At 34.9% G+C, this 72,089-nt stretch overlaps 1 long non-coding RNA gene across 1 annotated transcript; it reads left to right on the top strand.

The window, feature by feature from the left end:
* Nucleotides 1–24,216: 24,216 nt before the first annotated feature.
* Nucleotides 24,217–66,433, top strand: LOC103096354 (uncharacterized). The gene is made up of 2 exons (XR_008917739.1): nt 24,217–24,276; nt 65,434–66,433. It is a non-coding gene; the product is annotated as an uncharacterized LOC103096354 (long non-coding RNA).
* The last annotated feature ends 5,656 nt before the right edge of the window (nt 66,434–72,089 follow it).

Below are 72,089 nucleotides of genomic sequence, written 5' to 3'. Positions count from 1 at the left end.
GGTGCTCATCACCTCACCTAGTTTTTTTTAGTTGTATGGCCAATTCATTAATCTCCTCTCTCTCTCTCTCTCTCTCTCTCTCTCTCTCTCTCTCTCTCTCTCTCTCTCTCTCTCTCTCTCTCTCTCTCTCTCTCTCTCTCTCTCTTTTTGTTAATATGGGCACTCAAGGATATACATTTTCCCCTGAGTATTGCTTTGGTTGTATCCCACAAATTTTAATATGTTGTTTCCTTGACATTATCTTCAATGGAATCAGCAATTGTTTCTATGATTTGTTCTTTAACCAACCAGTTTTGCAGAATAATTAATTTTAACTTGACTCTCCATGTACCCTTACTAATTATAATTTTTGTCGTATTATGGTCTAAAAAGTTGCATTTATTATTTCTGCTTTTCTGCATGTGTTTGCAATGTGTTTATGCCCTAGTACATGGTCAATCTTTGTAAATGTACAATGTGCTACTAAAAAGAATATATATTCTTTTTTACTCCTATTTGCTCTTCTCCATATATCTATCTAATTTTTTCTAAGATTTCATTCACATCTCTTACTTTCTTATTTATTTATTTGTTTGACTTATCTAGGTCTGATAGAAGAAAGTTGAGGTCTTCCACTAGTATAGTTTTATTATTTATTTTCTCCTTAAACTCCAATAGTTTCTCCTTTAAAAATATTGATGCTATATCATTTGGTGCATAAATATTGAGTACTGATGTTTCTTCATAGTCTATTCTGCCTTTTATTAGGATATAATTACCTTCCTTATCTCTTTCAATCAGATCTATTTTTTATTTTGGCTTTATCAGATATCATGATTGCAATTCCTGCCTTCATTATCTCAGTTGATGCACAATAAATTCTGCTCCAGTCTTTTACCTTTACCCTATGTGTGTCTACCCACCTCATGTGTGTTTCTTGTAGAAAACATATGTAAGGATTTTGGTTTCTAATCCACCGCTATTTGTTTCTGTTTTATGGTTGAATTAACCTCATTCTGAGTTATGATTACCACCCGTGCATTCCCCATCATTTTGATTTCCTCTTTCAATCCTGTCATTTCTTCTTTCACTATTTCCTTCCACACCAGTGTTTTGCTTTTAATCAGTCTCCCTTTTCCCTACCCTTATTTTATTTTTAGTCTCACCCCCTCCATTCTTATTCTCCTCCTATTTCTCTTTAAGTCAATCACCCCATCTCCAAATTTTCCATCCCTTTTAATACCACCCCTCTTACCCTGCCCCCTCCTTATTTCCTTTCAACTTCTCTGTATGGTAAAATAGAATTCTATACCCCAATACATCTGGCTGTTCTTTCCTCTCAGAACCAATTCCACTGAGAGTAAGGTTTAAATATTACCTGTAACTCCTCTCTCCTTCCCCTTCTTATAATAATATTCTTTCCCCTCCCTTGTATCACTTTATGTGGTATAATTTATCCTATTTTACTTTTTCCTTCAAGTTTTTATTAGTACTCTCTTTTTTGTCCCCTTCATATTTTTGTGTCATCTTAAACAGCTTAATACTATAACCTCTGTCTATGAATATTTCTTCTATCTACTATAATAATGAAAACAATTTTTAAGAGTTACAGATATATAGATATATAGATAATCAACTTGGTCTTATTGAAGCCTTTAATTCCCCCTGCCCTTGCTTATTTACCTTTTTATGATTTTGATTTTCTTGATTTGTATTTGAACATCAAATATTCTGTTTAGTTCTTGTCTTTTCTTTAGGAATGCTTGGAAATCTTCTATTTTATTAAATGGCCATTCTTTCACCTGAAAGTATGTAGTCAGTTTTGATGAGTAGATGATTCTTGGTTGTAGATTCAATTTTTTTGCCTTCCTGAATATCATATTCCAAGCCATTTGGTTCTTTAGTGTTGTAAAATGGAGATTTGAACCCTGGACTTCAATCCCCAGAAGTCCTTGTTACTTCCCAGAATTCACTATAATCTCATCTGAGTCTCCACCTGGGTGAGATCACAATTTACTATTTAACGGGCTCTCTGCCTCCCAGGAGCCTCCTCTTCCTCTTCTATGTTCACACTTGGCTCTCTTCCTCTACTTGGCAATTGCAACATGTAATAAGTAAAATGTGAATGAGCTAATCAGCCCTAGGCACGTATTTATTATTTTGTATCCTTGATTTCTAATAATCTTAATAAACTTCATAAATATATATATATATATAATAAAATATATATAAAAATATAATACTTTTATTACTAGAAGCTAAAATTAACTTTACAGTTAATGGCAACCACTAGATTGGATGAGAATTTCTCATTTTTTTTTAAAGATAACCTAGATAATTTTTCTTTTAAGCCACGTTCCTCCTGCCAAGGCTTTTCAGCAAAGCTCATTCTTGAGCTCCTCCTGACCTTCTTGAATAATATCGCTCACCTGGTCCCAAGCCCTGCCCACCCAACCTAGATCCTGCTGCCTGCTTCTGTGCTCCTGCAATACAGACATGCTTGACCAAGATCACTCATCTGGTCCCGACCCACCCCAGCCCCAGCATCTACAGCCTCTGAGCCAGATCACCCCAGCCCAGCCCCAGGCACAAACACCACCTGGTAAAAATGGGGGTGATCTTTTCTTAGGCTACAATTAGCATCCACATGGCAGGGGGCAGGGGACCACAGGGGAGAAAAAGAGGAGAAGGAAGAGACTTTTCCAAACAGGAAATTACAAGCATTTATTTAAAAGGGTATCTTTTGAGTGTACTGATTCTTTTACTTAACTCACTTGAGATTCAGGGGAGAAATTCAGCTCCCTCCAACTCTTTGGCCCAATTTGAGATTCCTAGAACCCACTCTCACTATGGGAGAGCAGCTCAGTGGCTCAGTGGATTGAGAACCAGGCCTAGAGATAGGAGGTCCTGGGTTAGAATCTGGCCTCAGACACTTCCTGGCTGTGTGACCTTGGGCAGGTCACTTGAACCTCATTGCCTATCCCTTACCAATCTTCTGCCTTCTGACAATAGGCCTCTAAATGGATGATTAAAAAAAACAAGGAACTTTAAAGAAACTGGAGGTTATATTTTTAAGGCTTTTCAGACTCTAATGTTTTATAAAAATCTCTGTATTCTATTTCATTTTGCTGATTGTTTTGTTTAAGATTTAATTTTGTTGGTTTTAAGTTCATATATTAATGCATTCAATACTATTCTGTTACACTGAATCATTTTAATGTACTGGGTTTTAACTACTGTTATATTCTGTTGCTTTCCCCTATAACCATGCTGAACAAATATTACTGAATAAGCCTATATAAAAAGTCTTCTTTTCTATTTTTGAATTTGTAAATTGTTACCTAAAAGATGGATGGACTTCATCAGAACTGGTTACAATTGTATAAAAACCTATGAAAAATTTAATAAGTTTTAGCTAAATATCTCAAATTGATTTTAAGGGGTCTTTTATACATGATTTTTATATTTTTTCCAACAACTCTGGTCATTTTACCTGCCCCTAACAAGAGGTAAGGTCCATTTTAGTAGCTGAAGTGAAATGCAATTATAATCCCCACCTCCCACATTTATAAAAATGTGAATTGGTGGGACATCACAGTCTCATACCAAAGGAGCTAGGAAGTTAATCCCAGGGCATGGTACCCCTCTGAATGACTCCTCAAAGAGGAGCATCTCTCATTTATAACTCTTCAACTCATTTTACCCAACATCAATAGTACAGTGGTTCGAATTTTTCCTAGAATCCTCTGCCACATTTTTAATGATATCTAGATTTCATGATGATGCTCTAGACCCAAATAAGTTTTACTTTGTTTAAAAATATGTTTACCAACTTTGAAAGATTTGCTATGTTTGTAAAAATTGTGACAAATATCCATCAGTTCATAGGCTTTTAAAAATGCCATACAGCAACTTGTGTGAAAACTGATAGTGGTTTTTGTTTGCTATAGTAATTAATTGGGCTATTTAGAATTTTGGGGATATTGATACCTATACATTTGTACTACTGTTCTTTATTTTAAAAAATACTATTACTTTGTGAAATTCATTTTCTTGTACTCACAGTGGATCATGGCCAGATATGAAGAGGAAATGGATCTAATTTTTGATGAGAAAGCCTTATTTTCTATATTTCCTTAGCTGACACAGTGTGTCAATGATTATAAACTATATTTTTGAATTTTAAAACTTTTATTATTATATTAAGTTCCATTATTACTATATTACCTGCTACTTGAAAACATGAAGAGATTTGATCCCAGTCATGCTGCTAATAAACACTGGAGTTAGGATTTGAAGTCAGGTAAATCCAGTACTTTTCACTGACTCAATACTTATATTTTCATCTCTTCCACCTCTATTCTAGCAGTAATAACCTTAAGACTTAGAAAAATAAGGTTCACATTTTGGTTTTGCCACTTTCTAGTCATGTATCTCAGGCCAGATGCATAAACATTTAGTCTTACCTATCTTGTTTATTCTCTCAGAGATTCTCTCATTGAAACCACTTTGATTCTGGATGTCCTCTTTAGGTCTCTAACATTTATAGTTGCTAGAACTACCACCATGGAGGGACTGTGCATTTAGCAAATTGCTAATTTAAAATTTTACACTCCCCTTAGTAAAATCTCTCACACAATTGTCTTGCACATTAATGGCTGGTCTATTTTCAAAATACTTAGCAATGTATTCTACATTTAATAGCTAGTAAAACAAAAGCTAGTAGAAAAACCAGCTTGTTGGAATGGAAAAAAGGAATGGATTTTGGAGTAATAAGTCCTTGAATTGAATCTCATCTCTCTAATATAATAGTTTTAGGAATCATGAGCAAGTCACTTAATCTTTCAAACTCAATTTCCTCATCTCTCAAATTAGGACAATACTATTTACATCTCTTAGAACATGCAAATATACTAAGAGAAACATATAATAAAGAGACATTATATTAAACCTGAGGAGATATTTCCACTATAGATCTAAAGAGATATTTGGAGTTATTAGCTCTAATCCTAAGAATCTATATTAGTTGTTCACCTCCCTCCTCAAACAATCTCATATTTACTTTTCCTTATGTATTATATCCAATAGAATATAAATTTCTGGAAGGGAGAAACAGTTTTCCCTTCATGAGATTGTACTTCAGTAGATTGTACTCAGTACCTAGCATAAAACCTTTCATATAGGAGTGGGTGCTTAGTAAATGTTCATTGAATTTCTTGAATCTATAATTGGAAAGACAAACTGATAAGCTCTTTAAAGGCAAGGACCAGGTATGTATTATACTTCTCTCTACTTTATGGTGGCTAGCACAGTGGGAACAAATAGTGGACTGGGACCAAATTTCACTAAATACTTGTTGATTAATATCTGGCATCCTCTAACTCATAATAAGATACTGTGGTCCTCCTTTACTCTGAGACTTTCTAGGATTTTTAGTTTGTGTTACATTGCTGTCAATCAACTACTATTCAGTCATAAGAGTCAAAAATTGTTTCAATGTAAAGAATTTGCATTTCATGCTGATGTACCAAATATGGGCTTTATTTCAGATACAGATACTGTAGATGGAATAGTTGTGCTAATTACATCAAGGCAAAGAATTTATTAGAGCTGGCTATTATGTAAATAATAAGTATACAGAGGTAAAATTAAAAGAAACTTTATCAGAAAAACAGGGCTTTTTTAAGCTTCAAAGTAATATTTTGGTATCAAATCTCAAGGTCACAAGATTCCATGTTAATAGGGAAGACAATATTGAAAAATTAAAAGATGTAAGAAGCAATGACCCAAACTTGCAATCACTTCTTTCAAGAAACATATTGCCTTCAGCATCAAAAGGATGATCAAAACATTAGAAAATGCATTAACTATCATGCTAGAATCCTATATGGCCTTCAAGTCTGCAAGTAGTTGACTACTTATAAAACTATTTTCCTAAAATTCTATAAGTGCACAGTCAAGACAAAATATGAAAAAATCTGTTTTAAAACCATCCTGTAGAAAGTTTATAAGAACCAGTATTTCATCAAATCATGGAATAGAAATAAGGCAATCCTTTTTTCATTAATTTGTCATTTTCTCTAAAACTAATCTGATTAAAATGCATATATATATATATATATATATATATATATATATATATATATATATTTTAATGGCAAGGCTCCTGTCATTGGGACTAATTTCCTCTCTAACTTTCTAATATGTATAGTTTTCACCTGTGCTCACAGCACATGAATTAGAACACAAAAAGGACCTGGTTTTCTCTTTTGGGAAGTGCTATCTTTCAGAAGTTCTCATTTAATCCTAATATTAAATGTTATTCTCTTTCCTTGTCTTATTTTTGTGCTCAATATAATCAGTATAGTGTCATCCACAAAGAGAAGAAACTAAAAAACCTTTTCATCATTGGAGTATATCCCTTTGATTTTGAACATCTTCTATGCTGTGGCAAATACCTCTGGTTTTCCAAGTCTCCTGTTTTTTTGTCTTTATGTTGGCAACTGCAGTACTACTGGAAAAAATTATTTCTGTTTTATCTTTTGTGAAAGAGAATTCTTTACTCTATTGTCTATTGTCTCCCTGAGTTAACACTAACTTAAATACCTCTATTTAGTACTTAACTATACTGAAGACAGGATTAACTCCCCCTTTGTCTACTTTTAAATTGAATCAACAAAAGATTAAATGCCCAACTTAGTACTAGGTGAGAAGCTAGCAAGGTACTTAGAGAATTCACACCCTTAGAAATTCAACCAAATCAGGAAACTGTGAATCTTTTTGATTCAATCAGCCAGGAATCTGTGAATGTTTTTGATAATAATCTTCAGAAGATGAGAAGTTGATCCTACCGACACTGCCCCATGGGCAATGCTAGACAATTTAGAAACTGATTGACCCCTGTGAAGAGGAGCAGGGACAAGAAGTCACCATTAAAAGCAAGTCCCAAACTCCTTCAGGGCAGATTATCTTTGAGAAGATAGTCTGAAGTGATTGTCTTCTGGAGATAGTCTTAGAGAGTCTCTGAGGGAGCTTTGCTGGGGACTATGGCCTAGATTGTGGGCTCAGAACTTTGCTTCTACTTGGACTCTGACTCTTGGACTACTTTGTTGGGTGAGTAAAAGGCTGACCCCTTTCCTAGCTTCTGGAGAGAGTAGCTTCCATCTTGGAGGAGGCTTTGTGGTTACTCACTACCAGCCTCCCTGATTGAGAGTTAATTAATCTTTGCCTGGATTAAGCAGACCCAGAGAAAAAACATTTAAGTTAATAGGATAGATAACTTCTCTATCCCCCTCACCTTTCTCTTCTTTAATGTTTCCTCTCTATTTGTAAATAAAGTTCTGATTCAAGATAAAATAAATGCGATTGACCACATAATTTCATATAATCATCATCCAACCATTACTTTTAACCTTTACACTTTCGAGATTCTTGTATGATATTAACATATGAATGAAAGGCCCTTCATTAGAGAGGAGTTATGAACATGGGATCTTTCTCTACCAAATCAAATGGATTTTTTAAATTAACAGATTATAAGCTTAAACTTATCTTATATTCCCTGTTCCTTTTAGACAATTATATAACTATAAATATGTGGTCAATGCTATAATATCATTTAGGAAATGCTTTTAATACTTCAAAAATGTTAATGTTATAACTGGTCTCTCCACATTTTCATCAATGATGCCCTACATGCACATTTAAGTAGAGATAGGAAAATGGGTAAATGAATTATCAGTTGCTGATACTTTTTTGATCAACTTTTTAGGTAGTTATAACATGCAAGATTTTTCTAAGTTTTGAATACATGTTCCATTTTAAATAAGTTGACAATTGATTACTCTGGGTCCTCCAAATTGTTTCACCACCAGCATAGACCTTCTCTGTTTATACTGACCTATCTAGGTACTTTTCTCATTTTTCTTTTTTTAATTTCTACTTTCTCGTAGAGCAAACTATGGATTATTGTTCAGAATCCAAATGTAGTGACTCCACTTTCATTAAAGAGAAAATATATTTGTTTTAATAAAATTTTTGGTATTCTAATTTCATTTTGAAAAACTTACAGGAAGATATGGATTGAGTATCTCACCAACCCTTCTATAAGGTTTTTTCTCCTTTTTTAAACCATTGTATGTGAACTATTAGCAATCTTCAAATATCTTTCTATTTAATATTTATTTAATTAATTATTATATAATTATAAAATAATTAATAATTGATTAATATTGTAAATAAATTTAATTCTAAATTAATGTTTACTTGGATAATATACTTCTCTACTTGTATAGGAAATCAAGCATTTGCTGGCTAAAATGATTTTTATAATTTTTTAATTTTGGTTTTGAATTTAGATGGTTTTAAATTTGGTTAATTTTTTCCACAGGAAATGGTAAGATTACCAGTTTAATCTCTACATTTTAATATTTTTCTATATTATATGAATAGCTTATTTAAATGATCTTTAATTTCCATTATCTTTTCATGATTATTTTTTCTGATTCTGTTGATTTTGATATTTGTTCTAAAAGTTTGATGAATTGACTATATTTAGAAGATTGATTCAAAAACAAATTCTACCTTAGTAAACAATTATGCCTTATGGATGAACATATAGTATAATTACAGCATTTAAAAGGTCATTTTGTACTTGACATGTCTAGTGCCCCTTGACTATTCTCAAAGAAAATGTCTTTAATACAGTTATGAGGCTTCTGTATAGTCCATAAACTTTGGTCTCTTTCAAATAAATATTTTCCTTTTAATTGCATTTCTCCCCTCTGCTAAACTTAGCATTGAAATAAAAGAATATTAAGGCATATGTTAAATTTAAATTGGAAGATTTTATCAAGTGACTATTAGAAATTTTCTACCTCATCCTCCTCTGCAAAAGATGATGGCACATTAGCACCAAATAATTTCATGCTGGTTTTATTTTTTACAAATATTACAGGACCAGCAATTTTAGGTGACCTTGAAATAGTATCTGTTTTTGCTTTTTGCTGTACAATAAAACCAGTTTAGGCAACATAATTATTTCTTTCTCCAATTGGAATACTCAAGCCCCTCTTCTATTAAGATATGATTCCTATTTGTCTCCCAGTTTCATTTATAAAGAGAATCTTGAGGTTTCTACTATAAAAATTAAAATTTAATCTCAAATAATGAAAAAAAATTATATTTTAGAAGGTTTATTTGATCATTAGAGATCAAGGAATAGAAAGGGTACAAAGTAAAAATAAAAACCACCTGTCCATGGTTGGTTAACAATTTTCAAAATTCCTACCTTATCACCATCACAGCTCATTGCTGCATCATTCCCAAAGAGGAGGAGCAGGACGGTCCCCTGGATATTTATTCCCTGCCTACGTAATGACAGGAAGTCAGTGGGCTCTGGGGAAATGTAGTTCTTTTTTAGGGTAACAGATTTTCAATTATACACTATGATAGATCTCCTACAGAGAAGTATCTATGCCTTAACCACAGGGAAAGAATACTTCATATAGTATTCAATGCTGAAAAGACTGAATTTGGAATCAATAAGATGGGTTCAAATCCAACCTCTGACATATACTTTGTAAACTTTAATGTTTTGTATCAGAATTAGCTATTACTATCTCATATGAAGGGTAGTAACAGTAAAAATATTGTGTATACAGTCTATAAAGCAAAGAAATTTTAGCATTCTTCCTTTCCTTATCCACTGCTGAACCATTGGCATTGCAAAAATTAAAGAGGATTGGTTGCTATTTTGTAATTCTCTTTGTTTAATTGGTTGATTTTTTCAAAGAATCCAACCCCTATTGATCAGTCTAATGGCCATGCATCTCTTCATACTTCTCTAGATAGGTTGTTACAAAACAGACAAATTCTGCCCCAAAAGATGCCTTTCTAACATGATAGAACTTTTCAGATCTCACTCCACCAGCATAGCCATGGTCTTCTTCATGAAACAATAAGGCATGAGAATAGAACTTGTGTGAAAACACAAAACAATTAAGGGTAGGAAAATCACCTAATAGTATGATTGCTTCTGATAATAAATATTACTTTTGATTCTTATTGATTACAAATTGCTAACAGAAAAGGATATGTGCTTTAATTCTGCTAAAATAGTACCATTTTTTCTAATGCATTGTCTTTGTTTATGCTGTGAATATATGTATGTCAAACTCATTAACTCAATAAACAACCAATTATGTATTAAGTACCTTCTAAATGCTACAACCTGAGGCCAAGATGAAGATATGAAGAAAAAAAGCAAAAAGTAGCCTCTGTCCTCAAGAAGTTTACATTCTAATTGGAAAGATAACACATACATGAATGTGTGCATGTGTGTATATATCCATACATGCATACAATTAAAAATAAGATACATTCAGAGGAGATTCAAGATTAGCTTAGAAAAGAATGCACTAGTATCTATGAAGTCCAAGAAAGGCCTCCTGTAGCAGATGGCATCTAAATTGAGTTTTGAAGAAAGTCTGCAATACTGAAAATTAGACATGGAAGTAGACAGCATTCCAGAATGGTTGACAGTCAGTATAAAGACATGGAGACATGAGCTGTAGTCTACTATTAGGAAGAGCAACAGGACCAGTACAGGTTGCCCATAACATAGAGAGCATGTGGGCTGGGTAAGGTAGGGGCAATAAAGTAATGTTGAAGAAATCTAGAAAGATACAAAGGAATCAGTTTCTGAGGAGTCCAAAGTATTAAGCAGAGCATTTTATGTTTTTGCTTCTGGAGAGCCCCTGGAAATTATTGAATAAAGTGGCCAGACATGCTTTAGCTTTGGTAGCTATATGGAGGAAGGATTGGAGTAGGAAGACACCTTACATAGAATATCCATAATAGAGGCATTGTGAAAATGTCTCTGAAGATAATCATGAGTGTGTCTTGGAAAGGAATGAAGACACAAGTGACCTGGGAATCCTTTTTAAAATGCAAGGATTTGCAATCTGAAGGAAAAGTCAAAAGGTGAGGATTACCTACATTCAGCATGTGAAGTCCAGTGCTGGAGTAGACTTCCAGGATGGAGAGATTTCTGGGGCATTATAGACAAAGTCTAAGAGGAAAGTCAGAAGTAAAGAAGTAGAAAGGAGAGATGGAAGAATAAAGTGGAAGGGATGAAGTGACTATAGAGGAATCTACCAGAGAAGATGGAAAGGGATGGTATAAAAGGTACATATAAAGTATTGTGGCAGCATGGGAGAAGGATATCTCTTCATCAGAGTCTGGAATAAGGAAGGAGATAGTAAAAGATGCTGCCAGGGACCTGTGAGATGAGGAAGAAGGGATGATAGGGAGCTTGAAATAGAAGACCTAATTTTTTTTGAGAAGTACAAGACAAATACTCAGTAGACCGGGTAAAGGGAAGGAGTGATGGGGGAGGCTTGAAGAGAGAAGAGGCTTGAAATGACTTACTTGGGAAGTTGGATATAGAATCAATTTCAAAAGTATGGAGAAATTGTCTTCCTTTGATAAGGGTCCAATTGAGATTAGATATCATATAATTTTAGTAGACCTGGTCAGCATGGGTTTAAGAGTTCCTTTAAACTTCTTTTAGTTGCATGGTAGTAGAAACAACAGACATGTATGATAGTGAGAGAAATCTAGGGATAAAGTTTGGAAAGACTTGATTGGTGATGGGACAAGTGATCAAAGAATTGAGAGCTTAATCCCCACTGCCAAGTCTTACCACACGTCTGCTTTGCAACCAAAGCACAGTATTGATTTTAAGGTATAAAGTGAGGATTTAAATTTCATTGTCTTCAATGAGTTGAGCTTTGCATTTTGACCTAGATTACTTTTATGTGCAAACTCTGTACTCCTACTTGCCTTTAAGATTGTTCTTCAATATTGACTGGCATTTACATTTCTGGGTAATACCAATGAGGTGTTCTTCTTTGACAGTATCCTATGGGTTCTATCAATTTGATGTTCACCTTCTAATTTCACTACTTCTGAACATTGCCTTTTATGAATTTCTGAAATGTGGTATTCAGACTATTTCATCATTTTTTCCTTGGTAGCCAATTATTCTCTGATTATTTTGCCAAGTTCTATTTTCTAGATTGGTTGTTTTGGATTCTAGAGATTTTTAAATGTTCTACCCATTTTTCTATCTTTTAATTTTGTTCTGATATTTATTTTATAGATTCAAATCACATGCATCAATCATAGAATAAAGGAAAAGAAAATTATGGATTTGAACATGACAGCTACACAACAAATAAGGAATAAAGAATCAGAGCAAAAGGTGTCATCAAAGAGATTATTATAGAAAACAAATAGGCAAGGCATGTTGATGGACATCCATATACCGATATCTTTGTCATGGCAATTAAAAAAAAGGAAGAGTGTCTGACACATTGGTGGAATCTCTTTAGTAAATGTATAGAAGAGCTTGGACTAGAATTGCACAAGAGAGGTAAGCATGAATGCATCACCATCTGAAAAATTCAAAGGAACATACATATTAATGAACTAACAAATGTACTTGAAGATATTGGATACATTTATTTATATTTTATGCCTACTATGATCTTTTTCAATATGCGCACTGTTTTTTTCTCCTATTCTAAACCATCAAGAACCTATTTTTAACCCTCTGCATCATTGAAGAGCTCTAGTTTCCCCTCCTTATAGCTGCTTTTAATTCTTAAAAAAAATTTTAAACCACTCAGAGGAGTGTAACATTGGTTAAATTCTCATTTCTGGCATTCTAAATCTTGCTGTTCAAATATTTCATCCCTTCAGAAATTTCTTCTCAGTTTCTTTTACTCTTTTATATTTATTCTTTGTTTTAGAACCTCATTTTAATTTATTAAATTCCTTAGTTTGTCTAATTATTTTTCTTTAAAGTATTCCTTGTGATGATATCTTGTCTTTTCCCTATTCTTATTGCTATTTTTGCTTTTTATCCTATTTTTTCTACTTTATATAGCCCATTTCTTATATTCTAAGGACAATCTTTCACTCATCCATCTTGATGAAAGTACCCTACTAAATACTTATTTAAAGATTAGCCTATTAGCAAAATATCATAATTAACTTCTATTCAAGTTATGGCTATTCATGAAGTGGTGGGGAGGGGCTTATTTGCTACTTTCTCATATATCAACCAACTAATTAGTAAGAAAACGGATTAACTACTCATTTTTTAATGCATTTATCATACTACTTCTTTTGTTTCCTATATGTTCAATGAAATTAGAAGGAAATACAATTTACTATTAAGATGAGGTAAGTTCTCCTTTTATTTAAATCTTAAGCATAAGCTTTCTGTGGTCTTTATCTGTAGCAGACTGCTTCATTATGAACTGTGAGGTACTTAGATGCCTCTTGTGATGGAAATAGTAAATACTATAACTGTATGAGATATAGAATGGAGATACTTTGTTTTTTGAACAAATGTTTTTAGCTTAATATCTATTGATAGCTTATTTCAAACTTGGCTGAAACTTTGTAAAAATAAACTCCTGCTGATCCTTCTCTTATGCTCTTATCTTTCATTTTCATTTTTTTTAATTAGGAAGGCTATAGAATGGTTAAAGGTTTTGCTTAGATGAGAAGTAAGCAATTTGTATTTGTTGAAAGGTTTTAAAAATCCATCTGGTATTATTTTCCTAACCTTGATTAAAAACATTATACTTAAACACACTGGTACTAGTTGATTAATTATCTCCATATTACTTTCTCATGCCTTCTCATAGCTGGTACAGTGGCAGCTGTTCATTAATGAAGACTATGTCACAATTTTAATATATAATTGAGAAATGAAGTGTACTTTATCAAAGTCTAGAGAGAAAAAGAATAGGAGACATCAGCATCAAGCAGAAGGCACAAATGGTGGGCTTAACTTTACACACTGATTTTTTTTTTGGCCTGGATATATGTTTACATTTGGGGTAGGGGAACTCCTTCTGTGGAAATGTTTTTAAACTTTTCCCTTCTCTCTGAGAATCAATACTGTGCATTGGTTTCCAAGGGAGAAGAAGAGTAAGGAAAAGACAATGTGGGTTAAGTGACTTGCCCAGGTCACACAACTAGAAAGTGTTGGAGACCAGATTTAAATTCAAGACCTCCCATCTCTGTGTCTGGTTCTCAATCCACTGAACCACCCAACTGCCCCTTTTGTGGAAACTTTTCCATCAGATAAGAAACTGGTACTGAGATATTAAATTATTTGGTCACAATTATTAAATTCATATAGGTCCTAGGTAGACCCTCAGTCCAAGTCTTCCTAACAATAAGGAAAGCCATGAAGATATTATCTAACTTCAGTTTTCCTGACAAGAGAAGAAACTTTAATTAAGAACCTACTGTGTACTAAGCTCACTGATAAAAGTGCTAGGGATACATAGAAAGACAAAAAACAATCTTTATTCTCAAGGTGCTCATAATCAAATGGGATAGACAATGTGGAAACATCTATATAGAAACAAAACATATACAAGATCAATTGGAGAAAATCACAGAGGGAAGGCACTAGCCTTCAAGATCATTGGGAAAGGCTTCATGCAAAAGATGATAATTTGATTTGAAGCTTAGAGAAAGCCAAAAAGTAGAGACAAAAATAGAATTCCAGACATAAGGAACAATCAGTAAAATGTTCAGTACCAGAAGATGGATTGTCTTATATGAGGAACAGCAGGAAAATCAATATCACAGAATACATGGAAAAAGTTAGGTGTAAGACGAGTGGAAAAGTTGGACAGAGTCAAGTTAAAAACAGCTTTACAAGCTGAACAGCAAATTTTCTTTTTGATCCTTGAGTTAACATTGGCCACTGAAGGTGAGGAAGAAGGGGCTAATATGGTGAAGCCAGTGCTTTACGAAGATTCTTTGGCAGCAGAATGAAGGATGAGTTGAAGTTGGGATAAATTTGGGCCAGGCAGGTCAACCAGAAAGTTATTTCATTTGTCTAAGTGTAAAATGAGGTTGGTCTGCAACATGGTGGTAGTGATGTATATAGGAGATGACAGGAAGTTATAATCAACAAGACTTGGCAATGGAGAGGGAGAAAGAGTCAAGAGTAGATGACCACTAGGTTGGGAGCCTGGATGGCTGGCTTTGTGGGGTAAAGAAAATGAGTTCATTCTGGAACTTGTTGAATTGAAGATGTCAATGGCATATCCAGTTTTAGAGGTTCACTCTAGAGTTGGGCTAGAAGAGAGGTAAGAGGTTTGGGATGCAAAGCTAGATCTGAAAATCATCCGCACAGATAACATGCAGTATATACTATCATAAGAGGAATAGAAGGCAAGCTTTCTGCAGCTAGATTGAAAATTAGCTTCTAGCTACCTAAATAACAAGACAGATTTATTTACTTACTTATTCATGGGAATGGCAAATAAAACTCTCCTAAACTATATAATTTTTACATTAGGAGATCCCTAAGAAACTCCATAATAACATTTGCAAGTGTTTCCATAAGAAGAAAAGTTTATGAAACATGTTTAAATATTTATGGAATGATAAAAATGAGGCATTAATTGGCAAACAACTTAATTAAAATGCTTTCTCAAGTAATTAGCAGCAAATACTTCCCTATCTGTTTTGCATGCCATTTGTCTTCTTCTCTGTTTGTTAAAGCCTGCCTGTCAGTCAAACTTTGCTGCAGGTAATTTTTTAGCTCTGTGGGGAAAATCTTCAAAAATTACATCTGAATTTAAAATATTTTGATTATCATTTTTATCTAACAAATTCTCTTTTTCACTTCATCTTCTATATGTCCCAGTAAAGCACCATCCTGGGAATTTAGGGCCTGAAGATGAAATTCTGCATCAAGGCATTACTGAGTTTCCAAAAACACTCTCCAGAGAACCAACGGAATCAATCTCGAATCAACAAACAGTGCAGTTAATTAATGAGCACACCATCAGGGAGCTTTTTTAAACAATGTTGACTGCTGCTGCCTCAGGACCAATAGCACCAGAAGTTATTGCTGGTTTGAAAGAAGTGACTCTTAGGGTTCCCCCAAGGCACCTTTTGCTTACATTAGCTATTTCCCACAACTTTTCCTTTTATTTGTACCCTAGGGGAAGTATACTTATTTGCTAAATTACTTTTTAAGTGATGCTCCTTCTTGCCAGTAGCCTGAGGTATAGCAGTGAAGATGCCACTGAGTGAAAAAGAAAACAAACGAACTCTGGTCCTAGTGAAAAAGTCTAGGAGAAAAAAGCTCCAAGTACAGCGGCCACAGTTTTGAGAGAGCACGGAGGACCTGGAGAGAGGATGGAGAAAGTTTTTCAAGGAGGGCTGAGGTCCAGTCCTGAGGGTGGGAATGGTTTGCAAAACCCAAACCTGAACTTAATCGTGTCAGTCTGCTGCTTCATCCTGGCATGGTGTGACCTTGGCATAACCTCTGTCGGGTCTAGTCATTCAATCATGAAGAACTGATTAAGTCCTACTACGGGTTTGCCATTATTCAGCATTCAGGGAACAATAGAAAGACAAAAGGGGAAAAGCCAAGCAGGAAATGGGTTCCATGATCATTTGTATGTCTTCCATCCTAAGACCCTGGAGTAGAGGATTGTCTCTGGAGGCAGAAATAAAATCTTACTTTTGACTCTACTTGCATGACCCTAAACTCAATCTAATGTCTGTGGTCCTGAATTTCTTTTTTACTACGTGAAGTATATAAATGGAGATTTTGGACCCTAGACTTCAATCCCCCAGAAGTCCTTGGTATTTCCCAGAATCCCCTATAATCTCACCTGAGTCTCCACATGAGATCACAATTGGTATTTAACTGGCAGTAACGCCTCCCACGTGCTCTTCTCAAGTTTTTGAGGAGGCTTTGAGCTCCCTAGCTAGGTTTCTTCTACCCTACAATCAGCTTATTCTTAGAAAGGATCATTACCTGGAATCTTCTGGAAAACATTCATTCACTGAGGGGTCTTGTGCCCTGTGTAAGAGGAGATGTATTTCCCTAAGGAAAAAATTTCTTACAGAAAAAATGGGAAGCCTTACATGAACTGATGCACAGGGAAATATCTAGATCAAGGTAAGTAATACAAACAATACATACAATGGCATAACAATAAGAATAGAACAGATTATAACATGAAAATTCACCTTTGTAATTTTAATCACCAACCTTACCTCAAAGAAGATGAATTTTCACCTGTCTTCTTTTGGGTTATGAGTAAAGAAGATTGCATTGATAGACCATCAGTTAAAGTAGCCTTTGGTATTAACAAGCAGGTCCCTCCCTTCTTTGTAAAGCTTTGTTACAAGGGAAGACTTCCTTGTAGGGAAAAAAAGAATATATTCTAAGATAAATTTATGGGTAAATGTGATAAATATAGAGAAATATAGAAAGGTAATACATGAACTGATATAAAGTGAAGTAAACAGAAGCAAGAAAGCAATATGCACAATGACTACAAAAATATAAAGAGGAAGAACGGCAACCTCAAAATAATTGAAAATGAGTGTTATGGACTTCTCACTAGACATTTTCTCTAATGCCCGCAACTTTTCAAATCTATCCAAAAGAGAAATTACACATCAAAGATAAATCAATTCCACCACTCCCCATGATCTAGGACTCTCAGAATTAAAAAAAAAAAAGGTTAGAAAAAAATACAAATCCATGAACTGAGGTTCACCGATCCTGACCTAACCCAGCACCTCTCCCCCAGCTCCCATCCTAACAAGACTGAAGTTCTATTAGGAGACCCAAGAACACAATACAGACTTTATCACTTCTTACTACCCTTTTTCCAGTGCTGTGGAAACTAGGCTGACGACATTTACCCTGGCTATGACCTTGAACATAAGCAGATTAAACCAAGAGGGAAAATATTAATAACACACAACAATTTGGCTTCCAGATCTAATAAACAACTGCAGGCATTTATAAGTACTGCATAACACTATTTATAAATATTACTATATCACATATAAAGCATATTATAAATCCTGCAAAACAAATGAAGATATCCAAAAGTTGATGAGACCTAGGACCCTATGTAATTTGAGGAGAATGTGGAATTATAACATGCTATTCTTGAATGGTTCAAAAGAGAAATAAGAATTAAGAGGGCAAAATATATGGCCTATACATCAAAAATAATGGGCAGAATAAAAAAAACTGGAATCTGCAGTAGCAATCCTCACCAAAGAAAGGAGAGAATACTAGATAGAAAATGAAAATACACAGAACTGAAAACAATCTAAAAGAAGAAAAATAACCCATAACACTAAAAGAAAATATGTTCACCATGCAAGTGGTACATATTGATCTCAAAGGCAGGATGCACAGCGAAAACCTCAGGGTCCCAAGTCCCCAAGAAGAACTAGGCAAGACAAAAATCTTAACATCATAATACAGGAAATAATGGAAGAGAATTGCCCAGAACTTCCCAATAGAAATTGAACACCAATAGAAAGAATTCTCAGATAATCTCCAGAAAAAATTAAGGTTGCAAATTCCAAGAAACATAATGATTAAATGTTTTAATTTAACTCAAGAGCAAGAAGTTCTTTGAGTAAACAGAAGAAATAACTTCCAATACAGAGGGAAAAAAATTGAAAAAAATGCAAGACTATTCTGCAACCACTGAAAAACTTTGGAGGTGATAGAATATTCCCTCCTATGAAAATGTGTTCCAAAAAAATAAAGGAGCTCAGGATACAGTCCAGGGTAACCTACCCTAAAAATCAGAGTTTAACCAAGGATGAAAAAAGATAGATATTCAATAAAAAAGAGGCATTTGAAATATCTTTAGAAAGAAAACCAGAACTGAAGAGATTGTTTGCTTCTTAATCAATCAAAAAGTGAAAATTGTGAAATAGCAAAGAACAAAGCATATTCCTTGGAAGAATTATGATAAGATATCTCATTCTAAACTTTGCAGAGATGAGAAGTCTATAGGTATGAAACATTATACATATTTTTGATAAATTAATCCATTTTACTGTTTTGTATAAACCCTTACATTGTCTTAGAGCCAAAATTGTGTTTTGGTTCCAAGGCAGAAGATCAGTAAGGGCTAGGCAATAGGGATTAAGTGACTTGCCCCAAGATCACACAGCTAGGAAGTGTGTGAGGTCAGATTTGAACCTAGGACTTCCCATTTCTAGGCCTGGCTCTCAATCCACTAAGCCACCTATCTGTCCCCATTACTGTTTGTTTTTCTTTGCTTCCTGTGTGTGTGTGTGGGGGGGGAACTCCAGTAGGAGAAGGTGGAAGGACATGAAGGAAAAAAATGGCTAATGTGATAACAGAAGATATATCAATAAATTTTTTAAAATTATAGAATAAATTGAAAAATGTAATCCATGATTCTTGTGCATTAACCAACTTGGAAAGTCTGGAATTATGAAATCCATTTTGAAGTTGTCAACTCATTTGGTGAGAAAAAAAAAAACAAAAAACTTGCTTCTTGTTTCTACTCTTCAACCCTTCTCATTTCCTAATAGAGTTTAATTGTTTTGTATTCAGAGTTTTCATTTCAATTGGGTAAAAAAAGGTCCTAAATCTTAAATAAGTAAATAAAAAGGGATGTAGTTCCCAAACTCTTAAATGTTTTCATTTTTTCCTAATAAACTAGGATGAAAATTAACTTCCTTAAGGCACTTTTAAAATAGTTTTTAGTCTATTTTTTCTCCATGTGGCTGAGCATTTTTTTCAAATTTTCAGAGAGATTAAATTTATTGTTTTCCTAGAATTAATTAGTTCTATGTTTGTGAAATGGGGAAGATAACAATACTTAGAGAATTCCCAAGAGAGACTATTACTATGTCTCTTTATAAGTAAATGTTGTAAAACATTCAACAGATAAAAAGCTTATTAAGAGTTCCATTAACATTAAAAAATATTGACTTCACCATTAGTTAAAATAATTTGTCCCAAGAGAAGGAGAACGACTGAGTCTTTATTGCAAATCCACAATTCAATTGACATTCACAAGGATATAGTACTTTGTGGTGTTACTCACAGCAGTAACAAGAAGCAGGTTATGAAAGTGTTATTATTCTCATTTTACAGATAATGAAACAGGTTGAGGGGAATTGTGACTTGAGCACTGGAATTGGGTTTTGGAACTGGGACTCAAATACAAATCCTCTGACTTCAGGTCTCATGCTTTTGAAAATAATGTGGCCATATTTTTATATATCTATTATTTGATCAGGGTTTTATTTTTGGAAACATACGTTACTTTGTCTCCACTAAAAAGTTATTATCCACAAGTTCTTAACTATATTTGTGACATGGCTGGGATACAACTCATTTGATTAAATCTTGTCTGGTTTAAACACTGCTTATTCTTCAGGGTCTATGCCACCTTTTCCCATGAAATTACTTCACTCTCCTTTAACTTGATTCTGCCTCTATTGTGTTCTTATAGTATCTTTTGTATTTTATTTATATTTTTATGTTGTCTTCCATCAGATTATGAACTGCTAAAGATCAAGAACTATGTCTTAAATAATTTTGTAACTTCTTTACATAGATTATCAAGAAAGCTAGGGAGTATAGTGGATAGAATTCTGGATTTGGAGTCAGGATGACCTCAGTTAAAATTTGAATTCAGATACTGGCTGTGTGACCCTAGGCAAGTCACTTAAACTTTTTTCAACCTTTGTTTCATCATCTTCAAAATGAAAGGCTTATCTTGCTAAGCCTATAAGATTTTTTTCTGCCTTTAAATCTTAAGATTTTTGAAGTAATCTCATTTCTTTAATTAAGCATTTTAAACATCTAGTTCTACGCACTGAGGAAGGTACAAAATAGACTGTCTATGTCATAACAAGCCACTAGATATTTGAAAACATCTGGATTTTTATTGAATAAATAATTGGACAAATAGCTTGCACAGTGTCTGGCACAATGCAGACATAATGTATGCTGGTTGAATAAACCCAGAGGAAAAAACAGAAATAGTATCATCAATAGTTATAGATGTGTTTTCTGGGTCCATAGTAGTTAGACTTGACATCCCTTGGTCTAAATCTTAATAGAAGTTACTTTTAGTCCAATGAAGTATAATTCTTAGAGGTGATGAAGAGGATTATATTTTTAAAAGCATTTTTATTGATGTGTAACTTCCATCAACAAAACATTACACTAGCTTTCTTTCTGTATGTGCCTCATTCAGATGACTCCAAGCTCAGTTTGGGTTTTTCAGGCAAATGAGATGATAAAAAGAGAGAAAAAATGTTGAAAACTCAAATGTAGCTGTCTGTATCACAAACCTTGGCACTACGTGGCTTGCTGAGGAAACATTCCGTTTCCATTATTTGACTACTCCTGTTCTGCCTCTGTTCAGAAATACTCATGTGCATTTGTCTTGATGAATGTAGTATTGGTATACACACTGGTGTTAGCACATGTTCTTGGTGTCATCCTTATGAGCAAGTTTGGGGAATTGTAGCTGGTAAAGCAAGTTACCTTAACTCTTCTTAAAGTCAGGTCACACCTGACAGAAAGAAGACAAAAATATATGCCATCTGGGAAGGAGTGGATCTCAGTAGTGCCAGTGACTGAAATGAGTAGCTTCAGAAGACAAAGGAATTCTGAAGGTAATTCTCTGGAGAATCATGACTGCTAGTGGTCAGGAGAATGGAAACCTTAACTGAAGAGTTGGAAGAAATCATCAAGGAAGGAGAAAAGAAAAGGAGATAACAATATTTGGGAAATAATTGATAGGAGATTTGAGGAGAAGCCTGTGTGCAAAACAGTAGTGAATTAAGCAAAGGATAATAAAATAAAATCCAAGATGGCAGAATTATATAAAATGAAAACTAAAATGAGGTGATTAGGAAATACTTTGGAAAAAATAATCCAAGTTGAGAACTATTTATTTTATCTTTCAGTAGCACGGTTCTAGTCAGGCAAAGATGAAGATTAGGTTAAAAAATAACAAAGTATTTCAAGAATGGTTATCATCACTTTCTGCACCTTGAATATAGTTCTAGAGTTCTTTGGTTATGTATTTTGATCTGCCAAGATCCAGCAAATCTAGGGCAAGTATACGTTTTAAATTACGAAATCTAGACATTGAGCTCGTTTCAAGACTAATCCAAGGAGTTTGGGCTTGCTCCATTACAGGACCTAGTGTAACCTGTTATTTCTGCAGCAAATTTGATTACAAGATCTATTCTAGAGCAATCCTGAGGTCCAAGGCATTTTCCAAACTGATTACTCTTAGGAATAAACTGAAGAAAGATCAGTGAGGTAAATATAATCTTTCTAGTTTGGAGTCTTCCCCAAAATTCTGTTTCTGGACAATGTTGCTTCAATGGAGTTGAGTCATAACTGAACTCATTTTCAGGGTTGTCAGGGCATGTTGGGACATTTATTTGAAATGCGTTACATGGATTGTTAGATCAGAAGATATTTGTACAGAGGAGAGTGAAATTATTTGGTTTTTCAGATCATTGGAAATACTTTTTAATATAAGACATCTGTTGAAATTATATATCCTTCACTTAAACAGATGAAGGACTAATCTCTTGAGTTTAAAATTGGCATGGCTTTTTAAGAAATTAAACTGAAATTGATAGTGTTTAAAGTCAACAGAAACTAGAAAGACTAGGGTGAAATCACATGGCCTACTTCTACATTTAGCCTATAAAATGGAAATTAAGACAAATAATTCCAGTCATTCAAATTGTCAAATACCTCAATGGTTTTGATTCTTTAAACAATGGCTTTGTTATATAAATTACCATGATATCCTAATTTCCAGTATCTTGGCCCATACATCATCTTTTCAATATAAAGAAATTGAATTCATCATAATTTGTTTATAGTAATGTTATTGCTGTTGGTTTGTTTCAGTCATGTCCAACTCTTTATAGCTCTATTTGGAGTTTTCTTGGCAATGATCCTAGAGTGCTTTGCTATTTCTTTTTCCAGTTTATTTTACAGATGTAGAAACTGAAGCAAACAGGATTAAATTACTTACTCAGGGTCACACAGCTAATAAATGTCTGAGGCTGGATTTGAACTTGGGTCATCCTGACTCCAGGCCTAGTGCTCTATCCATTTGCTCCTCTATTCATTATGTATTTTCAGCCAAATCCCAAGAGACTATGAGTAGCATTGATCCATAAAGTTGGCTTACACAAAAAGAAATATATATATTACTTTATATTCAAAAACTAAATGTCTATCACCAGAAATATATGTCTGCAAATTAATCTTTTCTAAGAAGTTTTTATTGAAGTGAATTTTTTAAAGGATGTGGCCTATGATCATTGGTCTTTGGATGAGTGGGTCTCAAATGCAAAAGAGGAAGAAAATTCTGGGCTAAAGTGGAAAGATTTATGATTTCTAAGGTAAGAAAGATAATTAGAAAAGTCTGAGAGAAATTTCCTTAATTTTTTTTTTGTCATACCAAAGTCAATCTCTTATCATTCTTAGTGGCTTTGTGTGCATATCCCCATTAGATTAGAGGATCCAAACTTTAAAGATGAATTAACAGTTAGACAGAGTCTTCCAATATTGGAGAATCTCATATATATGTTGCTAATGGGTGTCATTGTTGGTTTACTTTGTGTATTAAATTAAGATGCAAAGTTGTATATAGAATAATCATAGAAAAAGCTTTAAAATGAGCTGTTTATGTCCTAAAGGGACATAAACCTAATTATTAGAGATTAGTAAAAAATTTTTTTAAAGATAGTTGCATAGTTATACTTCAGCAATGGTATTTTATTAATTCTCATTCTCATTATTATATTATATTATATTATTCATAAAAGATAAAATTTTATCCAGAAGAGGATAGTGTAAAAGAATTCTGGGTTAGGATGTAAATGAATAAAAAAGTACAGAGAAATAATAAAAGATAATGTCTATAAAACATCATATTTGCTGGTGATTTAAAGCAGGTATTTTACTACACTAAATCATGCTAAAATCATTCCATTCTCAACTCACACACACACACACACACAAATGAAAAAACAAAACCAAGCAAACAAAATCCTTAATGTGGAGTCAGAAAGCCTGGATCTAAATCCTCACTCTGCTAAGACTTGCTATGTTACTGTGGAGAAGTTGTTCTACTCTTCTCTGAAACTCAAGGTCCTCATATGGAAAGTAAGGAAGTTGGTTGATTGAGCTCTAAGGTAACTTCTTCTCAAATAGTCTATAACTCCTTAATTCTGTAGTAGATAAGGAAACTTGGTGAATTATAGTGGGGGGGATTTTAGAGAAGTTGCACCAGGAAGTAAGTCAAAGAAAGAATCTGACTCTTGAGCCCTTCCCCTACACTGCTTCCTGTTTCTTTCTTCCCAACTGTCTGGATGAAGATCTTCTCACAGATGGTAAGTTGAAAATTTTCCCACTAATAAACAAATCCCACAACTAATACTTTAACTAAAGGATCTTTTATTCTTTGGGGAGAAAGGGGTAAGAAGAAGTTGGGGGGAAAGAGGAAAATTAGGGTCTTCCTAATTTCTAAGTTAACTTGTTGATTGAAGACTTTGAAATAAAGTCAATTCAGAAAACAAAATCATATTCCCCTAAGGGTAGATATTAACAGCACTGCTGACAAGTCTCTTCTGGGCAAAACCAAATATCTTCTCAGCTCATTATAGGTAGAAGGCAATGGCCAGAGAGGAGATGAAGGAGGTATGTCTTCCACCTTTAGGCAGAAACAGCCAAGAAGTGAAGTCCCAGGCAGCTGGAACCTCCTAACTGCTTCCTTCAAGGTTCCATTAGAACAGTCTCCCCTCTCCTAATGATATGTGTTCTAAAAGTTCTGAGCTCCTTTGCTTTGCAGATCCATTTTTCTTTGCTCAAATATTTTCATTCACAATTCCTATTTGCTTCTGAAGAGGAATGATTTCCATAGTATTGTGAGAAAGAATCAATTAACTATCAATCATCACAATGGTGACTTACCTTGTCTACCTCCATTTCCTTATCTGTAAAATGGGGATAATGATAGTACCTATGTATCAGAATATATTTGCAAAGCACTTTGCAAGCCTCAGTGTGCCATATCAGTGTTAGCTATTTTTACTTTTACTATTATTATTTAAATAATGAAATATAGAAGCAAAGTAAAAAATCCTATGTTGAATCAAAAGAAACGAGAACAAGTTTTGTATACTCATATACACAAATATTAAAGATATTTTAATAACCTTTACTAAAATCTTAATTTCATGCTTATTCATAACACAGAGGTTACCATAAGTTGGTGAAAGCTATACCATAGACAGATCCCACCAAAGGAGAATAAATAGCTTTAAAAATAGTCACGGTGGGGGACTCTGTTTCCAAGGATTAATGTGACTATGTTTGAAGAAGCTCATTCCTAAAAGAGTTGGATGTTGGGTAACAGGGAGCTGCATTTTTGACCCAAACAATTCTCAAAGACCACCCATGTTAGAGAGGTTGTGATATGAATCGGTGGACTCATCAACATCAGTGAATTCTCAGATCCTGAGAATTTTGAAGTATTTAAATGTTGGAGACTTTCCTCTTAGAACACAGTGGTGAGAGACTTTCTCGCCAAGTTTGCTGCTTTAAGACATTCTCCAAAAGTACTTTTGGGAGTTGCATGTCAGAAGATGAAAACAGTTTAAATGGAGTAGATAGAAGAGCAGAGTCAGAGAAAAGTCATAGACAACATTCTTTTTCCATCTCTAATTTTCATCATATTGCTATTTATGTATGTAAAACTATACATATATATGTATATGAATATATTTATATGCATACATATTCAGTATGTGTTAAAAATACAACCAAAGTAAAGACAGACTTGTTAAATCCTTGTACCCAAAACCCAATTGTCCTAAAATATGCAACTAGGTTTCAGTTTTGAAAAATCTCTTTGTATACTTTGCAAAAATATTCAGTATAATTTAGCAGTGCTTTTCACACATGTTCAAGCAACAAGAGTAAAACGTGTAAAGTTGAAGAGGTAAAAAATAGAATTTGGAAGACCTGGACAATTGTCCTTTGTCGGCAAATAGCTCATTTATTGAATAAGAAAATATTATTTGAAATCTCTTTCTTTGTAATAAAATCATAGGGATAATGATCTTTGACTTCATTGATATTTGGAACTCCTTCCCTCAAATAGGCTAATGTCTTTGCAATTTAAAATAATTGAGGAAAGAACTAAGAGTAAGTGGCTTGACTACAGTCACAGTCATTTTGTTTCATAAGCAGTTTTTTGGCCCCTTCTTCAACAAGGCTAGTTTTTTTTTAATCCATATATATGGAGGATCATTAGATTATATATTTAGAACTAGTGAGAATATTATTTAGATATATAAATATATTTAATATAAATATTAATAAATATATTTCTAAATACATATTTAGAACATTAGAAGTTATTTAGGGGGTAACTATATGACTCAGTGTGGATTGAGTATCAAGCCTAGAGATTGGAGGTTCTGAGCTCAAATTTGGTTTCAGACACTTCCTGGCAGTGTGACCCTGGGCAAGTCACTTAAAACCCATTGCCTACCCCTTACCAGTCTTCTGTTTTAGAAACAATACATGGTATTGGTTCTAAGATAGAAGGTAAAGGTTTAAAAAAAGTTACAATCCCATCATTTTGAAGAGATGATCCTAAGGTTAGAAAAAACATCTTGGCTAAAATAAAACAGGTGACAAATTATAGTTTTATCTATGGATAGGCTTTGTTAAGAATAGAAGGACATTGCCAGAATATTATGTCTCATATTAATAAAGTCATTACCATTAGCATTCAAGGGTCAATCAGTAAAATAGGGTAAGCATAAATCCAGCTAGAATAGACATTAGTGATTTTTAAATTTCCTACTCATAATGGTATAATCTAACATATGAAATACAGTTATCCTTTCCACATCATAGGGGTTAGGGGCATAAAACCCATGATATGGAAAAGCCATGTAAAATTCTTTCACTTTCACATTCTTTTCACAAACTTTAGCTTTTTACCTTTTTTACCTTAGAAAAGATTGTGTATATTAGAGTAAAAGATTAAATATGTTGACATTATATAATACTGCATCTATCCATCCATATGTTTTATGTGTTTCTGAATTTCTAAACTTTTTCTGTCATCTGCAGCTTCCACAAAACTCCCACAAATCCCCATTTAATTTCTTATACTGTGCTACAATATATCAAAACCATGATAGGGAAAATTGGGATATGGAAGGGATACATGTACATAAACATATATAACTATAACTATATCTATATCTATATCTACATATAGATATAGATATATAATGTGTATGTGGTGAGTTGTTAATGAAAGCTTCATCTCACAGTCATGGATAATAGCCAATTTATGGAATCTTGTCATCCTGACAAAAGATTGACCAGATGATTGTTGAGTCAGTAGATTGGATGAATGTCATCAGCTACTTTGATAACATGGTGTCCTCTGAAGATATTTGGTCTTCTTTATCCATCCAAAGTTCACTTAGCTCTATCTCTCCACAGAAAATAAAATTTCTTTATAAAGTCACAGTGGTCCCTGATATCAGGGGTGAGCTGGTAAGCACCTAATAACTATCTCTTCTAAAAATGTATATATGACATACTTTTAGGTTTAACCTGTATGATTAAAATTTTCTCCATCAGTCAAGTTTGGACAATGAAGAAAATAATAAATCAAGTCCTAATTTGTAGTGTTCGCCAATTTCCAAGTTGTAAATCCTACCCTGAAAACTTAACAATTGGCTCTGACTTGCCAGTCTTTCTTGTGGTCATCTCTTGATTGACACTTATCCCCACTCTAGCATAAGGATATTTCTTTTTTAAGTTCTATAGTATAGATAAAATAGTTTGGGGTCTCTGATCATTGGAACTTAGTTGCAAAAACAAAAGTAATGATAGCTCATGGTCTTGAAGGTCTTATGTCTTATAGCACAGAAAAGGAGGTGGTAAAAAGATAGAGCAAGGAAGAATAGAAAGTATAAGTAGTGTGAGGACCCAGGTAGAGATTGAGCTGTGTTTAGAATGAGCATGGCTAGAGTGACTGCTTTCTTGAATGGTTCCATGGATAAACTCTCCAATCAGAGAAAGAAATTAAGAGTGGCTTTACCAAAATGAGAAGGTCCCTGGGGTGGAGGTTTGGAAATCATCAGTGCAATTGTGGTCTGAGTTAGGTTGGGAATGAGGAAATGCCTGTTACAGTGGAAAGCATTGGGTCTAGAATCAGGAGCTATTGATACTTGGGATCTGTGTGAGCTTGAGAAAATCACTAAGCCTCCTTTTTCCTACCTACAAAATAATAGTGTATGAGAGAGAAGGAAACAGACTTGATGGTTTCTAAGATATTTTCCAGCTCTATATTATGACCCTAATTCTAGGCTTAAAAGGCAGTCCCATTCATTTAAGGGATTCATTCTTACATTTTGATGATACTTCAGAAATGCCTTGACTTTCCATTGAGGGAAGACTTGAATATACATTCCAAACAACTTTAAAATATAATAATCATAGATGATCTTTTTACAGGACTTTAAGGTTTATACTACTACTACTACTACAACTACTACGACCATTACTAACAGACACACACACACACACAAACACACATATTTAGTTGTTTTTTTTAAAACCCCTACCTTTCATGTTAGAATCAATACTATGAATTGGTTCTAAGGCAGAAGAACAGTAATGGCTAGCCAATGGGTGTTAAGTGATTTGTTCAGCATAGCTAGGGAGTGTCTGAGGCTACATTTGAACCCAGGACCTCCTGTCTCTAGACATAGGTTCCCAATCCACTGAGCCACCTAGCTTCCCCAGTTTACCTATTATATTATTATTCCCTATTATATTAAAGGCTAAAGTGTAGTTTATTGTTCTCACCATTTCCAAAGGTGCATACTGAGAATTACAGAAAAGTGCCAATAATGCTAAAAAAGTTAATACATTCAGCTACTATAAAGACCTTCCTAGAATGTCCTACTCTTACAGTGTCTAGTTTTTTACTCAGAAGCAAAGCTGGGCTGGAGCTAGATCTCATGCTTTATTAGAATTGATTGTTGTAATGGACTTCTCCATTAGTGGCAATGCAATGTCCCTGAACAATCTGTAGGGATCTAAAAAACACTATCCCCAAGCAGAAGATAAACTGTGGGAGTAAAAACACTGATGAAAAGCAACTGCTTGACTACAGGGGTGGAGGGGGATATGACTGAGGAAAGACTCTAAATGAATACTCTAATGCAAATACCAACAACATGGAAATGAGTTTGAATCAAGAACACATGTGATATCCAGTGGAATCACACGTGGGCTATGGAAGAGGTGGGGGGGGGGTGGAAGAAAAGAAAATGATCATTGTTTCCAATGAATAATGTTTGGAAATAACCAAATAAAAATTTAAAAAAAATAGAATTGATTGTTAAGTTTTCAATATGAGCATTTATATCTTCGATGTGATGATGCCAAATGGTACAAATCGGGACTTGATTTGTTGTTTTGTCAATTTTCTAGACTAAAGAACATGTTAATAATGTAGATTAATCTTAAAAGTGTATTTTCATATATTTTTAATGAAGAGCCATTTGTTATGTAATGGTAATTTTAGGGTTGTGACATAATCTAAATTAATTTGGTTACCAGAGAAAATTCCAAATAAAATACCCAAGTCAGTTTGGAAATTTATGGTGATTTGAATTAAGGAGAAGAGAGAGAGAGGGTATAGGATTTCTCCCACCTGGCCTTTGCCAGGGGGAGTTCAAAGACCTCTACTATGAGGTCTTTGAAGAAGATTAGAGGCTTTTCTAAGAGGATAGTGTTTGGAAGGTAAAGGAGAAAAGAATCAGCCTAAACTCCAAGAGAGCTCAGTGTAGATGCCTCACCTGAACTAAATTACTAAGGTTCTCCCAGTATAGTATCAAGGGAAACTTTTCACTGCCAAACCCAAACAATAGCTTCTGCCACACCAAGATGCCGAAAGCAAGCTGCCACCAGAGCCACTCTCCATGGAAAAAAGCTGGAGAGAGGAAGTGACGCCAAATATATAGACCATTTTTACATCATTTTCCTGCATCTCACATGTACAAATGTTAGCTTAAGCTTGACTTAAGACAGCCCAGGGGTCTGTCAGTTGTTTCTGATTTGTCATTTGCTAGCACATATCTGTCATAGTCCATCCTCCTAAATACTTAATCCTTAAGTATGGGTGTAGACATTCCTGTTTTTGTTAGACTAAGTAGGGTGGAGTAATCTAAAGTTCTCAGTTATGTATTTATCAGCAAACTTCTTTTTGGGACTTTAGAGATCATATTATCCAGACTCCTTCTCTGACAGATAAGAAGACTGTTCCAGAAATGTAAAATATCTTGTATGAGGTCATATATGCAGAAAATAGCAGAACTGAAACCTAAAGCCAGGCATGAATCCAACTCCAGTGCACTTTCCATCACCCCACATTCTTTCCATCCTATGAAGACACATACCATGACTTATAAGTCCCCACCACTGAATATTTTAGGTTTTTTCTCCCCCTTGGTGGAAATAATGAAAGACAGACAAAAAGCATGACTATAAAGATGTGGATGTTTTGGAAACATCTGGGTGATCAAGTTGATTTTTCAGTTTTTATCCAGATGTTTAAAAATAAAAATAAAGATAAGTTGTTACTTAGCATAACATGGGTTTGCTTAGCCTTTTTCTAGAACTTTGAAACAATCGAGTACAACTTACTTTGCTCAGGCTGGCCTCCAAAGGTTCCTTCTCTCACAAATTTCTCTCTTGATAAAGGATAATTCTTTTACTGTTTATAGTATATTTTAACAGTGTTTCCACTGGTTCCTTTGGTTTCCATATCTTAATCATTTTCAATGATATTGCTCTAAATCACCCTTCCCTGGGAAGTCTTTGCTTTTAAAAAAGAAAGAGACTTCTGGGTAAGCATGGCTACAATCTAGATGTGAATCATTTCCTCTCCCCCAGCACCGAATGAAATAGACTACTTCAAAAGAGCATAAAAATCATCCTTGGAAGAATGGAGGGACTCTCCAGTATGCCACAGCAATGAAGGTATGTGGGGTTTGAACATTTCCACACTATAAGAAGGAGGAAAAGCTTGCACACAAACGTGAGCTGAGCTACCCCTCCCCCACCCCACCTACGGAACCAGATTAGGGGCTAGCGCGCTCAGTGGAGACAGCAAGTGAGTGAGGAATATCTCTGTCTAGGGGGTCACACCAGGGCTCTTGGGATCTAATGAGGACTGCCAGGGAACTACCCCTCAGAGTGATTTCACTTAAGACGCCTGCAAACTGGAGAGCGTGCAGACTGAGGGGGCTCTTGCAAACTGTGAACACTGTGGAGACTCAAGAAACTGTAGAAACTGCCTGAGGCAAAAGCTCCTCTCATTGCTGTAGTGAGGGGGGGGGCACACCAGGGTCCTTGGGAGCTGATAACTACCCCTCAGAGTGGTATTACAGGAGACTCCTGCACACAGGAAAGAAGAGACCACAGACCACTGGGGCAGTCGTGCTAACAAACTGAGGAGTCTGGGAAGAACCAGTCTGAAGCAAAAACACTGCCACTTAAATCCACAGAAAACCCTCCCATCTCACCCAGACCTCTGATTAAAAAGGAAAGGGAAAACCACCAAAAGGATGGCTCAAACTTCCCAAGATTAACCCTCCAAGAAGAAAGGGGAAAAAAAGTGACTTTGAAAATGTTTACAGAGGAAAAACCCAGATTTCAGAGGAAAAAGAGGATGAAATTCAAACAAAATCAAAACATGGCCCCAAAAGTGGAAATTATCCACAAGCTCTGGATGAACTCAATATGGAGCTTATCCAAAAGATGGAAACCTTCTAGCAAGAAAAATGGGGAAAATTCAGAAAGAGGTCAGCAGCCTGACAGACGAGAACTCCCAATTGGAGAAACAGTTGGAAGCCTCAAACAGAAGGGCAAACCAAACTGAAAAGAAAAATCAGTCCTTAAGGATCAAAATTAAACAACTGGAAGACAGTGATATTGCAAAACAGCAAGAATTAATAAAGCAAAGTCAAAATATTAATGAATTTTAAGAAAACAAAATATCTCACTGACAAGGTGACAGACCAGGAAAACAGAGGAAGGAGAGACAACTTAAGAATCATTGGTCTACCTGAAAAACCAGAGATGAACAAAAATCTAGATGCCATACTACAAAAAATCATCAAAGAAAATTACCCTGATGTTTTCAAGCAAGGGGGCAAAATAGAAATAGAAAGGGTTCATAGAACACCTTCTATACTAAATCCCCAAAAGACAACCACCAGGAATGTAATCACCAAATTCAAGAGCTTCCAAGCTAAGGAGAAAATTTTACAAGAAGCTAAGGAAGGAAACTTCAGATACAGAGGAACGCCAATAAGGATTACACAAGACCTAGCAGTGGACATGCTAAGAGACTGCAAAGCCTGGAACACAATAAAGAAAGGCAAGAGAACTGGGTCTTCAACAAAGAATCAGTTACCCATCAAAACTGACTATATACTTCTTGGGGAAAGTATAGGCATTCAACAAAATAGAAGATTTCCAAATGTTTGCAAAGAAAAGACCAGAGCTCAGTAGAAAGTTTGACATCCAAACCCAAAGAGCAAGAGAAACATGAAAAGGTATATATGAAAGAAAGGGAAAAGGAGAAAAGTGTGTTTTTTTTTTCTTTTATTCAAATTCTCTTCCATAAGGGCTACAATTAGATCAAATTATATATACCAACATATGGGGGAAATGTTATCTGTAACTTTCAGAAATTGTATGCATTAATAGAGCAATCAAAAGAATCACTCATAGGGAAAGATCAGGCATTAACATGATTTGGAGGTAAAAAACAAAAAGAAAGAAAAAGGGAGGGGGCATCAATGATGGTACTAAGATACCACTCTTTTCGGATGATATGATGGTCTACTTAAAGAATCCTAGAAAATCAACTAAAAAGCTAGTTGAAATAATCAACATCTTTAGCAAAGTTGAAGGATACAAAATAAACCCACACAAGTCATCAGCATTTCCAACACATCTCAGCAGCAGGAATTAGAAAGAGAAATTCCATTCAAAATCACCTTAGACAATATAAAATACTTAGGAATCTATCTACTGAGACAAACATAGAAACTATATGAATACAACTACAAAACCCTTTCCACACAACTAAAACTAGACTTGAGCAATTGGAAAAACATTAACTGCTCATGGGTAGGATGAGCCAACATAATAAAAATGACCATTCTACCCAAACTTATCTATCTATTTAGTGCCATACCCACTGAGCTTCCAAAAAACTTTTTACTGAATTAGAAAAAAAAAACATCACAAAGTTCATTTGGAAGAACAAAGGATCAGGGATATCCAGGGAAATAATGAAAAAAAAATACAAAGGAAGGTGGCCTTGCAGTACCAGATCTCAAATTATATCATAAAGTAATGGTCATGAAAACAATTTGGTACTGGCTAAGAGACAGAAAGGAGGATCAGTGGAATAGACTTGGGGTAAGTGACCTCAGAAAGACAGTCTATGACAAACCGAAAGACCCAGGCTTTTGGGACAAAAACCCACTATTTGACAAAAACTGCTGGGAAAACTGGAAGACCGTGTAGGAGAGACTAGGTTTGGATCAACACCTCACACCCTACACCAAGATAAACTCAGAATGGGTGAATGACTTGAACATAAAGAAGGAAACTATAAGTAAATTAGGTGAACAAAGAATAGTATAAACTTCAGGCCTTTGGGAAGGGAAAGGCTTTAAAACCAAGCAAGACATAGAAAGAGTCGCAAAATGTAAAATAAACAATTTTGATTACATCAAATTAAAAAGGTTTTGTACAAACAAAACCAATGTAACCAGAATTAGAAGGGAAGCAACAATTTGGGAAACAATCTTCATAACAAAAACCTCTGACAAAGGTCTAATTACTCAAATTTATAAAGAGTTAAATCAATTGTACAAAAAAACCAGCCATTCTCCAATTGATAAAAGGGCAAGGGACATGAATAGGCAGTTTTCAGCCAAAGAAATCAAATCTATTAATAAGCACACGAAAAAGCCTTCTAAATCTCTCATAATCAGAGAGATGGAAATCAAAGCAACTCTGAGGTATCACCTCACACCTAACAGATTGGCTAACATGACAGTGAAGGAAAGTAATGAATGTTGGAGGGCATGTGGCAAAGTTGGGACATTTATTCATTGCTGGTAGAGTTGTAAATTGATCCAACCATTCTGGAGGGCAATTTGGAACTATGCCCAAAGGGCGCTAAATGACTGTCTGCCCTTTGATCCAGTTGTAGCACTGCTGGGTTTGTACCCCAAAGAGATAATAAGGAAAAAGACATGTACAAGAATATTCATAGCTGTGCTTTTTGTGGTGGCAAAAAATTGGAAAATGAGGGGAAGCTCTTCGATTGGGGAATGGCTGACCAAATTGTTGTATATGCTGGTGATGGAATACTATTGTGCTAAAAGGAATAATAAAGTGGAGGAAATGCATGGAGACCGGAACAGCCTCCAGGAAGTGATGCAGAGTGAAAGCAGCAAAGCCAGAACATTGTACACAGAGACTGATACACTGTGGTACAATCGAACGTAATGGACTTCTCCATTAGTGTCAATGCAGTGTCCCTGAACAATCTGCAGAGATCAAGGAGAAAAAACACTATCCACAAGCAGAAGACAAATTGTGGGAGTAAGAACACCGAGGAAAAGCAACTGCTTGACTACAAGGGTGGAGGGGATATGACTGAGGAGAGACTCTAAATGAACAACTTAATGCGAATACCAACAACATGGAAAAGAGTTCAGACCGAGGACACATGTGTTACCCAGAGGAATCATGTTTTGCCATTGGGAGGAGTGGTGTGAGGGGAGGGGGAAGAAAATGATCTTTGTTTCTAATGAATAATGTTTATAAATGACCAAATAAAATAATGTTTTAAAAAAAAAAAGAAAAAAAAACATATTTGACAATGCATGCAAAATTCTATGCCCATAATTTCTCACTTCTTCAACTAAATGGGGGAATTACATCTTCTCAACACTTCTCTGAGTTGGAGCTTTGTAATTATAATTTACAACTATAGTTGAAATCTAATTTTATAATTTTTAGTTCAATTTCATTTTATTATTCATTTTGTCTACAATGAAACTATCTGCTTATATCACCCTGCCTCAGGTTATGTCTTCCTGGTTTTCTCTGACTTCTTCAATTCATCAAATCTTATTTTTCTCCCAGTTCACTTTTTTAAAATGACATTTTTGGTGAAATTTTATGTAAAAATAATTTTAAACACTAATTTAACCAAATCTTGAGTCCCAAATTCTGTCTTTCTCCTCTTCCCTCATTTACTTCCTCCCATCCTGTCCCTGGTCTCTGAGCTAGTAAGCATTTTGATATAGATTTCAGATGTGCAAAAATGTATCAATCTTATTTTTTAGTAATTTCTCTTATGGTTATATACCACAATTTGTTCTGCTATGTCCTAGTTTATGGATAGTTACCTACTATGTTTCTAGCTATTGGCTAACACCTTTTTTAAAAGTTCTGGTATAAATTTGGTCAGATGTAGGAACTTCTTTTCTGTCCTTATTTCTAGCAGAATCTGTTAATCAAGGGGTATGGGCCTTTTAATCACTTCTTTAGTATAATTCCAAATTTGTTTCTAGGATGGTTGGACAAATTCCAAAACTACCAATAATGTAATAGTATGCCTGTCTTTCCACATTTCCTGCAACACTTAAATATTTCCATCATTTGGACCATTGCCAATGTTCTGGGCATAAAATGAAACCCTATAATTGTTTTCAAGACCTACCTTACAAGGTAGTTGTGAGCAACAAAATGAGTTAATATTTGTAAGACACTTAGCACAGTGTCTAGTTCAGAGTGATTACTGTATGTTTATTACTTTCTCTTCTCCCTTCCATTTCTCTTGTGGATATTCATCATTTGGAATTCTTCTTTTGAGAACTATTAGTCTATATCATTTAATCACTTACCCATTAGTGAATGTTTCTTGGTCTTATATATTTGTGTTACATATCTTGCAAAATCACTCTCTTATTTGAGATATTTGATGTAGGTAGTTTTCTCCTATATAGCTCCCCTTCTTATCCTAGCTGCATTGATTTTGTTCTCATAAAATATTTTGCACTTCATGTGATCAAAATGATCTCTTAATTTTGTTCGCTCCTCTTTAGGTTAGATGGGTGGCACAGAGGATAAAGCACTCTTCAAATCTAGCCTCGGAACTACCTGTATGATCTTAGGGAAGTCATTTAACCATGTTTATCTCAGTTTATCATCTCCAAAATGAGCTCAAAAAACAATTGGAAAACCCTTTCAATATCCCTGCCAAGGGAACCCCAAATGGTATTATGGAGAATGAGGCATGAATGAACAACAAAAACTCCTCTTTCTTTTGATGGGTTAATAATTCTTTACTTAGCCATAGTTAAAAGATACTTCTGCCCATTTTATCTTACATTTTAAACCATACAGTCTCCTGCATTTAAATTAATTACCCATTTGAAATTTATTGTGTTATATGATATAAAATTCTAGGGTAAACATATTTTTTTGCTACATCGATTTCAAGTTATGCCAAAATCTATTTTTAAAGAGGGTTTGTTTTAGTAAGTAGTTGTGTTGATGAATAGGTCAAATATCAAGCCATTAAACTTTTAAAATAAAATGTTGCTTATCTAACTGAAGAAGCCTTCAAGACTAGACATACAGTCTCCTTGCATTGGGAGAATATGAGTCCCCAATGATCCCTATTCCAAATAATTTCTACAGGAGGAAGACTGGCCCCAAATAGGTTTCTGTTTCCCATTCCTCTAGGTTTCCTTCCAGTAGACTGGTTACTCCAGCCTTCTAATGGGCTTTTCCAATTGCATTTATTTCTTTTTTTCTGGATTGGCAGAATCAATGTTTTCTGTCTCTTTTTCAATGAAGGGGAATTCATATCAAGTGACAGCTGTGGAGAAATCAGGCAAGGATCCCCATATTCTGTCCCTGAAGAACAAACCAGAGAGATTGCTTGAACTGGATGTGCTTGGCATGCTGTCATTCTCCCCTTCCCCATCATGGGTCTGAATGGGAATTCAAAGTGTTTCCTTTTCCTTATGTTATTTCATGAGAATTTTATCTTTTCTGGTGTTTCTGTCTTCTTGTCCAATGAATTATTCAGCAAAGGAATATAGATATAGACATATCAATAATATGTTTTCTTTTTTTAAGGTTTTTGGGTTGAAGAAATTTGTGGGATTATATATTCAACATGGAATCAATGTGTAACTTAATCCCTCTCACAGACTAGTGGGGGGAATTGCTCAGAACTTCACAGATAATTACATAGGTGGAAAGTTCCTCCACCTAAGATCAAAACTCTTTATCCCTGAAGTTGTTATTTAGAAAATCAAGGGAGAGTTTAACAATTGCAAGATAAACAATATTTATAAAATGTCCGTTTCTATAAAATTTTCATTTGTTGTGTATAGGCCTCAGAAGCAAAAGCTCAATCATCAGATGATTAAGGAGATACAGAATCTCATCCATGAAAAGAATATCAGGGATTCCTCTCCCACAGAAAGAAGAAAGCACAGATTTCTTTAGCTACTCTGGGGACAAGTAGGCCCCTGGTTTGCTCTTTCATTTTATAACAGAAGCCAAATTTTTTGTTGTTGTTATTAAGTGGGTTTTCTCAGAGGGGCATCACAAAATAAGGAAACTATCAGAAGGCTTTTAGAAATAATCAGTAATATTTTCCCATCATATTACTAGCAGATATAATTTTCATCTGACATGTTATGATGATGAGCACAAGTTGGAAAAATTCCCTTTTGGCTCAAAGTCAGGCAGCATTCTCATAATTCATAGACTCTTATAACACTTATTGAGTTCTACAAAATGCCTAGGAGGCATCCACAACAAGTCTGCTGGTTTTCAGAATCAATTACTCTCTCTACAATGCAAGCATAGTTTACATTGAATGCACTACAAAGGGCTAAGTGTTGCACAATTGATTGGATTTTTTTTTCTTTTTATTAAATTAAAAGTTAAATGGTACCCAGTGGGAGCTCAGCAAGTGTTAAGTAACTGTTGAAAGAGGTAGTCTTTAAACATCATGTGGTACCTCAGCCCTACATTCAGTCAGGATTGCCCATTTATCTGCACCCAAACTATATGGAAATGAATTTACTTAAGGTTAGATCCAGGAAAGAATTTAGGAGACCAGAAAAAATAAAGCTGCCTTATTTCTCCTTCTAGGCAGGAATAAAATAACTGAGCTTAGGATCATATTCTCAGTTATTTGCACTAAAAATGATTTTTGGGTTCCTTTAGTCCAACCTCCTTCTTTTAGAGTTGTCCAAGAGATATTCTTGTCTTGTCACCTCAACTCTTCCCCTTTCCAGTAAGAATATAGATATGTTGAATTATCTATTTGTTAATATCTATCTATCTATCTCCATCTGTTGACCTATCTATCTGACTGCCCTTTTCCTATCTTCCATATTAAATTACAAACTATTTGAATAAAATTATGTATCTAGTCTTCCCTAACTCCCAGTGGGGCCTAGTACAATGATCTGCATTTAATGAGAGAACAATAAACACTGAATTATTTTCATTGATAACTAAATCTCCTACAAATTATACTTTTTTCACCTCTCCTTCAAAGGACTTAATCTCCAAACCTTTCATCTTAGAATTATAGAATCATATAATTACAGAATTGCAAGATACTGAGTCATAGAATCTTGTTTTCAGTGTCTTATTTTTCAGTCATGTCCTACTCTTTGTGACCTCATTTGGGCTTTTCTTGGCCAAGATACTGGAATGGCTTGTCATTTCCTTCTTCAGCTTATTTTGCAGATGAGAAAACTGAGGCAAATAGGGCTAAGTGACTTCCTCAGGGTCATGCAACTATCTGAGGCTAGATTTGAACTCAGGTCTATAACTCCAATTTTGTGAACATGGATGATTGTAGGATAGTTGTACCCTCAACTGAAATAGAAAAATTATTATCCTCTGTTTCCTTTCTTTTTCAGCCAAACAACTTGAAAAAGTTTTAAATATTGCATTCCTCCATTTCATTTCCACTAACTCACTCCACAACCTTTTGTAATTTGGCTTTTGGCTTTGTCAGAGGCAGCTCAGTAGAATAGTAGAGAAAGAATTAGATTTAGAGCCAGAAGGATTGAAGTATAAATTTAGTCTCCAACATTGAGTAGCTATGTTATCCTGGACAAGTCATAACTCCATCTGCTTCACTTTCCTCCCCTGTAAAATGGGAATGATGATAATAATTACCTCCTGGGATTGTTGTGAGGAATTTGATGATGAGATGATGAAATAAATGAGACGATACTTGTAAAATACTTAGCATATTGCATAGCAAATAATAGGTACTTAATAAATTTTGTTTCCTTCACTCATTTGAAACTGCTTTCCACAAAGATCTCCTCAATGGCAAATCTGATGGTCTTTTCTCAGTCCTTACCTATCCCAGCCTATGTGCTGGACCTGACACTGTTGAACTTCAGCTCATTCTGAGTGCTTTCTGGATTTTTGTAAAGTATTATATCTTTGTTCTCTTCCCACTTCTTTGACCGTTACTCAGGTTCCTTCATTTAACCATGCCATGTCCTCTAACTCTGGATGTCCCTTGGGGTTCTTTCCTAAACTATGTTTCCCCTTCTCCCTCTATTCTCTTAATCTCCTAATTTTTTCAGCTCCCATCTAAAAATATCATCCCAATGCCCATGGCTACCAGATCTGTATATTTATCCCCAGTATCTCTCCTATACTTCAGTCCCAAATTATGAACTACTATTTGGACATTTCAATCTGAGTGTTTCAGAGACATCTGAAACTTCATTTTGTTTCCTCTAAATGATTTTCCTGCCAAAATATCCCTATTTCTTAAAATACTTGTACTAAAATATTAATAGCTGCGCTCTTTGTGGTGGAAAAATTGGAAAATGAGGGGATGCCCTTCAATTGGAGAATGGCTGAACAAATTGTGGTATATGTTGGCGATGGAATACTATTGTCCTCAAAGGAGTAATAAAGTGGAGGAATTCCATGTGAACTGGAACAACCTCTAAGAACTGATGCAAAGTGAAAGGAACAGAACCAAGAGAACATTGTACACAAATACTGATATACTGTGGTATAATCGAATGTAATGGACTTCTCTGCTAGTAGCAATGCAATGATCTAGGACAGTTCTGAGGGACTTATGAGAAAGAATGCTATCCACACCCAGAGAAAGAACTGTGGGAGCAGAAACACAGAAGAAAAACAACTGCTTGATCACATGGATGGATGGGGATGTGATTGGGGATGAATGATCACCCTAGTGCAAATATTAATAATATGGAAATAGGTCTTGATCAATGACACATGTAAAAGCCAGTGGAATTGAGTGTTGGCTAAGGGAGGGAGTTGGAGGAGGAAAGGGAAAGAATATAAATCATATAACCATAGAAAAATTCTAAATTTATTAATTAAATAAAAATAAGTATTCAAACCTTCAAAAATGCCCATATTTCTGTCAAAGGCACCAATGTCCTTGCAATGTCTTAAGTTCATAGTTAGCATTATCTTGGACTCCTCATCCTCCCTCTCCCTCTAGATCGAATCGGTTCCCAAAATTTGCTGTTCCTGCCTTCACCAAATCTCTCCCATCTGACTTCTTTCCCCCAATAACACCACTACCTCTTTAGTTCATGGTCTCAAAACTTCTTGCTTTTTTCTTCATTGATCTTCCCATCTCACATCTTCTCCCGTGCATGGCACACTCTGCTGCCAAAAGTGATTTTCCTGAAGTGCAGACATGAATGAACATGTGACTCACTCAGTGCCAGTGACTTCCAATTGCCTCTAGAAAAAATATAAACTCTTTCATTTAGCATTTAAAGCCCTACACAGTCTGGCCTCAAACTATATTTTTTGCCTTTATTCTGTGATCTCAACTCTCTTTTCTTCATAGACAACATTCCATTTCCTTTTTCCATATGTCTGGTCATCTTCCTTGGCTACAATGTCCTCCTCCCTTTCCTCTGCCTTATGGAGTTCTCTCTTCTTTAAGGTTCAGTTTGATCTCCACTGCCTGTATTAAGTCTTCCTGGATTCCCCTAAACACTCAGATTATTGGGTGAAACAAAAGAATAATGCTTTTGCCTATTGAGAACCTCCTTCCCAAACTACTTTGTGTTTAATTAATTCATATATATTTTTATTTGCTAAATCTTATCTATCTACAATAGCAGCTAAGTGGTGCTCTGGATAAGGGTACTCAGTCAGACCCAGAGCCAGGAAGACACCCATTCTTGAGTTCAAACCTAACCTCAGGTACTTCCTAGCTGTGTGACCCTGAGCAAGTCACTTTACCCTCATTGCCTAGCCTTTAACACTCTCCTTTCTTTGAACCCATACATATTATTGATTCCAAGATAAAAGTAAAGGTTTAAAAAGAAATTCCACTAATTATATGATTATTTTTCTCCATGTGTGATACTTAGTACTCATTAAATTCTCATGGAAATAGGAAAAACATGAGAGAATAGTTGAGAGTAAGGGCTTGATTATCTGAATAAAATTGTAATTGGGGCAAACTCACTAAGGAATGACATAGAGAATGGTCTTTCCATGGGTGTGGTAATACCAGGAAAAGGCATCCTGTTCCCCAGAGAGTCATAGAGAGATGGCTACACTCAGTGCCTCTTGAGGAACTCGAGATAAGGTAAAGAGACGGTGATAATTATAGGGAGGAAGCTCAGAAGTCTATTTTGACAAAAACAGGAGGAAATATACACTTCCCTCCAGATGTAGGGCACTTTAGACAATGTAGCATTTGCCCTGTGGTCGTTATGGTTAGATTCACGCACACTGCATAATCAGTCTTAAAATGCCACATGCTATATCTTCAACTCCATAAATACCTTGAGGTACATTGTCTCATGCAGGAAACTTCCGTTAGTGCAAACGGGAGGACGGGTCCATAGCAAACACAAGATAGATTATGCCCCATCCCCATGCTTTGGATACTCTATTTATTTTATTTTCATATATATATTTTTGGCAGGTGATTTGTTTTAATAACTTAGCAAAGATATAGCAGCTTAACAGGAAGGATTTAGAACACTTTAACAATCGGATTTTGTTTCAAAATCAAAATTTAGATTTCTCAAGCACATATAGGAGACCTTATTAAATGAGTGTACTTAATCAAAAATTACTTGTGGAGAAATATTACTATCTTCCTAAAAATAAGGAAGTATGTTTTAAATCAGTCATCTTATGAAATCATGAAGAGCTCTTAAATATGTTTCATTTAAATCTTTGCCATGTTGTTTCTTAATAGCCAGTAAATGTTTTAATTATTTAATTTAAAAATTTGGGAAGCTGTGGCTTTTATCTGATATATACCATAAAATAGTGGAATGTATATATATGAGGGAGCAAGGTAGAGAAAGAAATATGTAGATTTTAAAATTAATAATTAATAACTAAGCATTATATTTTAAAAGTTTTATTAATAATAACAAAAGCAAAAGAATTACCTGAACTCAGCCCAGTCACTGGTCTAAGAGAGTGTGGGAGAAATCACAGCAAACTAAAAAACCATCACTTAATCACACAAATGTAGAAATAGAGGAGAGATTAAAGGGAATTTTGGGAGAGGTAGTTTTTTATATCTTAGGGGTTCAAGAATTTCTAACCATACATTCCCCCTATGATCCTGCTGGGGAGACCAGTCTCCCCAAAAGTATCATAGAAACATAACTAACTTACAAATTGCAACAATTTGTGGATAATAGGGGAAAAAAAAGAACAAAACCAAATGATTACTAGGTTGACAAGAAAAAAAAAACAATTTTGGGGCAGTCTCCTTGGCATAAGAGTATATATTCAAAACAAAGGCATTTTAACCCCCCATAGTTCAATTCATATCCCAAAATTCACTCTGAATCTTCTGGTGCAGCATGTGGTCTCTGCAGGCATCTGCACGGAACCTTCTCCAAAAGATTTGCCTTCTGGGTCCTAGGAGGTCATCTCTTGCTCTACATTATTATCAAATTCAAGTCAAAGTTCACAATAATAACATAGTTCCCTCCCCCTGAGGAAAATAATATTACATTTCCCTCTGAGGAGGATGCAGGGATACATGGCTGAGTTATGAGGTATATAAATCAATTTGCAAAAGAAAATTTAAAAAATAATAAAAATCTAAATAAAAGAGAAAAATATCTTGTGGATGAAATACAAAATGTAAAAGTCTTTGTCTAAAAAATCTAACTAAAGGAAAAACAAATCTATAATAGGTTCTTGAACCATGACCCAATTAAAATGATTTAAGAAATAATGCACTTACCCAATCAGTAGCCAGGACTTCAGAAAGTTTGCCACACTATGAAAGACAGAAAAGGGATTAGATTTCAGCAGCAATTGGGAGCCAGGATGGCAGTGAAAAGGAGATGCTTGATAGAATATGATTCAAGGAAGTCCTGCATTTAAAACATGTTAAACAGCCATAACCTCAAACCCCAAACAAGTTCAAGTCCTCTTGTCTTAAATTAGGCTCAAAATTATATCAATCCCACTGAGATCAGATCTCTTTGACCTTGTGCTCCATTGGCACTATTCAGGTACTCTGTGCCTCTAATCAGACAGAATCATTAAGCAAAGTCCCATAATTTTTTTAAACAACCAATGGCATCATTTTTATAGTCTAAAGCTTTTTGGGCATGCATTGGCATTAGAACAAATGTATTTTAAACTTATATTACTGCAAAATCAAAATTTAAAAAATACAGAAAAATCTTCTCAATACTGTTGACATGTGCTTCAAATACAAAAAGGAGAGAAAAATAATACTGAGATACTGTATTGCACATGCAAAGAAAAACAATAATAAAAAGTTTTAAATATCAAAAATATATAGCTTACAATCAGTGACATATTGTGTCAACCATGTGTGAGTACAAACGATTTTCAGAATAAAACAGTAATACAGTAGATAATGCACAAAAAAGTACTAAAGTTCCCCAAATTCACAATAGCCCAGTTAATTAAAGTAGCAAAGAAACACACTATCATATTCCATATAAGTTGCTGTATGACATTTAAAAATTCCTATGAACTGATAGATATTTGTCACTATTTTTACACATGTAGCAAATCTTTCAAACTTGGCAAAGATATTTTTAAACAAAGCAAAACTTGTTTGGGTCTAGAATATCACCAAGAAATCTAGATTGTTCTGGTGTAAGTAAATTAAACTGAAGAGTTAAATTATTATGCATGCATAGAAGCTCTTTTTGACTTCCTGCTTAATATACAACATTCTTTATAATATATATCTATAAATATTTTTAAAAATCATCCATTCAGAAACCACTAGTTAACTAAGATTATTTCTGAAGACCCTTTAGCATTAGCATTTAAATTCTTAGCTCATTAAATTATTCAAAGGTTGTACACAATTGCAATTAGTTTTATTGAAATCCATCCATCATCATCTATGTGACAATTAACAAAGGTAACATGTGATCTTTGATGGATCTAGTGGCAAGGGTTTTGGGCAAGATGTCCATGTTATACAATGATATTTTGTTCTTCAGCAAAGGTAAAGGTACAAATTAAAGATCAACATAGGCAAAACATAGTAGCTTAAAATAATTCAGTATAACAGAAAGATATTGATTAGATTAATACAGATAAACTTAAAAAATCAAACCTTAAAGCAATCAGCAAATACAATAATATAAGCAAATGAGAAGGTACAGGCAGGCAGTGCAGTCAAAATCCTTTTCATCAATCCAATAGACTTGTTCTATATTATAGGAGGAGACTAAACTCAAAATAGTTAACAATAAACTTCCAGATCTCTTTTAAAGTTTACTTCCCCTCCTCCAGTATTTCCTTCCTCTCCTCCATCCATTCACATTTCTTTTGTCAGATCTCTGAAGTTCATCATAGTGAGGGAGAATTGTGCACTGAACATAGTATGGAGGGATTTCAAATTGGATGTATTGTAGAGGTTGGGCAGGCCCAAATGCCAAAAGTATGCAGGAAGATGAATCTCCCCTCTGAATCTCAGGATTATTCAAGTTAAACACAAGGATCATTGTACCCAGGAACAGTAGTGAGAAAAGACACTCCAAAACTTTGAGCTGCTTGAGATAGGTAATGCACTGCTCTTTCATAGAGTGAGCCATGATTTTTAACAAGTTTACTCCTTAAATAAAAGTTAAACAAAAGGAGATCCTGATTGAAGATAAAGAGACTTTTTGTAAGCTTGTTTTTTTTTTAACTAAAGGATTTTTAAGAGCTATTCTTCTGTGCTCTCTTTCCTAAGGGCAAAACTCAAGGGACAACAGTAGCATATTTGCATATGAAGGAATGGCATTTTGGGTCAGGAGAGAGAAGGAAAAACCAGACTTATTTCCCCAAACTGACTTTAAATCCATTGATTTAGATTAGAAGGGGTAGGATTTCTTTTCTCCAAGCTGAAAAATGGCTATGGCAGGCTAGAAAAACCCACGTGGAGTGTGGGAAAAGGGATTGGAATGGAAAGATTTTTATGTCATCCACTGTGGAAAAAAAAAATGGTGGCTGGGATTGGCAGGTTCTTGTGGCGGGTCTGGTCTCTGTAAGAGGAGGCTTCAAGCTGGGTGGAGAGTGGTGAGAAATGCTGGCTTAAGCAGATGGACTGGAGAAGCAGCAGTGGGAGCAGGAGACAGGTGGCAGGGCAGGGCAGCAGTGGCCATGTTGGTGCAAAGGCAGGCGGACTGGGTGGCCAGTGATAAACTTACTAACTTAACTGAAAACCTCTCTTAAAATATTTGAGAATTCTATCTCCTTCATGGTCAGCCAAATGTGAATTTTAAAATTAATAATCAATAACTAAGTATTATACTTTAAAAGTTTTATTAGTAATAACAAAAGTAAAAGAACTGCCTGAGCTCAGCCCAGTCACAGGTCCAAGAAAGTTTGGAAGGAGTCACAGAAAACTTAAATACCATCTCATAATCATGCAAATGTGGATATGGAGGAGAGATTAAAGGGAATTTGGGGAAAGGTAGTTTTTTTATATTTTAGGGATTCAAGAATTTCTAACTATACATATATTATATACATATAGTATCTCTCACACTCACTCTCTATCTATAACTATAAGCTTATAGGTATAAAGCTAGAAGGGAATTTAGAGATCATTTAGTCCACTATCCTTTTTCACAGATGAGGAAATTGGGAAGTAAACATGTTAAATTACTTAATCATGATAATATAGGTAATAAATAGCAGTGCTAGGATCTGAATTCAAGTCCTGTAAATTCAAGTCTATCATTTTAGATTCAAAACCCTTCTGCTTCTTCACGTATATAATTATTATGAATTTTAAAAAAGACATTTAAAAACTTTAAGCAAATGGAATTCAAATTTATAATTGTATTTGGTTATACTGCAAACTGTAAAAATAATAGAGAGATTTAATTTCTTATATTGATAGAAAAATTAATGCTGGTTAGGGTCATAGAAAATTTCTATCACATTCCCAGCTAATGTTCTCTTGCCATATATTAATATATCAGAAAATACAATCTGTCCAGGTGTAGCTGTGGCTTATCTTAAATGGCTATAAAAGGTTGGAATTATATTGATAGTAATTTTTAATTTGTCCATCTCAATATATTTTTTCTTCAGTGTCTGAAATTTACACTTATTACAATGAGTACTTCTACTTACTGAAATAAAAAAAGGAAATTTAAAATGTTTTATAAACACAGAGGAGTAGAATCTCTAGATTTTTAGAAAATGGTGCAAAATAATGCTGATTATCCAAATTCGAAAGCTAAAGAAATCATGGTTCTTTTCAAATGGGCATGTGTGCTTCCTGAGGAATTCCCTTCTTGTCTAATGTGCTGTTATTGATTGCAGATAAATGTTAAGAAACAACAAAGAAATTAAACTTTATAATAGCAGATCTATGAGACATATAGGAGTTTGGATCTACTAAATAATTAAAAGTATTATTGTTATGTTTCATGAAGTAGTATAATATGTGTTCTTTATTCTTTCTATGTAACTGATTCCCATCTAAAGTAAAATAGCATGAAGTTCTTACTTGGACTTCCCTATTTCTGTGGTTTAGCCACCATTTTCTCCCAGCTTCTCAAGTGTTTAAATATAAGGTTAGTCTTGCTAGTTCTACCTATGTGCTTTTTTTTCTATCTGATCCTACTGGTTTACTCATATGATCTTTACCATATTTTAAGTACTCATCGCATCTTGCCTAGATTATTGTAATGACTTCCTTCTTAGTCTCCTTGCCTTGTCCTCCTGACTCCAGTCTATCCTCTCTACTGTCATCAATGTGATGAGAAGACATCTTGTGCAATTTTAGGCTGCATTTATGAGAGGCAGAGTTATTGGCACATGGAAAAGGGTTCATAATCTCTCCAAGGCAGTCCTCTAATCGTCACTCCTATATTTTAAGATTGACATTGATAAGTTGGAAAGTACCCAGAGAAAGGCAAACAGAATATTGAAAGACTTCAAATTCGTGCCATGTAGGGATTAGCAGAAAGAACTAAGGATCCCTAATCTGCAAAGAGGAAATGACAGCTATATGCAAGTAACTGAAGAGTTATCATGCAGAAGAGAGGGAAAATCAGCATCTTCTGCTTTGCTCTAGAAATCAGAATTCCAGTAGGAAGCAGTGGATGAAAATTGCAAAAAGGTAATTTTTTTGTGTGCATATATGTAGTTATGCTTACATAAGGAAAATCTCCTTAATAATTAGAGCTAGGAAAACAAAGAATGGAATTTTTCAGTTGAGTTCCCCTCATTAGAAAGCTTCAAGAAAAGGTTAAATGACCACTTTTTGTTAAATGACAAGTTTTTTTGAAGAAGAGATTCTCCTTCAGGTATGAATTGGATTAGAAGAGATTTTTTTCCAATCCTGAAATCTGAACTTTTAATTTTATGACTGACTTGGTTATTTCAACCAATCTGACATTGATTATAAGTGCCATGGGAATTTAAGCAACCAAAAAATGCAAATGGAGCAGGGTTTTTACATTTGTATAGTCTACATTCATAATGAAAGTATAATAGTTCACATATATAGTATTTTGGGCTTCACAAGGTCCAGGGGGTAGTGTCATATAGTGGAAATGAATGTTTACTCAGAGTCTCTGATACTTCCAATATGACCTTAAACAAGTCACTTAAAGTCCCTGGACCATGTTTTCCTTATCTATAAAATGAGATGGTTGAATTAGATGGTTGCTCAGGTCCCTTTCAATTCTAGAGTTATGATTATATTATTGTAGTATAAAACAACCCTCTAAAACAAATTCCTAATATGCTGTGTATACTTACAAGTAATTCTATTAGGGAAATTTGTTCAAAAATAGTTCTTAACTTTTTTTAATGACTTTTAGATTCTGTATATGCTTTTTAAAAGATGTGTATCCATCTTTCTTGAAATTCTTGTACATTTGTCTCACATGAACTACCTGCCAGGCCAAAGAGTCTATATTGAATGCTCAGAGAGGGATAATTTTCCCCTCTGTCATTTGCCCTTTCTGTTAAAAAGCACTTTAAGGATTACTCTATAACAAAAATGAATAATCTGGAAATAGGTATTGAGTGATAATACATGTATAACCCAGTGGAATTGCTTGTCAGCTCTGGGAGAGGAAAGGGAAAAGGGGAGGGAGAGAACACAAATCATGTAACCATGGAAAAATACTTAAAAATAAATAAACAATTTTAAACAGCACTTTAAGAACAGATTTTTCATGACCACAAAGGAATCTAATTTGTCCATTTGGAGAGGATCCAGGCCTTTGGGCTTATATTGTGGATGTGGCTTTAATTTTTTAAATGCAGAATAATTAGAATGTTTTGGAATGTCTACCGAGGACAGAAAAGTAAAGAGGAAATAAGGGCAGGAAACTAGAACATTCTAAGTAATTTTTCAGGAAATGAGTACTTGTAAACTTACAAAGGACTTCCTAATTCCATTGCCATTATGCAAATATTATATAGTGAGTTCCAGTAGTCCATCTCAAATGCTAGAGCAATACAATACAAAGACTATGTTGTAGAAAGCAGGACAAGCATAACTTATTTCAATGTACTTCATTTGTTGTGATTTACAGATATTGTGTCTTTTAGAAATTGAAGGTTTGTGGCAACCCTATGTTGAGCAAGTCCATTTGTGCCATTTCCAACAGCACATGCTTATGTTGTATCTCTCAGTCACAATTTGGTAATTCTTGAAACATGTCAAACTTTTTCATTTATTATTATTTGTTATGGTGATCTCTAACCAATGATTGTTGATATTCCTATTGTAATAATTTTGGGGAACCTTAAACCATGCCCATGTAAGACGGTGAACTTAATCCATAGATAAATGCTGTGTGCCTTCTGAGTGCTCCACTGCCATTACCCGTCTCTCTCCTCTTTGGACCTTCCCATTCCCTGAGACACAACAATAATAACATTAGGCCAATAAACATACATATATTTTAAGATATATTATTGAATATTTATAGAGCACATTAAAATATAAATATCCAAATGGTAAACATATGTTGGAAGGTGGTTAAAAAATAGAAATATTCCATATATACGGAAGTATTTGTAGAATTTTTTTTTGATATAGGAAAGAATTGAAAATAAAGTAGATGTCCTCTTATCGTAGAATGGCTAAACAAATTGTGACTCTTGAAAGTAGTTGAATGTTACTACAGTACAGGATATATACAACATAGCAAATACTGAGAAGCATAGGAAGACAGATACAAAACATAGCCTAAATTAGAGGTAATGTTGGAGGGAAGGTAAAAGCAGAAAGGAGTTTTTTTGAAGGAAGTAAAATTTTATGTGGGACTTGAAGGAAGCCAAGAAACAGAGATATAAAGATAGAGAATTCCAGGCATTAGGGACATGCAACTAAAATGTGTGGTAGTTGAAAGATGGGGTAGTTTGTGTGAGGAACAACACAAGATCAGAGTTACAGGATCACAAAATATATTGAGGGGAATAAAGTGTAAGAAGACTGGTGTTAGAAAGCATTGAAATCAGGCTTTAAAAGGCAATCAGAGCATTTTATATTTGATCCTGGTGGTAATAAGGAGCCAACAGAGTTTGCTGAATGGGAGTGGTGAGAGAGTATCAGATGGGCATTTTAGGAATTCACTTTGACAGCTAAGTAGAGGATAGATTGGAGAGGAGAAAAACTTGAGAAAGTGAAGACCCACCAGAAGTCTATTTCAATAGTCTAGGTATGAAGTGATGAGGGCCTGGACCAGGTAGTGAGAGTATCAGAGAAGAGAAGGAGAACCAGACAAGAGATATTAGGAAGGTATAAATAATAGAACTTGATGACTAATTGGATATAGAAAGTGAAAAAGAGGAGCCTAGGAAGTCATCTAGATTTTGCACTTGGGTGAATGGGAAGATGGTGGTGCCCTTGACAATAATAAGAAAGTTAGGAAGAGTTCAATTAATTTTCCTTCTGCAAGTGTTCACCAATCCTGTCATTTTCTTTCACTCCAAATTCTGTATTCGTTTAATAACTATAATAATAGCAGCATGTATCTTGCAGAGTTATTGAGAGAATAAAATGTAAAGCACTTAGCTCAATCTTTTGTTTTGTTTTTAATGAATCAATGGAAAAGGATTTATTTGGTGCTTACTTTGTGCCAAGCACTCCTGCTCTCAACTTGTTGATTTCTTCCTTATGAAATAAACCATATTGACATACTTTTTTTTCTTAAGAGTGCAATAAGGCAGAGTAGATGGTCCCAGACAAAAAGAAAATTAGAATATAATGCTGAAATTTATTATGGTGAACTTTTAAATTTAAAATGAATGTACTATTTAAAAAGTGTATCCTTTGTAGATAATAATCTATATTGCTCTGATAGCAATCACTCCACACCCCCTTTTCCCCAAATGTTTATTTTATCAGATTTTGTTTGAACATTAAATTTATCCTCATTTTTCAATCCAAAAAAAGACTATCACAGTACAAGTCAAGAGAGAGCTTTCCTTTTGTACTGCTAGTACTCAGAATTTAAATTTTGATTTGGGTTATGCATTGTCTGAAGTCTGTTTCTGACAATATTATTTTTTTCTACATTCTCTAATCAGAGTTGTCTTTCCCTCTTTACTCCAACAAACCCTTTCTACATAAACAGTTGAACCATATTAGGAAAAGGCACCTTGATGAAAAGAGAAAATGAAAAGCTTCAGTTGGAATAGAAACTGAATATGGCAGTGTTTTCTGTAAAAAAAAAAAAAAAGATCCTAAAGAGTGGGATTCTTCTTTTACATTCCTATTGTCTGCAAAGAGTAATAGTTTTCCTCTTCTCATTATCTACTTTTATTTCTTCCATTTCTTTTTCATCTTGCTGCTGTATGTAGCATTTCTAGTACAATATTGAATAATAGTGGCAATAATGGACATCCGTACTTCACTTCTGATCTTTTAGGAAAGTCCTCTAGCATTACAGATAATACTTGTTCTTGGTTTTAGATGTATACTACATATCATTTTAAGAAACGTTTCATTTATTCCTCTGTTTCTAGTGAATAGGAAAAGCTGTTGTATTTTGTCATAAGTTTTTCTACGTTTATTGAGATAATCATATGATACTTTTAAGAGCCTTTGGCTTCTTTCATTTCTCACATTTGAGCTATAGTTTCCATAATATTTTTTTTATCACCTTCTGTTCTGCCCATCAAAGTCACCAAACATCAAACTACATGCTAACTTTTGGCAAGTTCTCCCTGCAATTCCAAATGAGACATCTTCCTTATCTGTTGATGTGAGATGCAATCACCTTCATTGTGGACTTTTTAGTCATGCTGATCACAATCTTTGTAAGGCAAGATGACAAAAGTCTTCTGAAATTGTCTTTTTCATTGATTTTGAGTACACAGATAAAACAATCCTTCCAGCTTCTTTTTCATTCATTTCCCTGAAAAACTGAACCAATCATCCATTTAGTAGCAATTTCTGTCTTTTGGTATTATTTTTCCTGAGAACACTAATATTAATGTGGTAATATTCTTTTAAAAGTTTCTCATTTGGGGACAAACATCTTAGAGTATCTAGATTTAAAATGTTCTTTATAGATATCTAATATGGTGTGATTCATAATACTCCTGCCCCACTTTCCCATCTATTGTGTGACTATTACTTTAGTTTCAAGAGAGCCACATTGAACTGATCTTTTTCTTTTGTTTCCAGGATTGTTATGGTCAAAGAATTCAGCACCTACTGGACAGGTGATGAGCCTGAACCTACTTAGCTAAATTGGTCCTCAGATAGCAGACTTGTTCTGTTGCTGGGTCTGCCTTGACTTAAAATATTTCCAACATGTTAAAATTTGCCAGAGCTTATGTTCTGGCATTGCCTTCTAGGATCTGTATGACCTCCAGACAACAAAGATACATTGGAGAAGGACTTTGTAGAGTAAAGGCAGTGGGATAATTGCAAACTAGGCAGAAAATCTGGAGTTCTTGAAATCCCTTTCAGTTTTCAAATCTGTCTTCTTTCTACTCATATGCCCACCACCTTAATTCATCATTCCCTCTCTCTTAGACTATCAAGAATCTATGTTTTGCAGTGGATTATAATTTAATCTCTGTTTGCCTCGATTTCCTCAACTATAAAAAGATAATAATAGCAACAACCTCTTAGAACTGCTGTGAAGATCAAATGAAATATTTGTAAAGTACTTAACATAGTGTCTGGCACATAGTAGGTCCCTAAAAATGCTTATTCTCTCCCTTACCCTTATTCATTCAGTTAATCAAAAGGTATTTCCTATGTTTCTGCCCCTGGGATTGGCTCTAGAGATTTAAAGACAAAGATTAAATAGTCTCTGCCCTAAAAAAAATAAAAAAAGCTTGCCTCTTTTGAGGGAGACAACAAAGACAAAAATAAACATATACATAAGAATTTGGGCCACAGGTCCTTTCAACTAAGGAAAAGGTCTCATTTTAAAGGTCCTGGGGCTGAATTTGGAAAGGTACTGGAGATTAGAACTCATGAAGGTGTTTAGGGAACAAATATACAAAAGCAAAAGATAGAGTGTTTGTTCCATGTGAGGAACAACAAGGAGGCCAATTTGGCCAAACCTATCACCACATAAAGGAGATTAATATATGAGGACTGTTCATGTTAATATATGAGGACTGATCCCAGAGGTAATAAAGCTCATTGAGCAGGAGAATGACAAGTGAAATGGTAAGATCTGTATTTTAAGAATATTACTTTTAGGGGCAGTTAGGTGGCTCAGTGGTGTGGTAGAGGCATGGAGAGAGAGAGAGGACTTGTAAGCCAAGATGCAAGAACCAAGGCTGGGGACCTGGCTGTCAATCAAGAAGTAGGTTCCAAAAGGAATGTTCCAGAAATTGGCAGTTGAGGCTGGCTGAGGACCCTTGTGAGGCTTGGTTTGGGGAGCTTTCTGATCAAAGGAAAACCTCTTTTCTCTATGAGATTTTAACTAACAGTTGGAGGAAAGCCAAGCTGAAGGAGAGATTTTGAACTTTGCTTCTCTCTGAGGTTAAGCTGAGAGACCTTGCTGGCTTTGTGAAGAAGAAAGAAGAGTTTAAATAGCTGTTGTCCTCCATCTCTCTAACTGTCCATCACACTAATTGTCTTAGAGTCACAGTTTGTGACTGGACTACTTTCTCAAACCCTCAAATTCTCCCTCATTATAGATTAGGGAAATCCTCATCACTCTTACCTCAGTTTCCTATCCTGTTATCCCAATAAACCCCTTGACTTGAAAAAGGAAAAGAAAAGAGTATATTTATAGTTTACTCAAGGGGGGAGGAAAGAAGCCAAAGGCTTCAAGAAGAACTGGGAGGTGAGGGAGGCAGGAAGGAGAGGCTTGGAGAAGGGAGGTAGTAAAAGGGAGGAGGTTAGGGAAGATACATTGATCCATCAGCCATCGGCAGGGATCAATAGGCAAACCCCAGAGCATTCCCCAATATCTATCTAGAGCAATCCCCTATAGCAGTATTCCCTGTGGCTCCATATCTCTCCATCTCTGTAGTACCTCTGCCTCCACTGTAACTAAGTACCATCAGGTGTGTCCCCATACCAGCAGCAATTCTCTCTAGTGATAAGCCGGAGCATTCAGTCATTGCAACAAGAAATAGTTTACAACAGATTTACATTTCTATTTCAAGTGGCACCTCTAGTTTGGCTTGAACCCCATCCTTTTAAGGCAGGAAAGAAAGAAAGTAGCTATGTTCAAACAAGTGGCTTTGGAATCATGTTTATGGCAGCGATTGCCTGCTTTTGGGTTTACCACATTGTATACAGCAAGATAACCCATATGGTAGTGGATACTATAGAGTATGTTGGCATCATTATACTGAATATTTTACAATTGCCATTTCAACATGAATTGGTTCTCCGGCAAGTCCTGGCACAAGTATATGTAATCTTTATGGCTGTGTTGCAGACTCTATCCCAAGTGAGGAAAATATTTAGATTCATGGTACCCCAGAAGGCAGAGAAGATTATGGCCATTGACAACAACTTAGACAAGATGATTAAGGCTGTATTTGAACAACTGATTAAGGAAAAGGTCTAGATCTAGTTATGGGCAAGGACAATGGGCAAACAGAGAATGCACCTCAGGAAACTGAAGGTGGCAGTGGAAATGAGAACCAGACTGCTAGTGACCCTGAGAAAAGCTGTCCTTTGAAGGAAGTCACCAAGCTAACCACTAATGCTGATGTGATTCACTCAAAAGCCCATAGACAATTCTCCCCTCAGGGACTCGAGTCCATTAAACACTGTTTCCTAAAATTTGTGGACAATTCTTTTAAATACCAAAAGGAGCTTCAAAGGGCATTGAGGATCTTTGATCTTTGATCCAGACTTCAAAGATGTCGAATTTCTGTTATCAGAATTGTTCAGTCCCCATGAAAAAAGGCAATTTTTGGAGAAAACGAAATCTGAGAGCAATTTGACTAGCTGGCCAACTGTAGATCAAACAGGGAATATGGACTTTGCAAATCCAACTAGCATGTACTACCTTAGAGAATTCAGGCCTAGAGATGGGAGGTCCTGAGTTCAAATCTGTTTCTCTATTATTTACTTTGTACTTGCTTTGTATAAATCTTATATTGACTTAGTTGGTGCTTTTTCCCACTACACCCCAATTCCCAATAGAATACAAGCTTCTTAAGGACAAGGACTGATTAATGTGTTTTTTTTTTCCCAACTCCAGAGACCAATACAATGCCTTACACATTTCAGACACTCACTAAAAGCTTATTGAATCAATTAAAATGAATTTTTATATTAATATCATTCATAATCCTCTCTATCCCTATCCACAGACTTTTTGTATCTTCATCAAAACTTTCAAAATTGTGTCTCTTCCAGCGAAGATGTCCCTTTCTAAGTCTAATCTGATTCCACTGCTCTTCTCCACTTCATCTCCAGGGCTAGATCAATTTCCTTAAGTCACAGATCAGGGTCTGAGCTGGTATGATTGCTGATGAAAATGGATTTTTACACATTGCTTCTCTTTGTTGCCATCTTGGTTTTACCAATGAATGTTCTTAGGATGAACAGGGCAGAGATTTCTGCAGATTTGCTTCTTTCTCCACACTGCTCTTCTTTGGTTTTTGTTTGTTTGTTTATTGAATTGCTTGCAATCATTTCCCACCCTTCTCTGCAGTATTTTACAGAATGTGTTTTTGTTCTAGACTTCTAGACTACTGTTGCTATTGGCTTTTCATTTGGCAAGAAGATTAGCATTTTGTTTTTTATCATTAAGACAGGTTTTTTTAACTTTCTTATTGTGACAGCTGTTGTACATCATTTAAAATTTCCACAAAATAGTGAAAATCAAATGCAATATCTTTGCTTTTTTCCATTTCCTATTTTTGGGAATCACTGGCTTATTTGACTACATCAGGTTAAACCTTTATGCAGTTTCTTTATCACAACTTTATCTTTTGTTCTAATCTCATTTTGATTTCAAGCTTTCCTCTAACAAATCAGTATTCTTACTGCACACAGACAGCTAATTATATTATGTCCCCCATATCAGTCACATAATGATTCACTAGTTACAATATTCATTCTCAATGGAATTGTATCTATAAATATTACTGATCAGTACAATAAAATACAAGAGAGAGAGGTTTAGAAATAAAAGCTTTTAAAATAATAATCTACTTAGTATCAAGTCCCTCTGACAAATAAAAATCTTTACCATTATTTTCCTGCATTTTTCCATTCTCTCCATATATTTGAAATAAAACTTAAACATTAGGATGGCCCCATCCATTTTCAGGGATATATGGCATTTTGAGACCCACACTTCAATATGCAAATATCCCTACAAGGCACAATTTACTTTTCACAAATTGCCTTATATCCAAAGCCATATTTCTATATCTACCCAAATTAAACACAAAGGATACATTTCTCTTACATTTCAGAATTTGCTCTTTCTTCTATCTTAGCTTCTAGGATTATGTAGTTCATTGCGTCAGTCTGTCAAAATATCCAGGACAATGACACCCCTTCCAAATTCCAATTCCCTTTTCTGTTCCATCTCAGAAAATTCTGAGTATTCTCATGTTTCACCATGACTTCCAAGATCAGCTGGTGTGTAAGTACATGTCATCTCCAGGCACTTATATTTTTGCTCTCAGAGATCCAGTATCATTGTCTACAAAGCAGAAATGTTTTTCTTCATTGTCCAAAGGGGCAATTTGTAAAATTTCTGAAGATTTCTGATTTCTGAAGAGATCCCTGAAAGTCCAAAGACATCTTTCCAATAAAACCTAAAAGAATGTCTTATATTTCCAACACCATAGTAAAAGGATTAGATCCACTTGTGTATGCACTGATACTTTTCTTAAAATCTCACTCAGATTTTGTCTCTTATTTTGCTATGCCAAGATGTTAGTATTTGAACTTCTTTCTAATTTTGAATCACTCTGCCACACCCTAGGTGTGCTTTAGTGAAAAGACAGTCTAGCATTCATAACTTTCAAAGATGCACAAAAGTTTTATTATTCTATGTGACTTGCCTGGGTCATGGGAACAGGGGATACAAAGGTGAGATAGGGTTTTATCTACTTTCCTTCTTCTCCATGCTAAAATTTCCTTACCATTCCCTTCCAATCCCCTAATGCCATTGGAACAAGCTATTCCCAAATATATGTTTTCTCTATGTGTAAAAGATGATTATACTGAATGAGACTCATCAAAGGGGATTTAGGAGTATGAAATAACAATTTCTGTACCCCCCCCCACCCCCCAGTATCTATGCTGGTTTTATGCAGTTCCCTGACTTTCTCCTCCAATCAGGTCCTCTTTTCTTGGTCAGTGTGGATTCTCATCTAAAGAATTAATCTAAGGTTTTAACCACTGCCATGTTCATTTCCATCTATGTTTTTGAGATTATCCTAAGCAATATGAGTACAGGAACAGGGACTGGACTTCTGATTTCTTTAGTGAAAAGAGTTGCCAGTGAGGAATTTCCTCTACTAAAGCAGGCTAACACTTTCTCTGCAATTCCTTAGAAAGTTGCCTAGAGCAATTAAAGGTTAGGTGACTTCCTCAGATCCACATAGGTAATATAGGACAGAGGCAGGACTTCTGTCTCCAAGGCTGGTTCCCTAACACTACTCCATAGTAGTACTCCATACTCTATAATACAGACTAAAAAATGAAAAAGTTTACATGATTATTCCAAAATAAAATTGAGGGACCTTCAATCTAATAATCTTCCTGAGGTACTTAGGTCAATCCAATAATTACAGATTTTAAAACAACACAATGAATCACTTCTTCCAAGAATGCTATTTCTATTTTGGCAAATCAATTGCCTTATTGGTCAGAGTAAAGAACCATCAGTCACCTTATAATCTCTCTCTCTCTTTTGCTCTCTCTCTCTCTCTCTCTCTCTCTCTCTCTCTCTCTCTCTCCATAGACATATATGTTCATGGAGAATATATATCAGTAAAATCTAGTCAAATCCCTTCATTTTACTGATGGGAAAACTGATATCTACAGATATTAGATGACTTGCTCTAATTCATACAATTGGATTTCAAGATCAGGTCCTCTGACTCTACTGAACCATATAACTGCTTTACTACATCATCAGTGTTATATTAAATTCAGCATGCCACAATTTAGGAAGTTCACTGATTTTGGAATAAAGTAACTATGATTTTAAATGAGCCTAAAGAGCCAATATAATTAAAATGATAATCCAACATAAACTAATCTACTTATTCAATGCCATCAAATTAAATTGCCAAAAAATATTTTGAACTAGAAAAATAATAACAAAATTCATTTGGAAGAACAAAAGATCAAGAAATCAAAAGAATTAAAGGGGAAAATATAAAGTTTAAAGCTCCAGCATTACCAGATTTTAAATTATATTTTTTAAATTGTATTTTAAAACAGTATTATCAAAACTATCTGGTATTGGCTAGGAAATAGAAAGGTAGATCAATGGAAAAGGGCAGATATACAACAAAAATAGTCAATGATTATTTTACTAGTTGTATGTGACAAACACATAGTTACAGGTTTGGGGGATAAGAAATCATTATTTGTGATTACTTTGTAAGAATTGGTAAAAATTGCTAGGATGCTTAGAAAGTAATTTGTTAGAAACTAGGCATAGACCAATGTTTTACACCACTCAATAAGATAAGATCAAAATGGATACATGATCTAGAAATAAAAGGGATAATATAAGTAAATTAGAAGAGCAGAAAGGATATTATCTATCCAAATTGTGGATAGGAGAGGAATTTATGAATCAACAAGAAATAGAAAGCACTGTGAAATATAAACTGAATAATTTTTAATTCATTAAACTGGAAAGTTTTTTACAAATAAAACAAATGCCAAGATTAAAAGGAAAGCAGAAAATTGTAGGGGGAGGGTGGAATTTTTATAGACAAGTCTCTAATAGAGGTCTCATATCTAAAATGTCTAGAGAACTTTTGTCAGATTCATAAGAATAAGAGCCATCACCCATTGATAAATGGGCTAAAGATATGAAGACAATTTTTGGAGGAAGAAATCAAAGTCATATATGGGTATATAAAACTGGGTATACCCTTTCACCCAGCAATATCATTGCTGGGTTCATTTCCCAAGGAGATCAGGGGAAAAGAAAAAGACTCTATGTGTTTCAAAATATTTATAGCAATTCTCAGTGGTGGAAAACAACTAGAAATTGAGGGAAATGCCCAATTGGCTAAACAAATGGTGGCATATGACTGTGATAGAATTTAACTTTACCATAAGAAATGATGAACAGGCTAATTAAAAAGAAAACTTGGGAAAGGATTACATGGGATCTTGAATGGTGAAATGAGTATAAGAATGTTATACATGGATACAGCTTTAATACTTGAAGGATAAATTGTGAATTTTACCTACAGCAATTAAACTAAAAAATGGAAACATGAAAAATATAATTTATATATATATATACATATATATGTCTCCCATATGACACCTCCTTTATTCTGAGAAAGAGGGGGAAGGCTGAAACATTTATAAAAAATTATGTTGCTTTATTTAATTAATTGATGACTATTGGTATTAATAATTCTATAATATAATAAAAACATTTATTAGTTTTTGTAAGGAGTCATTTCAGGAACAGGAAAGCCACTATCTACTTTGATTTCATCCTGCCCTCTTCTATTTACATACTTTTTATACACACGATCTCAAATTTCTAGAGTATTCTCTCTCAACATCTTTATCTGCTAAAGTCTTTGATATTTTTCAAGATGCAGCCTAGAAATCTCCTTTTCTCTGGACATTCCATTGCCCAAGTACAGTGGATATCTCCCCCCTCAAATCTCATTCCACTTTTTTGAACTGTTCTTATGCAATTTTATCATATTATAATTCTCTCTGTGTGTATTTTCTTCTAGCCTCAGTCCCTTATGAAATCATAAGTGCCCATAGAGCAGAAAGCAACCTTGTTTTGTTTTTAATTTTGTATCCCTTGGTCCTAGTAGAATTCTTTGCATGAAGTGGGTGCTTCTTAAATATTTGTTGATTTGAATTAAACTCCATAATAATCAGTCCACATATTCCAACAACTATTCTTCAATCATTCCCTTTTTCATTTATTTCTGTGGAAATGACTCTACTTTCCACTCAGGTATTGGAATGAGGAAACTTTATTCCTTTAGACATCAGGAAACCTCTCCTTTTAAAAAAGATCATCCTTATGAAGAAATGACTACAAGCTCTCTCTCTCTCTCTCTCTCTCTCTCTCTCTCTCTCTCTCTCTATATATATATATATATATATATATATATATATATATATATATATATATATATATATGGATAAAGAAAACTTATGGGAAAGCAATCAGGAGCACACATAGCTCTTAGTAAGAGTCTGAAATAATCCATTTGACTATTAAAAAAAGAAGCTCACCCTTAGAAACAATGACACCTTTCTCCTTTTTAAACACATTGTTCCTGTAACTTGGGCTGATTAGTGTTTCTAGGATTAAGAGGAATGAATAGAATTAACTTGTGTCCATGGAGTTATTGTGAATAGAGCTTAGAGATGGGCTCAGAAAAAGAACTCAGTTGGTGTCCAGTAGGACTCCTAAATGTCATTCCTTGTTCCTATCTTTGAGTGTTTGTGCTCAGGAAGCAATTTCCATCCCTTCTGAAGAAAACCCAAACTTCTACCTGAAATAATAGAATTTCTCTCCCCATTCAAAAGCCAATCTCAACTGTAGATTGATCTGTGCTAATGAAGTGTGAGTAAAACAGTAACATTAGGAAGAGGTGTTTTATTCTCAGTCTTCAGAGGGCACAGAGAGATAGCCATTCTGTTTTTAATGTTGTACCCCAAAACACTGGCTCCTCTTCCCCCAGGATCAGTTCAGCCTAAATGCCCAGTGATGTCTCAGGATTCACTTGAATGCCTGTGACCTCACCCAGATCCAATGTGGGAACTTTTCAAGTGAAGGACCAGTTGGCTACTCCAAATATACCCCCAGGCCAATTGAGGAAATTGACCTGGTGAGAAAATTGAGGTATAGGGAAATGAAGTGATCTGCCCTCAGTTACCCGAGTGATCCATATTTGGAAACCCAAGACATTCCAAGGGAAAGGGCTCAGGGTGAGTCTTGGGAATTGTAGGGGTTGGGGATATTAGTTTATATATATATATATATATATATATATATATATATATATATATATATATATATATATATATATATATATATATATATATATATATATATATATATATATATATATATATGTATATATATGGTTGGCCTTGAATATATTAATTTGGTGGTCTCCAGGGATTTAATTTCTAAATCCCAAAATGAATTACTCAAGTAAATGCAATTGTGGTAGTTTATTTTACAAGAAGGGGAAGAGATTAAGGAAGTGAGAAAGGAGAGAGAGAGAGAGAGAGAGAGAGAGAGAGAGAGAGAGAGAGAGAGAGAGAGAGAGAGAGAGAGAGGGCAAGGAACTAAGTCAACCTTTACACTCACCATAGTGACCATCTAAAAGGAGAGCAGTCTGAGGTCTCCTGCATGAGTTTTTCCAGGGGTCAGTTCCACAGTCAAGTGTCTTCACTACAAATCTGAGTGTCTGTCTTTCAGTTTCTCCTCAAGTGTCTCTCTTCTCTCCAGTTCTGAGTGACTCTCTTCACTCCAAGTCTAACTCTGAGTGACTGATCCTCCAATCTTAGCCTGAGTGACTGTTGATCTTCAGTGAAGCTCTCAGTGACTGAATGATCTGTCGATGCAATGATCACCATTCAGTGTGTCTGTTTCCTCCATTTAAAGACCCTTTTCTCTTGTGTCACCTCCCCTAAATTTTATGTCTACCAATCACAGCAGACACTCCTCTCCAGGACTGCCCACTCAATGTATGAAATGGGTTTTCACACCTTTTGTAGTTAGCTAACACCTTTTGTGGTTAGTTAACACCTTTTTTACAAAATGTGTAGATCTACTTTAAGTACTGAGTTAACACTTTGGGTATTAAAATCTAAAAATAGACAGGGGATTACAATTTAATCTTCACAATAAAGGAACAGCTAAGTACCTTCATTGTTACAATCAGGGGAGAGTCAAATCCAATCTTCACAGGGAGTTTTATTGAGCCTACTCCTTGAAAGCACATGCCTTGCTTCTCCATCTCCAAGTGGAGTCAGGGACTGAGGTGGCTGAAGCCCAGCATCTTTGGAAGTGCTTACCCATGAATTTAAAGAATTTAAAAGATTTAAAGTTTAGGTATGCAGAGTGAAATGAGAAGAACCAAAAGAACTTTGTACACAGAAAGTGAAATATTTTGGAACAATCAAATGTAATAGAATTTGCTACTAGTAGCAATGCAATGATCCTGGACAATCCCAAGGGACTTATGAGAAAGAACACTATCCACATAGAGAATGAACTGTGAGAGTAGAAATGCAGAAGAAAACCATATGACTTATCACTTGTTTATATGGGTATAGGATTTGGAGTTTTGGCTTTTAAAGATTGTTCTATTGCAAAAATGAATAATATGGAAATAGATATCAAATAATAACATTTGTGTAACCCAGTGGAATTGCTTGTTGGTTCTGGGAGTGGGGAGGGAAGAGGGGAGGGAAAGAAAATGAAACATGTAATCATAGAAAAAATATTTTTAAAATAAATGAATAATTGGAAAAAATAAATTTTGTGTCTTAGAAAAAACTTCCTAAAATTTAGAACTAGCTAATACTATACTGGACTGCATGGAAAAGTTGAAATTTCCCCTCACTGAAGATCTTAAAGCAAAGGCTAGATAATAATTTATTAATTATATTATGGAAAGAACAGGAAGGAATTCTTATCAAAGTATTAGTTGAACTTCATGACCTCTAATAATCATTTCCACTTTAAGTTTCTGGTCAGAATCACATCCAAAATTCCATTTCTCTTTTACATTTCTCCCTACATTTTGAAGAATGAAATTATCAAGGAAAATCAAGTTTTTATCAGTTACTCTTCTTTTATCAGAAAAAAAAAAAACATGAAAAGTTGTTGGGATAAATGAAGTTCATCATTACTACTATATCATTTTTATTTGGTTGATGATCAATTTCTGAAATTTAGAAACTATTTCTTCTTTCTGACAAGGTGGTATGCAGTCTTTTCCCAACATTACACAACAAACTAAAGTCCATAAGCCTTGACTTGATAGGCTGATTTTACATGATAATTAACAAAATAGATTAAGATAACAAATACCCATCTATTTTAAAACGGCAGAATGGCATAGTAAATAGAGAATTGAACTCAAAATCAGGAAGATTTGTATTCAAGTCTGACCTATAATAGCTATGTGACCTTGATCCTCTCAGTGTTCTAGTTGGATAGTAGATAGCACAAATGATAGAGCCCACAAATTAGTGAAGAAGATCTGAATTCATATCTTGCTTCAGATACTTATTTTATAGTGTGACTCTAGACAAATCACTTTAATCACTCTCTGTCTCAGTTTTCTTACAAGAAAAATAATAACACTTAACTATACAAAGTCATTATGACAATAAAATTAATTAACATTTGACAGTGCTTTGAAACCTTAAAGCATGATATAAATGCAATTAACTATTCATCATCATCAATTCTTTAAATTTTAAGTTCCAGAGAAAATGCCATCCCAAATTAGTAGAAGGAATTTCCTCACTTGAGAGTTCACCACACAAGCACACACACACACCAATGAAATCACAAGTTTTGTTCCTATTCCCTTATTCATCCAACATAATGTTAGAGAACACTGTTCAGGGGAAGGCAAGAGGTTCTTATAAATGAGCAGTATATTGGAAATTGATTTCTCTCTTCTTTATCATAATATGATATTCTTTTTTCCTTCCTTCCTTCCTTCCTTCCTTCCTTCCTTCCTTCCTTCCTTCCTTCCTTCCTTCCTTCCTTCCTTCCTTCCTTCCTTCCTTCCTTCCTTCCTTCCTTCCTTCTTTCCTTCCTTCCTTCCTTCCTTCCTTCCTTCCTTCCTTCCTTCCTTCCTTCCTTCCTTCCTTCCTTCCTTCCTTTTTTATTTCCTTCCTTCCTTCTTTCTTTCCTTCTTTCCTTCCTTCCTTCCTTCTTTCCTTCCTTCCTTTCACCTGATCCATTATTTATTTTTAATATTCATTTGAAAAAATTTTGAGTTATAAATTCTTTCTCCCCTTCTAGCCCCTCTCCTACTCATGGAAAAGGCAGGCAATATGGTATCAATTATGCATGTGAAGTCATAAAAATATATTTTCATATTGACCATGTTGTTGAAAGAAGTCAAGAAAAATAAGGAAAGTGAAAAAATATGCTTCAATTTCCATTTAGTGTTTCATCAGTTCTCTCTTTGGAGGTGGATTGCATTTTTCATCATATCATTTGGAATTGTTTTTGATTATGCATAAAATGCTTTTTAATATTTGGGTAAAAGTATACTATATTGACTAAGTCCAATCTTTAGACAGAATAGTAGCATTTTCCAGGTACAAACATGCTCTGGTCTAGCTTCTTAATTTTACAGATGAGGAAAGTAAGACCTCCAAAGGTTGTCCCTCATCCAAGTCCATATACCCACTAAATAGTAGAACTAGATCCAAGCTCTCTTAGTCCCCAAAACATTACTTTTTTCACTACTCCAAAGAACCAGTGATACTCTTCCTTTTTTCCTGGTAAAGTCTAACTGTGCCATAATAACAAAAAGAGATTTTCATAGCATTCGTAAGTTAATATAGATTTCAGATGATGTTAATCTTATAGAAAAAAATGTTTCCATCAAATAGTCATTAGGAATCAGGTTAAATTTTTAAGAAATGTACATCTGTTAAGAAATATACTTGTGTCATTCAAATCATTTGGCTATAATCTGATCAAAGAAATTTGGGAGATAATGGGAAAAGTGTGTGTGTGCGTGTGTGTGTACCTGCAAATGTATCTGAACATATGACTGAAGCTATATATATATCTGTGGTGAAGTATGCATACATCATATTTTTCTTTAGAAACTGCCACTGAGGTTTTACTAAAGGTAAAATTGGACTTGATAATATATGTAGTAGATGGAGAGCTGCACTTGGCATTAGGAAGACATGGATTAAAATTCTCTCCCTGGTACTTAAAAGCTATACAATGACAGGCAAATCATCTAACCTGAGTCTCAGTGTCCCCATTTTTAAAAAGGGAATACATTTTTAAAAAACCTGTAGGATTGTTATGAATCTCAGATGAGAATGAAGAATTCTGCAAACTTAAAGAGTTGTGTACCTGTCAGCTACTATTACTAACTCGGGTTAGATCAGTGAAAATGTTGGTGCTTGTCACTGTCAAAAGAAAATCACTTTAATCAGAGAGTAACATCAATACTCTAAAACTGTTTTTAAAAGCTTTTTTTCTTTCCTTTTTCAGAAGAACTGCTTTTCTCACTCCTATTGTCCATGCCATTTGATAGCAACGAGGGAAACTTTGTGGGCACTAAATGCTGCCGAACCATGGAAAAAAAAAATAAAATCGAATCGCTCTGCGACTAGCATGGTGTGGCTACAGCAAGGCAGATCCTAGTGAGTTGGAATCATATCATTCTGAGCATCTGCACCACTCCTCCTTGGAGAGGGCATACTAATCATCTCTCTTCATGGTCAGTAACCACATAAGGACAACACCAGACGATGCCAGTGGTTTTGGTCCTGTAGCATTTATATGCTACCCTACAAAGAGAGTCATGCCAGATAATATTCGTCAACCTTGTCCTTGGTCTTCTTTCCTGATTGAGGCAGATGTTTATTTTCCATCTGCACTGTCAGTGCAACTGCAGCCTTCATCTGGCAAAGGGTGCCAGTAATATTATGAGGCCATCGCATAAACTGCTGGAAAGATTACTCTGGTGAATAAAATCAGTTTATGGCTAAAAACATTTATTCTTAATTTTGATAAGCCCTTAACAAATGGAAATTTGCTTCCTTACACTTTTGCCAAGCATAGGACCATGTTTATTTCCTACTATATGGGTCACGAAGGATTCCCAGCTGTTAGATAGAGTCAGTTGTGCATTGCTGCACTCGGCAACATCTGTTTCACAAAGACAGTATCCAGCTTTTAGCGCTCAAATGGAGGTTCTACCATATGCCAGCAGACCACTTAGTTTTTACCTTGGGAACCAACTTTACACTAGTCAAGGTAACAGAGTAAGAACCGAATATTTAAATGTTACTAGGCTTCAGTCACATCTTCATGTGCTCTTGTCATTTCCAACTATATATAGTAAAATTAGTTCCAAGCATATACCACAAGCTGTTCCTCTGTTTAATTATTAACTGGAAGAAAGTTTGTTTGCAAAACAGTTGAAATGTATTTTGTGATATACTCTGATGTTGAAAGCAGTGCCATAAAATGATTTGCAAATACAGAATCCTATTAAAGTGTCAATCTGTTATCAACAAAAGCACATCAGAAGGAATAGCCTCTAAGAAGTGGGTAGAATATCACACTAAAAAAATACCCAGAATTTCAGATAACATATTATACATGTGGGGCTTGGAGGGCATGTTATTTTAGGCCTCCACTAAAGTTTTCCTCTGATGGTCTAGGTGGAGAAGTAAAGAGACATTTTTTATCAAATCAACTTTATCCATTTTCCTGGAAGGTGTGTTTCAGTGCATTCCACCATCACCCTGCTTACAATCTCTAGACCTTTCCAGATTAAAGTGCCCCTCACTAGCCCCTCTTCCCTTATGTATGTTGTTTTGCCTTGTTGTAATGTAAACTCCTTTAGAGTGTAAAATTTAAAATTTGATCTCAAATAATAAAAATATTATATTTTTAGATGTTTATTAAAGAAGAAATCAAGGAATAAAGCGGATACAAAATAAAAATAAAAACCACATGCCCATGGCTGGTTAGCCATTTTCAAATTCCCCACCTTACCACCATCACTGCTGATGCTACATCATGCCAAAGAGAGGAAAAGCCTCAATGCCTACTTCTTTTATCCTCTGTCTACAGGAAGTATGTAAAGACAGGAAGTCAGTGGGTTCTCTGGATATGTAGTTCTTTTTTAGGGTAACAGATTTTCAATTATACAGGAACAAGTGCTTTGTTTCATTTTCTATTATGTATCCCCAGAACCTGGCACATGATAGGTATGTCTAAATTCTTCTTCATCCATTCATTGACTGAAGGCTTGTAGAACATAGGTTTTGGCAGACCCAACCAAGCTGGAAGGGCTTTAAGTACAGGGATATGGAGGTACAGAGTGCATTGTCCAGGCCAGCGAAGGGCCAAAAGTTAGCTACCAGGTTATGAATATTTTGGGCTACAACTCGTAAAGACTATCTTCCAAGATTTGAAAAGATTTGGTACATCTGTGAAAGGCATTTCCATGCAAACAGAATTAAAAATCTTCTAAAATATTGTTCTTTTACAATTTTTATTTATATATAACTTTGATTCCTTTAACTTAGAAGCCCCCATCAGTTCCATCAGTCATAAGAATACTTTAGGGGGGAAACAAACAACCTCAACTTTTTTTTAACCCTTACCTTCCCATCTTAGAATCAATACTGTGTATTGGTTCCAAGGCAGAAGAGTGGAAAGGGCTAAGCAATGGGGGTTAAGTGACTTGCCCAGGATCACACAGCTAGGAAGTGTTTGAAGCTGGATTTGAACCTCACATCTCTATGTCTGCTTCCCAATCCACTGAGTTATCTAGCTGCCCCCTCAGTTGGTTTTTACAGTAGAGATCTTGAATGACCTTCTATTTAAATCTCAACCCACTACAAATAAAGAGACCTCATTGCCCTCAGTCTTTTAGAGATAGTCAGGTGATTCCTTATATTCATACCTAGAAATCTAACTCATTAGGTTCTCAGGTACTACATGTTTTAAGTAACTCAAAGTAGTAGTGTAGTAAAAAGTGATTGCAATATTAAACACTACAAAAATACTTGGGATTTTATATGACATTCTATTATTTCTGAGCTGGAAGCCTGAAGACCAGAGTTTTAATTTTAAGTCACAGTTGGAAAGTTTTTTTCAAATCTAAATGCTGCTATTCTTTTGATTTATTGAATTATTATAACAAGCTGTATAACTTTGGTGAAGTCATTTTGCCTCTATGGGATTCAGTTTCTAATTATGTAAAATGAAGCAATGGGAAAAGCCCCTTCTGACTCTGTAATTCTTTAGTTCTTCAGAAAATGTTGCAATCTGTAATTGGAAGCCATGCCATATTAGTAATAGAATGTGTTGTTGTAAGGTGGGTCTTTTTCTTTTTCAGGGAAAAATGAATCTATGATAATATATAAAACCCTTCTTTAGATGGGATGTTTCCTTTCTTCCCCCCACTGAGTAATGACTACTAATTTTCTGGAATTTCCTTTCTGTCGTAATTAATGTCAACTAGATATTTTTTAGTAGGCAGGATAATAAATACCTGAGCTAGAGAATAAGGATAGCTGAGCAGGATAATTCATCAGGAAGGCATCTTAAATATTCCCGGATGATAAAAGATAAGATGTGCCCATTTGGATCATGAATTACATGGAGATTACAGTAAAAATCGAAGATAAGAATAATAATGGAAAGAATAGATGATTGGAATGCTCCACATTTGCAGAGAAGAATTTGAAATTCTACTCAATTAAATGAGAATTTTTAAAGTGTTCATCATTTGCAAGGCACTATGCTAGGTGTTGGGAATATAAAGATTAAAAAAAAGAACAATCCTTGTCATCAAAGAGCTTACATTCTGCTTGGAGGGTCAGAACCAACATGTATACAGACAAATTAAACTTTATACAAAATAAATGGAGAATCATTTGGGGGGATGAAAAATACTAATAAGTATGGAGAGGTCTCTATAGTTACAATATAGATAGATTGAGTTCTACTTCAACAAAGAGAATACTCATATTGATGAACCTTACAGTAAGATTGGGATTCCAAGGAGTAAAGATAAGGAAAGAGAATGTTCCATGAGTGGAAGATAATTTGTGCATAGGCAACAGGGAGCTGAGGGAAATCAGGAGGAGAGGAAATGGACTATCATGTACTAGGAATGGCAAATGGGTCATTTTGGTTGGAAAATAGAATGTCTAAGGATAAAATAATATAAAACCAGTATGTAAAGATGAGATAGATTTCCAGCTCAGGAGAAGGAAGCATGGAAATTGATCATAGAGAGGACAAAGAAAAGTCCAGGAACACAGACCTGGAGCATAGGCTAACTACTACCACTCTAGTCCCATTGTTGCAGCCTTTCCTAACTGCCACATCCCTGTTTTTTAGGCTTCAAAATGATACTTTATGTTACTGTCTCATCCTGAAACTCCCCTTAGTATGTGAAATCTTTTTGTACTAGAACATGTAACATTTAAATTTTTGGTGAAGCCAGGGAAAGGGAAACAATTATGAATATACCCAAGTCAACTGGGTTTTATAGAGATTTTAAATTAATAATATAATGAGGAATTAGAGAAAGAGTAGGAAAGGAATAATTATGAAGGGCCTCAAGCCAATATGGCCCAGACCTGAGTCTTAAGAGAGAGAATCAGTCAGTCAGTCTTTTAACACTCACCACAAGGTCTGCCTAAACAAGGATTCTAGTGACACCAGGCCAGCTCCATCTCAGCTGACTTCACCAGAGAGCCTTCCAGCAAGACCTCCTTAGAGATTGTCCTCCAAGAGCTTCCCTTCTCCAGAGCCTCTCTCAAGAGATTCTTCCCAAGTGATCCTCATCAGAGATCCTCCAAAAGGATTTCTCCAAAAGGATATCCTCAAGAGATTCTGCTTTTTCTTATATAGGGGTTTTTCTCCCATGTCACCTCCCCTAAGTCCCTACATCTACCAATCACTGTAGATGCTTTCCAAAGGACTACCCATCTAAATTCCTGCTAAGTCGACCAATCTCCTCAGTAAGTCTGAATCAGAAAAAAATGCTGCTGTGTCGACCAATCTCCTCAGTAAATCTGAACTAGAGAAAACACAGCTGAGTCAACTAATCACATCAAGAGAAAACTTGCCCGACCCTTTAGGTACCTAGCATCCCATTGTATCAATTCTAAAAACAGGCCTGGCTCAAAGAACTCCTTTCCTTATTATAAGCATGGGTCCAAGTACTTTCATTGTTTAGCAAGGAGTATTCTCTCCTAAAGCAGTCTTAAGTATGGTTGGAGTAGAGGTCCTCCCATTTCTGATCCTGGCAAGTTCTCACATCAAAATGGGGAAAGTTTCTCAGTAGGGAATTTGTTCCAATTAAGAATTCCCCGATGGGGAAATTTTTAACATTTCACAAGTCTGTGAAATTTTAAGGTTTACAAACAAGACCTAAAACTAAAATATCCCTCTACTAAGCCTGCTTTCTTTTCACAGTGATACCTCCTGGGGCCTCCATTTTCTGGAAGGGCTCAGGCTGTTCAGCCTTCATTCCTCTCCCAACCCTGCTCCTGACTTCTGGACTTTAAATGCATGTCTATGCCTATCAGGTATCTTTATCTCCTCACCTTATACTGCTGCTTTCCCTCTGTTAGGCTGTAAGCAATTTCAGGGTGGTAGCTGTCTTTCTGGCTTTTATTTCTATCCCCATCACTTAGCATGGTGCCTGGCACATAATAAGCACTTAATAAATTCTCATTTTTATCTTAATCACTAGTGTTTCTTCTGTTAATTTATATATCAAAGGATAAGACATGGCAAAAAAAAAGTTGGTCCATATTTACAAAGGCAGTAACAGAAATTCAATAGAGGAAGGATCCCAAATCTACTTCAGAGTTTTCTGCTCACTATGGGGCACAAAGAGATCAAAGAAGGAAAAATTAAGTTCACAAATCACAAAATAAAATTCAAAATAGAGTAGAAAGTAAGATAAATAATTGAGAGGACAAAACTAAGGAAAGCTTCTTATAAAATTGCATAATAAAGAATGGCTCAAAAAAGTAAAAGTTTGCAGGGAAGATTTGACAAAGAATAGAGAAGAGATAAAAAGAATGAATGATAAAGAAAAATATTTAACAATTTAAGTAAATTGAAATAACTTGAAATTGGCTACAAAACAAAAATGGGAGAGTGAACCCACCTCTGAGAAAAGAATATCATCAATGAAACATGAGTAATAATAGCAGGGACAAAGTACATAATCAAAAGGGGATCAAAATTAACAAAAAGCAATAACCGCATTAATGAAGCCTAGCAATCAATGTTAAAAATGAATAGAAAAAAACTAAAGAGTAACACACTAAAGGGAAAACAAAACAATAAGAAATACAACTGAAGGTCAAAGGCACATGAAAAATAAAATGAGAAACTGAAAGAAAATTAGCCATGCACCAAGTAAATATAACAAGGCATTAGTTACTATTATTTTATTAGATAAAACAGAAATTGAAATCAGCAGTATCAAAAGCAAAACATAAATGCATTACACAAAGATTTTACGAAAGGGTGGAGGAAGCACTTATTATATGCATACTATATGCCAGCAACTATGCTAAATGTCTTATAGATATTATTTCATCCTCACAAGAACCCTGTGAAGTAGGTGGAATCATGTTGAAATCACATTATTGTTGTTGTTCTGTTGTCTCATTCATGTCCGACTCCTTTTGGGGTTTTCTTGGCAAAGATATTGGAGTTATTTGCCATTTCCTTCTCTAGCTCATTTTACAGATAAGGAAATAGAGACTTGTCCAGGATCACACAGCTACTAAGTGACTGAGGTGGATTTGAACTCAAACTTTCCTGATTTCAGACCTCATGCTCTATCTACTATACCACTTACTCACTCCTGGAACCATATGCAATGTACAATAACTAAACTAATATTACTCAACTGGCAAAATTTCTCAAGTATTAAAGGAAATGTTAAATGAAATGTTATACATAGAAAGTAAAAGAATAATTATATATTTTAATGTTCCTCTGGTAGAGCTAGCTAAATCTAATAGAAACATAAGCAAAAAGGAAAATGAGCATGAACAATGAACAAATTATTAAGGAATATAGAGTTGAAAGACTTAAAGTATCTTCTTCTAAATGGATATATTAAAGAATATATATATTTAACAGTACCA

The sequence above is a fragment of the Monodelphis domestica genome, chromosome 3 (genome assembly GCF_027887165.1).
Source record: "Monodelphis domestica isolate mMonDom1 chromosome 3, mMonDom1.pri, whole genome shotgun sequence".
NCBI lineage: Eukaryota > Metazoa > Chordata > Mammalia > Didelphimorphia > Didelphidae > Monodelphis > Monodelphis domestica.
The sequence above is the reverse complement of the archived record's forward strand: the minus strand, read 5'-3'. Positions and strand labels throughout refer to the sequence as shown.